Here is a 72,089-nt window from a genome sequence, read left to right as displayed (position 1 = left end):
TCTTTGGAGTAGCTTCACTGTGGCTCAAAACATTTTAAATTTCTATCAATTAGGTCCTTATATTAATTGCACTTTAGTCCCTAAATTTTATCTTTCATTTCATTTTGACCCTTAAACTTTAGAAAAATTATATTTTTAGCCTCAAAAGTTTTTTAATTTTTGCAATTTAGTCCCTAGTGAATTTTGTCTCTCTTTATTATGATTGTTTCTTTTCTTTAATAGCTAATTATGCTACATTTGAATATATTTAACTTGTAATTTTTTAGATGTTCTTAAGTTTCTTTATATTTGACATATTAATATGAATTTAGTATTTTTATCATTATTATTATTTTCAATTAAATTGATGCCATGATTCTTTTGTTTATTTTGAGTATAAATAGGGCAATTTGACTCCATTTAGTCACCACTTCAAAAGGGAGGTACCCCTATTATTATTATTATTCCAATGTCAATTACGTGCTCTTATGTGCTCCTACGTGTTCCTTTGTATTTATATATTTTTATTTGCTTTATTTATTTGATTTAATTTTCATTCAAAATTTCTTATATTTGTTTAGTTAATTTTTATAATTATTTGAGAGGCATTTAGATACCTCAAAAAAATGTAATAGATAGAATAATTAGATTTGTTTTATTATATTTTCCCATTTTTAGATTGTAATGGAGTCCCCTATTGTAATAGATAGGGTAGATAGGATTTTTTTTTATTTTCTATTTTAGATTGTAGTTAAGTTCCCCACTGTAATAGGTAGATCTTTGTGTGTTTATGTGGCTTGTGTGTTATGTGTTTTATCCGTTTTTCTTAGAATTTTTGCATCTAGGTATTATGTTTATGTGTTATGTGCTACGTGCTCTTATATGTTTATTTGTTTTAATCTATGCCTATCTGTCTTACTATTTATTAAGAATGCATGACGTCACCACATTAGTCCAACGCTAGTTGTGGCTTCTCCCTCCGCTTACTTGCTAGTCCAATGTTAGTAAAGATTTTTAGAAATGGACTAATCCAATGCTAGACCCTTTGGTTGTTCGTGCGTTAGATTCATTTTGTGTTATATTCATTCCATTTTCATGCATATTTTCATTTTTAGGATCTTTTTTCATTTGCATGATATTCCCTATTATATTATCCCCTATCCTCTATATGTGTTAATCATATCATTTAGAATTGCATCATATTTAAGAAATTATAGAATAAGTTAGTTCATTTGCTTGTTCATATTAGGAGAATTATTTTTTGAACATGGATATGGGTGATTATAACTCTTTAGTTTAAATACCTCATCGATTCCTGTATAAGAAAATTATATCACGAGTTTTTGTTTCCCGCACCCATTATGTTGCATTTCTATTCTTTGACCACTTATATCTAGATATATAATTTAAGTTTCTTTTCTTTTCTTTTCTTTTAATTTCATCATTCGCATACTCGTGACTATTTCGAGAAATTATTTTGGCCTTCGCAATCACTACGATTGGTATCAATTAAACCCTTGAATGGATATTTTGTCCCTTTCGATATTTTGTAAATTTAGATTTGCATCCATGTAGGAAACATCCAAATGTGATAAAATTAAGGGTTAGATTAGGAAAATTTTGACTAAATCTCACAACTAGCTTAGACTAGATTAAAAGGGTGCCTTAGGTTTGAGTTAATCGAACATTTGCCTTCTTTTTCTTTAATCGTGATTCCCGAACCCATTTTCTCTTGTTTTTGAAAGATCTGGAGTTGTCGAAAAGGGTTTTATTTTATTTTATTTTTGTCGAAAAAACACTTTTGGGTGACTTGGTACACCCAAATTCAATGCCAAGTGGCGACTCCTCTTTTTTCTTAAAACCCTTTTAGACTAAATTTTGGACCCAAATTGTCGCATTCTTTAAAGTCCCATTTTAGATCCTTTTTCACTTATTTTTTAAATAAATCACATCTTTTGTAAATACTTTATTTCCATCGCGAAAAATGGGGCGCGACAACTTGACGACTCCACTGGGGACGCTCGAGAGTCCAACCACTTGGTTTAGTTGTCTTTTCTCTTTTAACCCTTTTATTTATCATATTTGGATGTTTTAGGTTGCATTTTTCTTTTTTAGGATGTTTTGCATTTCACACTCATATTCGTTCATCGTTTTTCGTATATGTGATGAATGGTTTATTTATTTACTTATTTGTATCGCGCTTTGCATTAGGGGTGGGGAAATATCACTTTAGAGCTTTCACGCGTGTTTTAATTATAATCCCTCCCCTCAAAAGGAAGCACTTCATACGTGTATGCATTAATTTCACCATATTTTTATTTTTCTCGTGGGCACCATCCCACATTTCCTTATAGGATTAGGATCGATTTCCTTAGATATGTAGATGGTGTGCCATGCGCCATAGCGATACCTAAGGGATCACTCATACCACCGACCGAAAGTTTTGGGATTCATGACCCTTCGCCTCTTGGTCTGAAGGATTGGGAGCTTAAAATCCGATCGAGTCTAGATTCATTAGTGAGCCGAATCTCAAGCATTCATATTAGAAATTACCTAGAATAGAGTCAACTTTACCCAATTAGTGACACTAGACATGAGGGGAGGGATTCCACCCCTCTTTCTTCGCTTTCTTTATTTTCCATTCTTGTATAATTTATTGTTCAAACGTGCTATGTGTTATTTGTTGAACTAATCTCTCCTTGTTTTCTCTTTTTCTGCATACACAAACCTTAGAAATAAGAGTCCTGGCATAATACTCGTTTAGGATAAGACCGCTTTTTTATATCAAGCACGTTTAAATTGATATGCATATGTATTGCACATCATTTTAGGTCTATCCCGACATTTAAACTTTAGGTCATATTTTGATTACTGCATTGTATATTGAACACGGTTTAATAAACTGTCATCATGCATCAACCATAAGGGGAATGCAACATAGGGAATCCCACGTTAGAAATAAACCACCCTGTATCTCGGATATGTAATCCAATGAGACTTACGCGTTTATATTTTTGTACCATTCAAAGGGGTAATGTACAAGGTAAGGTAGGATCTGGTCCCTTCCACGATGACAACATTGAGAATGATGGAACAGTTTTTGCGCATCAGAATATGAGTCGCTAATAATCATTTTTTGGTCATTTTGTCAAAGTTGGTAAAATCCCTTACATAAAGGACATTAAGTTGAAGAAATTTACAAATAATTCATCATTGTTGAGATAATAAATATATCAAGACCAAATCTTGATTTTAGAAGGCTCATAAACTAATGCATTACAACAAAATTTGTGAGTTTTGAAACTAAAAATGAGAGAGCAATCTAGTCGATTTTTGAATAAATCGTCAATTCTATCCAATCTATTTGACCAATTTATTCATTTTTAGGACAATACAATCAATTTTGAATAAATCATCAATTCCATCCAATTCATTATTTATTTAGTCAATTTTTTTTAATAAATTCTCAATTTCATCCAATCCATTTGATCAGTTTTATTCACTTTTAGGATAATCCAATCAATTTTTGAATTAACCATCAATTTCATTCGATCCATTTAACTCATTTATTCTCTTTTAAAGTTTCGATCTATGGTTCATCGAAGAAACTAGTCGAGACATTTCAATCCTTTCAAAAAATAAGTTTTTCACACTAAATTCATTTTTAATATCACTTTATGTATCAATCAAACCAATAAATCCATTCGGACTTTGTCCTCATTTTATTAGGACAAATTGTCTCTTATAATTCCAATTAGCCAAATTTTTTAAAATTGTCTTTCATTTGAATCTCAATAAGTCAATCAGATCCATCAGATATTGTATGGTGCCAACCCAAGAGAATTGCATTTTTCATGCTAGGTCAACCCTTGGTATAAAAGGGTTCCCCCATAGAACATGCATACCGATTTTACAGTTTTGCTTACTAACTCTGTGTATTTTTTTAAATTTTTTCTCCCTCCTTCATATTTATAAAAGATGTTTCAATAGAGTAAAAATGTTTTTCCTAATATCTGATAATATTTTTGGTCTGATAAATTTTGAAAATTACAAGTGTTACCTGATTTTTGGATAGATCCTACAATGAAAAAAATGAAAATCCCATATGAAAATGTCAGTCTAAAGTATTTCAAAAATCTCTTGATTCATTGTTTCTAATACATTTTGTCTCAACAGATAGGAAGAAAGTGTATATATATATATATATATATATATATATGAAAATGTATTTTTTAGGAATTTTTTTTCTCATATGTATTATATTTGAGTATAAATTTTTTTTTCAAACATTTGAATAATGAATTTTTTATTTAGATAATTATTGTTTTGTATATATTCATTCTTTATTTGCTCATTGGGAGATTTCATGATGGATTTTAAGAAATAAGTCTAAGTTGAGTTTTTCGACCTCTTACCTGAAAATTCACGAGTGTATGTTTAATTTTTTGAAATCTTTGCATACACAAAATTTGTGGTCTAAACTATTCAATGAGAGTAGTTGAAAACAAAAGGGGTCACTCAAATTTGATAGTTTGTCATAAAAAATCAACCCCAACACTTTTCTTTTTCATTTTTTGTCCACTTCTATTGAACCTCCAAGATCAGTCGCATTGGTTGACTAGCTTCAAAGTGAGACAATTTTTATGGTGACAATGTCCAGTGTGTCTAACAAGATTCAATTCACATCTGAGTGAAAGCAAAAATGTACATTACTTCTTATTTGTTTTAAAAATTTGGAATGATACTTTAGGTTTTCGTTTCTCTATCTATATAGATTCAATCATTTGTTTTCCCATTTGAGATTTTAAAAAATAGAATTTCGTTTCAAATAAAAGCCTCAATGATCATGACCCTACATGAAAAAATTTTCAAATGTCAAAAGCAAATGGATTTTTCCAACGGACTATTCTTTACTTTAGTTGTCATGAGAAATAAGAGTGATGCTTTGGCTATCGTTTCTACCATCTAAACACTTTTTATCCTTTGCATCCTTATTTGAACCTAAATTGGTGATTCATTTCAAAAGCACTTATGATCACACTTCTACACTGGGGAAGGAGATTTGAAAATAAAAAAAAGAAGAAAAGAGAAAAACTACAAGTTGGGAGAATTTGACCCTACCATTGATATTTGGTCTTCAATATCGAAAAGAAAGAGGGGCCATCTATACTCCAAAATTAGGGAATTTTCAATTCTATCATTGACATTTGGGATCTTAGTATTGGTAAAAAAAAAAAAAGAGAGAGAGAAACAAAGAAAAATGAAAAAAATGATGATGAAAAATGTTGAATTCCCTCTAGTGATTGATAATAAAATAAAGAGAGGAGTCAAAATGGGTCCCAGATTTTGAGTCCAAATTTGGAGCAATTTTTTGGAAGGAATGCGATCTTAAGTGCGTTGTCCTTGAAAATTTAATTTCTTTTAACTATCGTTGTCAAACCACATTACAACCTCATAAAGTCCATTGCTAACTTATCTTTCATGACAATTTGAAGTAAAAATCTTGTCTCTAAAGAACCTATCAATCACTCGTGATCATAAGGCCATAACTTGTTTCCATATGTTTAGCTATCGTTTCTACCCATATATTACAAGCCTATGAAACTTATATATTGACTAAGTTTTCTCAGGAAATAAGAGCGATAAACCATTTGCTTTCACCAAGATGTGATATTGAATGGGTAAGACACAATTTGGGCACAAAAAAAAAAGACAGATCCTGACATACCATCTCCATAAACCACCTCAAAATCATGAATAATACCCATTTGATTGGTCCTAAAAGATGAGTTAACAAGAAGGGAACCATTTTCCCTCGACACCGATCCCAAGATGAGGAAAGATCTTTTGCAATTTGGTCTTATTTTGAGAGATTTATCATGGAATTTTCTATATGAGTTTGGATATGACATTTAAATTTTTCATTTGAAAAATGTAGTTTCTATTCACATTGCATGTGATTATTTTGCAACTAAAAGAAGTCCAAACTAGGGCAAATTTGTGAGATTTCACCAAATAAGTTCAAATTGGAGCAAAATTTTATAATACATTTGTGGGATATGTCCAAGGTCAAGTATATTTTTCAAATTTTGATAAGTCAATACTTTACATGAACCTTAATTGTTACATCATTGCTAAAAAAAAAAACAAAAGGAAAAAGAAAAGAAAAAGAATTTTGAAAATTCAAGTGCTTTGAAAAATCCCCCTTGCGCAGGTGTTTATGGTTAAGATCGCGGAAAAGACGAAAGTCAGAATCGTGCAAATTTGGAAGTCAATTGCAAAAAAAAAGGGGGGGCAATAATGCTAAGTTGCAAAGTGGAAAATTGGCTACTTATTTAGAAGGAGTACATACTTCAGCAGCCAACTTGTGAAGAAAAAAAAAAAGAACAGAAAAGAAGAAAATGAAGAAAAAAAGAAAGAAAAAGTGAAAAAAAAGAGTTCTTTCTTCAATTTTGCAAATTTTTGCTATTGAACTTTGGGAGCATTTCACTTAGAGATTACATTTCTAAGTTGGGGCAACACCTTATGCTTTAAATGGAAGTCATAATACCTGCCAAAATTGAGATCCCATCCTTGCACATTTTGACGAAGGCTCAAGTAGAAGAAATTAAATGGATCAAGGAGTACAATGAGTTGCTATCTCCAATGGATGAAAAAGAGGTTGAATGTTACCTGCCATGGACAATGCTATCAACAAAGGATGGTTCATTGGTTATGACAAGAAAGATAAATCTCGCTTATTTGAAGTAAGGGATAAAGTTTTGAAGCGAATTTTTCCGATTCAAGAGAAGGTTAAAGGAAAGTTTGCTCTAACTTGGTAAGGACCATTTATTGTTCAAAAGGTGCTATCTTAAGGCGCTTATTCTCATGGAAATGGATGGACAAGTTTTTTTTTCTCAACTATCAATACAGGCATGTGTAAAAAAAAAAAAATTTTCATTTCATTAAAAAAAATCTTTTTAAATTACTGCAAGAAAGGGTTTAAGGCAGACTTTCTTTGCTTTTTGCATTTTGATATCTTATGCTTAGTTTTTTCATTTTGACTTTTCAGAATACCTTTCTTTTTCGCTTAAAAGCCCCTTAAGATCACTAATCCCATATTGGGGCAATTTTTTTTCTTTGAGAAAAAAAAAGAAAAAAAAGAAAAAAAAGAAAAGAAAAGAGAAGTTCAGTTAGAATTGAACTAGGGAAAAATTTTCATTTCTTATCAGCCCTACATTAGGGCAAAATTCCGACAGCGTACGATTTCAAAAGTATTCCAAACTCATCATATGATCTGCTTTCAAGTCCTAACCTTCTTGATATACCCCACTTGAACCCAATTGCAAAAGCTGAAATAGTGTCGACCTTCCTCTTTTGCAATATTTTGAAAATATTTTTTTAATCAATTGGCAAATGATGTAAATACAATTTTTTTGAAATATGTCAGAGATAATTGTCTCACTGATGCCACTAATTGTCAAAATATGATTGGATTAATATAGTTGGGTTTAAAATTGTCTTGTCAATGTCTCAAGGTGAAAACCTGAAAGGGCACTTTAAAAAAGAAGGAGAAAAATCGAAAAAAAAGAAAAAAAGAAAAAAAAACACAAAAGAAAAAGAAAAAGAAAAAGGGGGGGGATGACCTTAGTGAAAATTCGAAAAGTTAAGGTCATCAAAATGAGGTTTTGGAGCATAAGAGAATCATGAACGAAAAGCAAGATCTCGATACTTGAAATGTCATTCATTCAAATCTGGTAATCAGAAAAGTTGATTTGTAATACAAAGTGAAGTATGGCTGACTGATACTAGAAAATTGAGAAAATTCAAGACAAGTTGCAGCACAACTCTTGGAGAGCAGTTTTGACATCAAAAGATTATGCTTGCATGGTTCTCAAGGCCAAAGGGATCACAGGGGATCATATAGTGGCGGCATTATATGATTACTCTTTTTGCCTTCTCTAAAGCATGAAAAATGTGGCCTTTGTTAAACATGATTTATACTGGGGCAAATATCAAAAGGAGTGAGTTTTAATTTTGGTAATGCATTCCAAATCGGTTTTGAAAAAAAAAAGAGTAAAAAAAAAGGAGCCCTACACTGGGGCAAATTTTGAAAAATTGTGATTTCAAAAGTTATTTTAAGACCATTTTTTAATTTCGTTGGGTTTGAATTTTATCCCACAAACTTCGACATACTCGGGTTTTATCCCACTGGCCGTTTTTTTTTTCAACAAATTTGGGTTTTATCCCACTAATCGTTTTTAATTTTGTTGGACTTGGGTTTTATGCCACCAACTTCGACAGGCTTGGGTTTTATCCCACTGACCGCTTTTATTCTCGGCAGACTCGGGTTTTATCCCACTGACTGTTTTTTATTTCGTTGGACTTGGGTTTTATCCCACCAACTTCGGCAGGCTCGGATTTTATCCCACTGACTGCTTTTAATTTCGTTGGGATTGAGTTTTATCCCACCAACTTTGGCAGACTTGGGTTTTATTCCACTGACTGTTTTTATTTTCGGCAGGTTTAGGTTTTATCCCACTGACCATTTTTAATTTACTTGGACTTGGGTTTTATCCCATTAATTTCGGCAGGTTTCGGTTTTATCCTACTGATCGTTTTTATTTTCGGCAGGCTTGGGATAAAATTGACTGTTTTTATCTTCGGCAGGTTTGGATTTTATCCTACTGACCTTTTATCTTCGGCAGATTTGGATTTTATCCCACTGACTACTTTTATTTTTGGCAACTTTGAGTTTTATCCCACTGATCGTTTTTAATTTCGTTGGCCTTGGGTTTTATCCCACCAACTTCGGCAGGTTCGGGTTTTATCCCACTGACCATTTTTATTTTTGTTGGGTTTGGGTCTTATCCCACCAATCTCGGCAGGTTCGGGTTTTATCCCATTCACCGTTTTTATTTCGTTGGGTTTGAGTGTTATTCCACCAATGTCGGCAGGTTTGGATTTTATCCCGCCGACCGCTTTTATTTTGTTGAGCTTGCGTTTTATCCCACCAAACTCGGCAGGTTCGGATTTTATCCCGCTGACCGTTTTTACTTTTGTTGGGTTTGGGTCTTATCCCACAAACCTTGGCAGGTTCGGATTTTATCCCACTAACCGTTTTTATTTAATTGAATTTGGATTTTATCCCACCAACATCGGCAGGCTCGGGTTTTATCTCACTGACCGTTTTTATTTTGTTGGGTTTGGATTTTATCCCACCAACCTCGGCAGGTTCGGGTTTTATCCCACTGACCGTTTTATTTCGTTGGGTTTGGGTCTTGACCCACCAACCTCGGCAGGCTCGGGTTGTATTCCACTGACTTTGGACCAGGATTTTATCCCACCAATCTGTTATTCATTGACAATCAAATTTAATTTTTTGTTGGTAAGTCTCAGCATCTGCCGCGCACCCTTCTACCTCCTCTTTCTGAAAATCAAATTTAATTTTCTGCTGAAGTTTTGAGAGCTCAGATCTCTTCGACTTTGCAAAGATCACAGATGGTCAATGCACTCGTTTCATTGTGGTTCACTGATATTTGAACTACGTTTGACCTGATTCCCGTGGCGGAATACATAGGCAACTCTACATGAGTTCGGTCACTGATTTTGTAATTTTATTATATCTTTTTGTTTAATAGTTTAGTCAAGTGTTGGCTTGTTTATTTTAGTTCAGGCACAGGTAGAAGAAGCAGGTGAGCATTTTGGTGTCTATGTCTTTGTCTTGAGTTTTTTCGAAACTCTAGACAAAGAGGGGCAAGTTGTAAATACCAAATTTTGTCAAATTTTTATGTGATGAGTCATTTATTTTCTTTCATTTTAATGTATATTTTTCTTATTTTTTTTGTAGGTTTATTTTAAGAAAACAAAATCATGAAAAAGAAAAAAATCAATCAAAATAAAAATAAAAAAAGAAAATCAAAATAAAAAATCATGACTGACTTACACATTTTCATCATTTTCCTTATCAAATACACTTAACCCATTCCTACACTCAACTTTCTTCACCTTTCTTGTCATTTGGTAAAAAATCATCATTTTGACCAAATACATACACAAACTTCTTTTTTTCTCTCCCAATATTGACTCTCTCGGCTCTCTCTCAAAAGCAAGCCACAAAAGAAAAAAAACCCAACTCTCCACTCCCCAACTCTTCCTCTCGGCTCCTTCTTTTTCTCCCAACATACTCCACAAATCAAACAAAAAGGGGGAACTAGCGGTCAGGCCATTGAGGTTTAGGAATTTCACCACAAAACTCAAACGAGTGACTGCAATATTCTATAGGTATTTCTTTCTTCTTTTTTTTTTTCAGTTTTGTTTTTCACATTAAATTCATATTTCGTTGCTTATTTTCTCCTGTTTTTGCTGCCTTGCATTGTTGTTGTTATATTGTTAAAAATTTGGAAAATGGCACCAGATTTAGGAAAAGAAAATGTTTCTTATGTATGCATATTAGCTGTTTGATAAAATGCCAAAATGGAAAATGAATTAAAAACTGAACATTGTGCATTTTTTTTTGTTAAAATAGATTACCATTTGACAGTGTAGGTTCGAAAATGTGTGGTTATTCAAAAATTTTGGAGTTTTGAGTGTTAAAAGTTTTTGAAGGTTTTTTTTTATTTTTGGACTATTTTGGGTTCATTTTGTCATATTTTTTTTGTTGTTTTTATCAATTTTAGTTCATAGTTATGTTGTAAAAATCACAAGGAGTGTTGTGGTATAAATTTTATGTTTTTTTTTTTGTGAAGATTTGAGTGTAAAAAAAATAAAAACTGGACTGACTTTTGCTATTTTGACCGCTTTGCTTTCCTTTTTCGTAAAAAATAACTTCGGAAATGGAATCTACGCAAAAAATTGAATGGGGGGTATATTTTGAAAAATTTTGGTGACCGAAAAATTTGTCGGAGCCGCCATGGCCACCAGCTTCAGCTGGCCGAAAAAGAAGAAAAAAAAATGGCTGGGAAGTGGAGGAAGCAGAAAGAAAAGAGAAGAAGAGAAATAAAAGAATGGGCTAATGTTTTTTATTCTGGTGGGCTGATGGTTCTTTTGGGTTGGGTTTTGAGCATGGATTTTGGTTTATTTCTTTTCGGGTTTCGTTTGGGCTAAAGGGATTTTTGGCCCAGAAAATAAACAAAATTTGGCCTAGTGGCCTTGTTTACTAAGAGACCAGAAACAGATTTGCACTTTAGCCCCTGATCTTTAGAGTAGTTTCACTATGGCTCAGAATATTTTAAATTTCTTTCAATTAGGTCCTTAAATTAATTGTACTTTGATCCCCAAACTTTATCTTTTATTTAATTTTGACCCCTAAACTTTAGAAAACTTATATTTTAGCCCCAAAAGTTTTTAATTTTTGCAATTTAGTCCCTAATGAATTTTAACTCTCTTTATTATGATTATTTTTTTTTCTTTAATAGCTAATTATGCTACTTTTGAATATCTTTAACTTGTAATTTTTTAGATGTTCTTAAGTTTCTTTATATTTGACATATTAATGTGAATTTAGTATTTTTATCATTATTATTATTTTCAATTAAATTGGTGCCATGATTCTTTTGTTCATTTTGAGTATAAATAGGGTAATTTGACTCCATTTAGTCATCACATCAAAAGGGAGGTACCCCTATTATTGTTATTGTTCCAATGTCAATTACGTGCTCTTATGTGCTCCTACGTGTTCCTATGTGTTTATATATTTTTATTTACTTTATTTATTTGATTTAATTTTCATTCAAAATTTCTTATATCTGTTTAGTTAATTTTTATAATTATTTGAGAGGCATTTAGATACCTAAAAAACAATGTAATAGATAGGATAATTAGATTTGTTTTATTATATTTTTCCATTTTTAGATTGTAATTGAGTCCCCTATTGTAATATATAGGGTAGATATGATTTTTTTTTATTTTTCCATTTTAGATTGTAGTTAGGTTCCCCACTGTAATAGGTAGATCTTTGCGTGTTTATGTGGCTTGTGTGTTATGTACTTTATCCGCTTTTCTCAGAATTTTTGCATCTAGATATTATGTTTATGTGTTATGTGCTACGTGCTCTTACATGTTTATTTGTTTTAATCTATGCCTATCTATCTTACTATATAATAAGAATGCATGACGTCACCACATTAGTCCAACGCTAGTTGTGGCTTCTCTCTCCGTTTACTTGCTAGTCCAATGCTAGTAAGGATTTTTAGAAATGAGTTAGTCTAATGCTAGACCCTTATGTTGTTCGTGCGCTACATTCATTTTGTGTGATATTCATTCTATTTTCATGCATATTTTCATTTTTAAGATCTTTTTTCATTTGCATGATATTCCCTATTATATTATCCCCTATCCTCTATATGTGTTAATCATGTCATTTAGAATTACATCTTATATAAGAAATTGTAGAATAAGTTAGTTCATTTACTTGTTCATATTAGGAGAATTATTCTTTGAACATGGATATGGATGATTATAACTCTTTAGTTTGAATACCTCATTGATCTCTGTATAAGAAAATTATGTCACGAGTTTTTGTTTCCCGCACCCATTATGTTGCATTCCTATTCTTTGGTCACTTGTATCTAGATATATTATTTGAAGTTTCTTTTCTTTTCTTTTCTTTTAATTTCATTATTCGCATATTCGTGACTCTTTCGAGAAATTATTTTGGCCTTTGCAATCAATGCGATTGGTATCAATTAAACCATTGAATGGATATTTTGTCCCTTTCGATATTTTATAGATTTAGATTTGCATCCATGTAGGAAACATCCAAATGTGATAAAATTAAGGGTTAGATTAGGAAAATTTTGACTAAATCTCACAACTAGCTTAGACTAGGTTAAAAGGGTGCCTTAGGTTTGAGTTAATCTAACATTTGCCTTCCCTTTCTTTAATCGTGACTCCCGAACCCATTTTCTCTTATTTTTGAAAGATCTGGAGTTGTCGAAAAGGGTTTTATTTTTTTTTTTATTTTTTTTTTCAAAAAAACACTTTTGGGTGACTTGGTACATCCAAACTCAATACCAAGTGGCGACTCCTCTTTTTTTTTTTAAAAACCCTTTTAGACTAAATTTTGGACCCAAATTGTCTTATTATTGAAAGTCCCATTTTAGATCCTTTTTCACTTATTTTTAAATAAATCACATCTTTTGTAAATACTTTATTTCCATCACAAAAAATGGGGTGCGACAAACACGCATCTTATTCACTGAAAATTACCTTGGTATTGAGTAGCTTTGGGCGTGGGAGCGAATCCCACTTATTCATCCTGATATACATTCTTGATATGAGGTTGGAGATTACCCAAGAGGTGGGAGATGTGCAGATGATCGTTTAGATTATGAACCTCCTGGTCAGCCTGCGGTGTATTATCGAGAGCAGATAGGGTTGCTAAGAATGGATCAGGAATGTTATTATTTTGTGGATAATTATTATTTGCATTTCACTGAATTTCTATTCAAGGCAATGAGTATTGAGTATCTATTTTTCCTGTTCTATCAGTTCATCTGGATGCCATATCGTGGTGACTTACTGTCATCTCTACCTGCGTATTGCAGACGGGGAGAGCGTATATGGCGAGCAAAGGTACCTTTGATATTTTGACACATAGTTGAGTTTTATTGTCCAGATCGAGTGATGTGTCAGTTCGGCATGGTACAAAAAATTCCTGAACAAATTGACACTAATGCACCAACTTGGTCTAGCTGGATTTTCAGGAAGAAATTAGGCTCAGTTTCATAAGAGTTGGATAGGTTATTGGGATCGACGCTACGAAGCTGAGGTCCAGTGACAGCCTACAAATACATTCAAACCTTTAGAAGAGTATCTCAGATGGTACCACCACCACACCATCTTGTACATTACGTCTTCTATCCATCAGCAGACGTAGTCTGGGCACATGCTCTACGGAGTATCAGGACAACTTGAATATCTGGTAATTACTACTCCTACAATTTTCACTCCGTCAATATGTATGCCTTTTGCTTTCATTTCCTAGTCAATCTTGTACACTATATTAATTTGTCTATTTTCTTTATATCAGATGGATACCATGTAGCGCATTGGACATCAGTCGCATGAAGTCCTCAATCTTGATGACCCAGGACATGTTTTTCACCCGCGTCTTTTGACGATCGTGGATGGTGCATTAGGGTCTATGCAGCACCTTCAACAATACGATCATATGAAAGTTGGTGATTGGGACCCATTTGAGACCCAAACACAGTCTCAGCATGTTCCCTATGAGAGGCCAATTGGACATGTCTCTCGTCAAGCTCGAACATCTACCAGCGGAGTTAGACGACACAAGCATGGTTTGCATGATGAGGACGACAACGAAGTAGAGCATCGTGACCCTGAAGTGGACCCTCAAAATTGCACTAGGCCGATCGGTACACATTTTTCTGCATCACTACATACACCGGTTTCGACTTTGCCACAGTTTACACAATTGCCACACTTTCCTATTTATGGTACACAATTCACTCCTTTCCCACACGTACCTACGTTTGGTTCACCATTCACGCCTTCGCCCGTACCCGCATTTGGTTCACCATTCATGCCTTCGCCGCATATACCTGTATTTGGGTACGATGCCACTACATTAGGGGGTTCCTTATGTGCAGACCTTAGCCAAATATATGATTTGATTGGTGCAACGGGAGGTGGTTCTACTACTGTAGATCTTCCGGATTATTGTACTCTTGGTCAGACAATGTTCATGCCTACTCAAACCCAACCAATGGGCATGTCAGGACATGCTGTTCCAGGAAATTTTCACAACTATCGTTCCAAAGACACTGATGATAGTGATGGGACAGCTGAGTCAACAGGCGAGGATACCCTTGTCTCTGATAACGCAGATGAAGATTATGGCCCATCTACTGCTGTTCCACAAGTTCCTGCACTAGTTATCGGAGAATGAGTGCAACGTAATCGTCAAAGAAGGCCTGCTACTAGATATTGTTGTCCCCTGACGACACCTCAGGAGAAGGATAAGGGCAAGGCTAAGGGTAAAGACAAGAAAACTGCGAGGCATTGATATTATTTTGTCTTCGACGATGTTTTATATCTCATCCATTTAATGCATTTCACATGGCATTTAATTTAATTTAGTTGTCTACTTTTTCTGTTTAATCCAATCACTTTCAATTTGAATAACGTTAAACATTTTCAAAATAGAGAAGTACAAGTTATTTTATTAAACCCTATAATTGGATAGAAGGGTCCCTATAGGATAATACCTACAAAACAAATAACTACTAGTTGTTTTACAGTTATTTTAATTGATTAAATTATTTAAACTAATTATCGTATACCAAATAATGACACGCAAGTAATTCTTCATTTCTACAAATATGTTATTAATCTTTTTATATGATTACATTTTATATGAAAATTTAAATATATAAATCGTAATTCGTATTATAATTTTTCATTTTTTGACACAATTACGGTTCCTTTAACATTCTGTGTGCATTATACATAATAAAGTTAAAATTAACAAATCATAATAATATTAAGCAATACTTTCATCCATTACGCAATCACTTAAACTTAAATCATATTATTAAATCATTTTCTAAATTTAACAAATCATAACAGTTACGTATGTTATATAACTTAAGTTTGCTAAAATGGTAAACATTAATTCTTTAAGAAACCCCTAAATCCTTTAACAAATGAATCAAATTTTTTAAACCTAGTCTCCTTTAAAATGTTAAAATTCTTGCGAGCCCAATGTTTGTTTTTAAAATTTTGTCAAACTGTATGCATTGTTTTTAAAAATTTTGATTTTAAATAATTTTTACAGAAAAATTTTTGCCAAATTCCCAATTGAATTGTACAAAGATTTTTTTTTTTAAAAAGCATTTCTAAATTGCTTGGCTAAAGGATTTTTTATAAAAAAAATTTCTAAATTATCGGACTGTCGGTCTTACATGGCGCGACGGCCAGGAAGATTTAAAAAAAAAATTTCTAACCTCTCTGGCCGTCGATCCTACATGGCGCGACAGTCAGAAGATTTTTTTTTAAAAAAAAAAATTTCTGACCGTCGCGGCATATAGGAGCGACGGTCAGAAAATTTCTGACATCTCTGACTGTCGCTCCTCCATGGTGCGACGGCCAGAAGGACTTTTTTTAAAAAACAAAATTTGCTAACCGTTGCGCCATATAGGAGTGACGGGCATGGATTGATACCAGGCAGCCAAGGAGCCATATTTGACCGAACTTTTTGTCAACTATTAATATTCTAATCAATTAGCCAAAAGTCCGAAAGCTCCATTTATTTTTTGAGACGTATTTGGACTTGTTAAAACACGACTCATAGAATTCGATTGACGCCCGAACTACTATGGCAGAAGCATAGGAAATGATTATAGATGAGAATGAACAGAGAAAAGATTAAATGCGAACTTTTGTAACAATTGAGAAGGAGCTTATAATGTTTTATCTGATGGCTTTCTTTGAAACCAATTGAACATTATTTTAGCAATATAAATCAATTGAAAAGAAATCCGTTTCCATGTTTGAGAAATCTTTTTGATGTTTGTTTCCTATAGCCTAGGAAACGTAAATGTGTTCAGATATAACCTGCTGTACCTCATGCAAATTTACAGAGAAAATCAATTTTTTTTATTTTTTTAATTTGGTGATTGTAACTGCGGTGGCAGAAGATTATAGACCCATCTTGACATTTGGATCCTCATTGCCCAGAATAATAGTGGGCCGTTTTTTTTTAAATAGATATATAAGATCTCCAAAAATAAGTCACACTTAATCTGCATGATAACTGGCACTCCTACAGCCCAAAAAAGGGTTTATAGTCATTTTTTGCTGCATGTCGACTATTTTTTATCTGCTCGAAAATAATTGTGGCTCGTCACAAAAAAAAATTACAATCAACTAAAGCTACTTTTTGGTAGATTTTGTGTCTTAGGTTTTTTGGGTATTTAAAAATCCAAATCCTATATTCAAAAGCAAATAAGAATACCAAAAACCTAATTATTAAAATCAGAATCTATAATCAGATGAAATAATTTACTAGAACATGCTCCGGAAACTTTCATTAGATTGAGTTTTAACAGATGAAAACACACACACACACACACATGAATAAAGACACATCATTTAAAGATATAGTAGACATATATTCTAACTTTCTATATTCGTTATTTGTTTAAATAACGATAACAATATCAAGTAAACTCACATTGAGACATGAATAAAACGTAGAATGAACGAAAAACTTGTACATTATTAGGATTAGAAACTGAACGTCCTACTCAATTTTCTTTTAACCAATATTTAAATTATGCTACCCGTAATTGAATAAATTGGTTGAAACTCTACTATCTTGACATACTTTATTGAGCTACTACAAACCAATGAAATAGGATCATTTGTAGGAAAATCTATTCAAGTTTCGTTTATTGACTTCTAAATTCAAACCATGCCCTATCCTTCAATTTGAAATTTGTGTCATGCCCTTTTGTGGTTTAATTAAAATTTTTTCTAATATAGAAATAAAAAATTATAAATAATTTATAAATTTGACATTAGAGAAATGTGCCAAATACCAAGTAAAAATTTATGTAGGCCTTTTGCGCATTTTTGACAAATTATAATAATAGATTAAAACCAAATTATAAGGTACCAATTTTTCCCCTCCGAGGGTCAACAGGAGCCATTGCTGCTATTTCCAGGGTTTCTTGGAATCAACATTTACCAATTTTTATATTGACTCAACTTTGTGAATATTTGTCTTTTCACTCAACCAACTTCAAACTAGAAATGTAAAAATAGTTAAGTATTAACCTTCCTCAAAAGGAAAAAAAAGAAAAAGAAAATAAGTAACAATAACAAAAAATGTAGAAGTGGGATGTCGGCAATGCCCTATTGGTACATGGAACCCACATCCTTTCGAAAGTCAACATAGCCGATTTGGTGGCCACGTCATTGGTTGATTCAAGGATATCCAACTAAATTTGGTACATAATATACCAATCTCTCTAACAATCTCACCCTGCTAATGATCAAAATTAACAATCAGGAAGATTTAATCAAGAAATGAACTTGTTTTAGGCAAGTCAGGCCATTAGAAGGGATTTAAAATCCCTCTTTAGACTGTAGGTCCGAAGTTTTAAATCTCGTGCCCTATAATAAAAAAATTTAAAAAGTATATCAGAGTATCCTTTTAATCTAGATAAGTCTATCTTTTTTCTAATTCCCTGTACAATGTAACTGGAGTCTCCTTCCGCTGCAGAGTAAATTTTGATGGTTGACGAAAAAAAAGGAAGATTTAACCAAGAAAAGTTGTGAGCAAGGCTTAGCACAAATGGCTAAATTAAAGCACATATCTTTTTCAAACACTACATCATTGTTTAATAACTGCAATTTGTTGCTGGTACATCTCATTCCCTATGCCTCACCCTTCTCACAGATACCTAAATTCATGTACGAAGAAAACCCAAAAGTATTCATGGCATTAGGAGCCACTCATTAGGGATGAATGATGATATAGTCATGTCAGACGGATGGTTAACCACCACTTCATGCATCTATAAGTCTATAAACACCCCACATTACGTACCAAATTAGGCAACTAATCTCTTCATTTTTGTCACTAGCTTGCTTGGCTTCACTACTTTCTCCCCCCCCCCCTCCTTACTACTTTCTCTTTTATTGGCTTAAGTATTAAAATGGCTCTAAAACTACTACCTCATTTCTCCTCTTTTTTTGTCTTATTTTTGCAAGATCGTGTGATTTGGACCTTTTCTGTATTGATACTCAACATTAACGATGTAAAAAGGTGCAGAGAGAAGAGGACTAAAAGTAGATGTAACTAACTAAAGAACCATAAGTTGAGGTCCCGTGAACTATTTTGTTTCTTCCACTACCAGAAGTTAGGGTTTTACATCCATTTCAAAGAACACGGTTTGGTTTTTCTTTCTTTTTCAAAATTTGCAATTTGTTGCAAGTGAATAGCTGATTAAGGTCTAACTTTTTTTTTTTTTTTTTGTCAGCAACGATACATTTGTATAACTTACTCTATCCTGATCTAGGGGGAAGGGGGAGCCTAAAGAGGCTGTGATAAGGGACTAGTGGATATACAGATCCAACTAGACCAAGGGAGTGCTATGGCATAACTCTTAGATTTTTTTTCGCTGCAGGTGAGGGTTCAATCCAAGGAGGGATTTAAACCCCTCCCTGGTGGCCACTGAGCCATTGGCCCAGTGGTTGATTAAGGTCTAACTGAAGTAGAGACTTAAGGTCCATTGACTTAATTATGATGGTTCAATTGACTACATAAGTTTTAATGCCTTGATATTCAAAGAAATGGTTCAGATGAAAGTTGAATGTTGAAGCAATCCCATTTTCCTTGATTATCCGTCACTCGTATGTGAATGTGTGAACATAATACTCTAAAGGACGAAAGAAAAATGGTCAAAAAGTTATTGCAATCCATTATTGTCTTTTGAATGCATATGCTCGAACAATTTTTCTTTTTCTGCTACTATTTGGCTGTATCTGAAAATAGAGGGGACAATAATGCTAGAAAAAGAATGATCCAATACTAATCTGAAGATGCTATTTAATTTGAAAAAGTTAAACATAAAGAAGAATTGATTACAGCTAACCAGTCAAAGATAAAGGTAGCCGCATTTTGCTGTCTTCATAAACAATTTGCATCTACTCATGAACAATGCCACTTCCAAGTGACCATTAAGCCATCTAATCAATATTTTTTTAAAAAAATTAATATTTAAAATATTCAAATTACAGGGAGCATCTTGTACCTAAATATTAGTTTCAATTCATTTCTTCTGTATCTTTTATATGAGCACTTACATGCTACTTCTATTAGTTAAAGCGATTATTCTTTTTTTTCCTCCTTTTTCTTAGGTTTATTTTCTTTTTTTTTTATTGTAATTGTTTCATTTTTTATTCCCGCCAACGATTGTGTACTGTACCATTTTAACATGTATGAGATAATTTCATTAATTACCCAAATATGAATGGAAATAATTAACGTAATATATATATATATTCTGAGAAAATTAAGATCTTCAAATATTCTAGATAAAATATATGAATTTGTTGCCTTTCAAAAGATAGGATAATATCCATGAAATAAGTAAATGCTGAACAACTGCATTGATGTCAATAATGCTTCATAATTTTAAATTGATAGTGGAGGATATTGAGAGCCAAATCTCATTGATAAAATAAATGTTTTCATTAGTGTCAAAAAATAAATCTTTTAAAAAGTATCTAAAAATGGGGGAAAAAAAAGACAAGAGAGGAATCATAATCTGAGAAGCAAGTTGGAAGAATAATTCAAAACTGATGGCAACAAAATGGGAAACCTATAATTGAAATCAAGTTTTCCCTATTAAAAATTGAACTGCTACTACTTTTGTTCATAGCAAATGTCGACCCAACAAAACTAGCCCATATGCTGCTGGGTCAAGTTGAGCTAAGATGCTGATCCAACTAAACTAAAAAAAGAAAAATATTTGCAAACGGACAATATAAGGCAAGAAGAACCATGAAAAAAAACAGAAAGAAAGAAATAAGGTAAGAAGAGGGGCAGTTTTATCAACCACTATGCATAAATTGATTAGAACAAAATAGTCCAATTTCAATTTTGAAAGTTTCTTTTTTTTTTTTTTTCATTTTTTGTACTGTTAAGTGGTAATCGCTGGTGAGATGCAACTGGTCATGCGTATTAATATGAGTCCAAAAGTTAAGTGAATTTGTTAAAATAGTATGGAGGAAATTTGACTTCTACGAAACTTAGTTTGGATTGTAAGTTATTTGAAATATTTTCACTGTAGCACTTTTTGTGATGTGATGTATGTGAGATAAAAAGGTAATTGGGAAGATAAAAAGGTGCGTTGGAAATTGTAATGATGATGTAAGCAGATATAATTTGACAAATAATGTTCAATCCAAACAAACCCAGACTACTTAGAAGTTGGAATATTTCAATTTCTCAAAGTAATGGCGATTCACAACATTGAACTACTTTGACATCTTAATCTTTTATATAAGGACGTAAATAAAAGTTTCGATCAGCATGTTTTCATTGAAGGGTGCTCAAAAAAATTGCTTTGCTTGTACTATCACAAACTTTGAATATGTTACCTCACAAAAGTATATCAAAACCAAAGGATGTATTCATTGACTTTATGCTAGACTCTTCTCACAGCATCTGTTAATATGAAAATTAATGAGCTAGAAAAGACTGTTTATTCTTGGTGGAAGAGGGCTGGGACATTAATGTGACAATCCAAAATTAGGTTTATTTTTGGGGGAGGGGGGTGGTGGGTGGGGGGGTATGGAGAGAGACATATGAACTTGAAATACCATTGAACTTTGTGCAAAATGTAGTTGTCACTCATGTTAACGAGAGAAAATGAAATGCATTTTCTGCATGTTAGCAACAAAGATAAAACATGCATTACAATAGTGACAAAGATCATGACATCTCATCTTGTTTCTTTATTATTTTTTTCTGCATAGCATTTTGATGTGTGACACAAGTCAGTATCCGAAGATGAATTAGGAGCTCAAAAATGAGCAGGACCATGAGGCTCAGCTAAGCCAAACATGTGATCATGTTTTTTAGTTGGAATTCCTTTTCTATCATTAATTAGCCTAGACAGCAAGGATTTTTTATCCCTCAACCACTCCAAAAAAAAAACAAGGGACAATAGGTTCAATGTTGCCAAGGATAATTGGTGAGCTTAAAAAGGGTGGTGCATCAAGGCCGCCAAAGCACCAGTTGTCATGGCATCTGGCATCCATTGTAGGAATTTTATAATTTTTGGCACTTGGGGATTCCTTTTTATAGTAGAATAAGGATACTGTTAAAGAAGATTGTCTATAAGGCCTTCCATCACCTTCAAAGGTCAATTTCATATAATGCATGCATATATTTTGGTCATCAGTCATATTTCAGAATAATTCTATATGCGCAATTGATGATGCCAACTAGTACAAGTTTTCTTTTACTGTGCATGCTAAAAATTTTGTTGTTTGTCACCTAAAATGGAAATGGTGGATTACACTTATCCCCCTCTATTCTTATATGTCCATCTCTTTTTTCTGTTAATTTTGTTAATTTATGCAAGGTGGGAAAATAATTGTTAGAATTTTGATTATGTTGAGGAAAATAAGAAAAATGGAAACGGATAAGAAAAATAAAAAAAAAGAAAAAGAAAAAGAGAAGGGGCAAAGTGATACAAGTGTGTAAATATTCTTTTCTTGAGAGGGGGCGGGGAGGAGGGGAGAGGAGAAGGATTTTGGGGCGTCAAGTGTAATTTATCCAAATGGAAATGCTTACTAATTCTTATTTGTTTGAAGGGCTCATGTATTTGTTAAACACTTGTTAAACATGCTATCTCCAATGGGTAGGTAACCAAATCGATAGAGGGCAAAAAATTTGCAAGTATTAACCAACTTCCATATCCAAAAATTTTGGGCTATTTTCAAAACCATGCAACAAGGATAAGAAGAACAGATGTCGATTAGTCATCTTTGTGTTTTCTTTTTAAGGTCGCATCACTTTGATGAAAGGCCACAATTCATAGCACTTTCAACATTATTTGATTGCGTGATCTTTCAACAAATTGATTTGAGCTTTATGCGTATACTTTTCCTTTTGTTCATAATATGGCACACTAGCATTGTTTCCACGAGTACAAGACCATGGAATTATTTTATTTTTACTACAAAAATGTTGATGATTTTGGAGACTTGTGGATAAGAATAGAAGATGGTGATGTCTCTTATCCCTTGCTGTCTAATTGAGACGAAGTGACAGCTTCATTTTAGGGTTCAATTCAAAAAAGACAATTGTAATAATTAAGCACACCACTAGCGTAATAAATTCTTATAAAAAAGAATTCCTCCAAAATTTGAAGGTGATGTAATCTATGTTTCTGAATTCATTTATAATATTGGTTAAAAAAAGGCTTCAGAGGTGCAAGGACCCGATGCCAAAGTTAGGACAGCCAACTGGCCCTTCAGTGAGGGGTCTGGCGTATGATATTGTAACTATAGATACAATCCCATATCCATATTCAATATCAAGCAAGGGCAGAGTTCTCAAAATTCATATTTTCTCCCTTTCAGATTTTAAGAAATTTGAAAATTTTCTATGTATTTTAAGTTATTTGCTGCCCCCCCCCAACCAATATTTTCAAAAAAATTTTATCTTGATTTTAAAGTTTATATGCGTATGCATTTTCCCCTAAAATTAGATTTTCTATTTCTGTCACTGTATCAAGAAGAATTGGTCAGTATACTGATGAAACCAAAATATGAATAATCTCCCATTTTTATGTTTTGGTTCAGTACCATATGTGATCTGATCAATTTGTACTTGAGTAATCAAAATAATGCCTAAATTCCCATAGCGATAACTATGTCTAGAGTTATTTTTGTTTCTTTAGTATAGACACTGGACCTACAGGCAGGAAAAAGCCTAATCTGATTTTTTTCCAATTTTTTTTCACTAAAATATGGAAAGAGGTTTTTGACTAGAAATATCAATGTTGGGGGTGATTTCATGAACATCAAACTATTCACTTGGTGACAATTTAGAAAGCAGTTTATCCATTTCTTTGGCCATAGCTTTTAGGGTGCATTTGATAAAATTGAAATTTAAAAACTGAAGTCTAAAATCTAAAGTTTGAATATATTAAATTATTGAATTGTTAAATACTAAATATGAGACACTTGGGTGTATATCACATTCAGTAATAAGTGAATAACTCATCACTTATTTTTTGGAAGCAAGTTTTGTTTAGAAAATTCAGTACCACTTAATTAATTTAGATGTTTAATTTTTTGTCATCAAATGTATTTCAACATGATAAGATCCGAATTCATTAAATTTAAGTGTTAAATTGGGTTATCAAACAGGGCATTAGTAAATCAATACTTTTCCATCTAACATCTTTGCAAGCGTATCATGACAATCACGGACTATAAATCCATAACGGTGACCATATACGTGAATGTGCTTAATCGTAAGATAGATTTACATATGTATTTGGCTTGGATTTTTCATCAAGATATCTTGTTTTTATTTACTTTTTAATAATCTTGATAAGGGAATCTGTTATTTCTTCCTATCATTTTGAGAACGAAGGTAACTGTTCTAAACTTTTTATTAAACATCATAACACCTTGTTAAAATGAACAACTTTGGCGTATAAATGTTGTGAATGTTGGTGTTTCATTCGTTACAAATATGGCAGACTTGATGAAGCATCAAATTTTAACTTTTTCAAACAGTAAAGAGCAAGAGTGTGGTCTGGCAATCTGTTTGACTACTACAATTTTTCTTGTTCAGGGCCTCCAGGCATTATTTTCATATACTTTGACATTAAGGGATGTGCTGATTTTTTTGTGCCAATCTGTTAAATATAAATTATTGTCACTATCTTTTGATGGTTAGCACCGTACCAAACTCTTGATCACGCTATAAAGGGCAATAGCCAACAAACTAACCATTGTAGATGAGGGAGATAGAACATGGCTTTACCGTGGTTTTTAAAAATGCCAATAAACTATTTCTACTCTCATTTTCTTCCCCTACTTGTAATCTTGCTTACTAGAAGATTTACAAATTAATCAACATAAACAGTACCTAATTTCGTGGTTAAATAACTAATGGTAACCAAACAGAACGGGAAATAAAATTGACAAATCCACTAATCACTCTTGTCTCTTTAGTCTGCATCACATGTCAAGTCCCTTTTATTATTGCTTCCTTGCAAGAAAAACAACCAACAATAAGAGCACAAACATTCGTAAAGATTTCAAATATGGCAAAATTTGTAATCTGATTATTTTGAGAGTATGGACGGTGAAGTGACATCTGTTGTATCATGTAAGATATTAGCTTGATCAAGTGTTGATGAAATGTGATAGAAATTAAACCTCCATGAGCAAGAAATAAGTAGGAAGTTGTCGTTCTAAAATGTGTTGCTCCATGGTCTCCAGCTTATCCCCATCTTTTTCCTTTTTCTTTTTCGAATCAATATTGACAAAAAAATTAAATTTAGGTTATCATACTCTTCCAATTGATGTGAAACCAAAATATATGACTTGCCAACTGAATATGTACCTTTAAAGAAAATGTTGAAAGTACGGTGAAGATAAAGATAACAATTCCTGTGGACCTTTTGTTTTTGTCGTTCATGAATATGATTCTTGAAGGCACAGAAAATTTTTCTTGTACCCAGGGCTAAAGGCAAGTTTTCCTTTCCACGAGGCACCAGGCTTAGGACTTAGGCAAGAAGCTGTAAAGTTATGAAATTTTCTTTTTCTTCTAAGTCGAAAAGTATAGAATGGCAATACAATAGCGGAGAAAATGGATATTAATATCTACATAAATGTTTAATGAACATTATTCATCTTGTACTTTTTTTTAGTAACTTCACATACGTAATATCATGCTAATGGCAAAAGCAGATTTATTTTTCTAGTCTAATTCTTGCTCCAAATTTGATGTATTTAACTTAATGAATTTAAGAGGCAGATTTGTGTTTCTAGTATAGGTTTATAAATTTCTTAGGGATTCCCGTAAAAAGATTCCAATTCTCAGAGGCGCAAATTACGTTGTTAGTACTAAATAAATACTACAATAAGTTGTTTCACTCTTTTTATTTTTGTGTGGGGGATGGTTTAAGGCCATTATAAGTCAGCATACATAGCTAAGAACTCCAAGTCTAATATGATAGACATTTTCCTTTTCTTCGGAAGCAGTTTTTTTTCTTTGATTCTTTTGCTGAAATGTGTATGCAACAATGGATGATCAAAGGGTTAATTTCTTTCTTCTTTTTTTTTTGGGTCCAATGAAAAACCTTAAACCTTATAAAGGGAAAGGTTTAAAAAAGAGAATTTGAGAGTCGAACTAGAGAACTCATGATCACCTGACTAATATCTTTACCACTTAAACTAGCCAGTCTTAAACTTAAAAATGGGTTAGTTTCGGTTCAAGAATATGAACCTGTTAATGCACCAAAAAAGAATATGAACCTGTTATTCTCTTTGTGTTTTGACAATTTCTATGCGTAGTTTTGGTTCACCCTCAATGCATTACAGAATAAAAAGATAAAAAAAATCAAGAGTCATAAAACTTTGATGCTTCAAAACGGCAGATGCAAAGAGCTTACAAGTTACATCACGCATCTTTTATTTTAGGGAGTCTGGATAGATGCTTTCGCATCATTCAACAATCTTGAAGGGCAGATAAAAAGTATGCAATACATTAAAGAAAGAGTCAAAAAAGTTAAGCCACTAAACCCTAAAGGACCAAGGGACAATCTGGCCAGTGTAAGCGTGTGAAGAAAAGGAATATATAGATAGATGAGATAAAATGAATAAGGATATTGGAATCTAAAATCGTGTAGGGCCCTAAATTCTAGAGTGATGGCTAGAATTAATTGGTCAATGGGATGCGTGTGGACTTCTTGGTGGATCCCATGTTGGTGAGATAGTCTACCTTCAAAGTATGATACTTTCTCCGTCCATAAAATTTATTATTTTTGAAAAAACGTGCAATTTATGCATAGTGATATTAATAGAAAAGATGATTTTTACTTTTCTCTTATATTTTCATCTTTTATTTGATGAATTGATAATTATGGAGAATAAGTGGCGAACCACATGAAGGGTAAAGATAAAGTTTTATTGAAAAATGTGAATTAACTTTTCTAAAATGACAATTAATTTAAAATAAGAAAAAGTGGCAAACATGACAAATTTTATGAGAAAGAGGGAGTAACTAATTCATAACTTTGTGGTGGTGTACATAGGGGAATTTTTGCAATTGCATGCACCCTAATAAAATCACTTTGGGAAAAATGCCTATTCGATTCTCGAATTTTGCATTTTTTAAAAAAAATAATTTTTACCCTTCAACTATTAAATATATCATTTTACCTTTTGAGTGTTCAAAATTGTAGTTAATATTCCACCGACCTCTAAATGATGTAGCTTTCGTGCCTTCTTTATTGGCTTTGACATGTCAAATGAACTGAGGACGTTAAGTGTCCGCTTTGAAAAAGTTCGACGGCCGAAACAGTTATACTAAACGATTGGAAGGTTAAAAATGTACACATGAAAATTTGAGGGCCAAATCAGTTTTTTGCCCAATTATGTTTCATAAATTGGTAATCTCAAAAAGGCAATGGAAAATGCATTGCCTTGCCAATAAATTCGTCGAACAAAGTCATTTGGTAGTTTGACGGTCTGTTGGGGTTTTTCTTCACAATCAAGAATTACATGAAAATGATCTTGATACTTGAAATAATCTCATTCACTTTATATTTTTAGGTCATATGATAAAGTTTCTTCATTAGTTTTTTTTTGTAGAGAAATCAAACTCATGACACAATTATCACTTGGGTTTTGCTTAACCTTTTTACCGTTTGCAATAGCCATATGAAATGAGGGTAGTTTTGAAACATTTTAGCTTTCAAGGAGCTTATCAAGAACTTGCACAGAATCTTTTGCAACAAAAATAGTGGGCTAAAGAGAGTAAATTTTTGTGATCAATATGCTATAGTAAGCAAGTATTTGAATATAATAAATGAGGTTTTAGTACTAAAAAAATTGTTCTTTTGTGACTAAAGGGTACTTTAATTATGGATTTTTTTAATGGTTGCCCTATACATACCTACGTTCCATCCAACCTATATATACAAAAACACACACACTAACAATTACTATTTTTTCTTGCATTTATACATTTTTCCTAATTAATCCCCTTACATTTATACACTTTCCTTAATTAATCTTATATTTCTAAAAATATAACGCCTAAAATATATCTTAACGAGTACCCTATAAGCACCTGTTATTTCTAAAAATCTAACAATTACTAATTTTTCTTGCATTTACACATTTTTCCTAATTAATCCCCTTACATTTATACACTTTCTTTAATTAATTTTATATTTCTAAAAATCTAACGTGTGAAATATATCTTAACGAGTACCCTATAAGCACCCATTAGACAAACCATTTAATTATTTAATAAAATAAAAGATATTAAGGGTGGGTGCAATCATTGCTTGCATTATAAATTAATGATACTCAACTAATTCCAGATTATTTTCCTAAAAATGTCTTTTTAATACTCTTTTTGAAAAAAACCCTTTAGAAAAATAGATTATATGGTCCCACTTCCATGATCCATCATGAATAAATTTCAATCAACTAAAATAAAACAGCATTTCTAGCAACGCGAAAGTCTATTGAGAGATTGCTTTACAAGATGTTAGGGTTGGGGGATTAATCAGATAAGTGAGGAGAGAAAGAAATTAGAGTTGGGCTATTTTCTTATCTTATCTAGATGTACTTATTTGTATTTTTCAAAAGAGATTATTTCATATTGTATTTTGATTAATATCAAATCTCAAACTGAAGAAAAGTTTATCCACAAGTTAAGTAAAAATAGTAATGCGGCAAATTAGCCACTAATGCTGAAATGTTTTATTTAATAATACTGGAAAAGGCTATTTTGTCTGAAACATAGTTGGATATGCACTGAAGTGGACCATGCTGTCTTCTTACCTGCATTCAATCTATTTGAGCCTAATAGAGGTAATATCATTGATTTAGTCTAATTTTCTTGGACCACTTTACAGCCACTTATATATCTTAGAATAAGCTAATTGTTAGTGTAACATGATTGCTAAACTACATCATGGGAAGATGAGTGCTTGCAATTCAAATTGAAATGGACATGCTTCTCCTACTGGCCTCTCCATTATGAATCCAATACCACAGTGGGAACCAGTAGCCAACTATCAGAAATTGCTAAAGAGAGAGTTTTTCAAAAAAACAAAAAAAAAAAATGGGGAGAGGAAATGAAGAGGGGAACTTTTAGAAAGTCACCACTAAAGGTTGTTGTCCAAAATGGAGTGGGATTTGTGCCTTTAGCTTGAGGGTTGGGTGAAGGAAAGATGGTAAACATATTTTAAAAGAAAAATATTACACCTACCCCCTCCTCTTCTTTCTGTCCCCCAAAAAGGCCAATGAGGAAAGGAGTCAAGCAAGTGGATCTAAAAGCCAAAAAGATTTGCCACATACCATAAGTGCAGAACTGCACATCAATAGTTTTAACCTTCCCTTGATAAGGAAGACTGAATTTGGCTAACTTGCCAGGTATTCTGAAGATTTACTACACTCTCTACACCACAGGAATTGTTCTAAGATCTGCCAAAGTTACAACAAAAAGTAACTGCCTACAAAAGGCAAACTGCTATTATTAGCTTTAATCTGTATTGATGTCTAGTAAGTTTTTATACATGAGAAACACCTAACAAAGTGCACTCATTCTGTGCAATTTATGTCTGGCCTATCCATGACAATGGGAAATGACTGGAGAGAGTCAAGGGGGTTCAATTAGTCCTCTACAATGAAGGGACATAGAGCAGATCATGTCCTACCCTTCTTTCAGTTCCAGAAAAAAGCCGATGTCTAAGCATCCATTTATATCGCTATTCTCGAAAATAACACACTCCAAGAAGCAGAGTGGCCTCAATGTAAGGATCAAGCAGTTAGATGCAATTCTCTGATGCACCTGCAAGTCAACGCCATATACAGGAAGTATTAGCGTTCTCCAAATTGACTTGCAAAGGAGGATAGACAAAACTGTCTTTGAAAGGCCAGTAGGTTTGGGACCTATCGACGACCCCAGTGCCTATTGAAGTTGCCAGGTCTCATGTTTGGATTCCTATGGCCAAGATTCTGCTTGGGGATATCATGCAACTCCATTACTTGTACCGTTCGCTGCCTCTTGGCTGTCAGAGAATCCATAATCCACTGTTAGACTAAACAGAAACTCTTCAAACAACTAATAGAATCATTGAATCATATCCTTGGTGTATCCTTAACTTCAGGAACAAGCACTTCCAATGGATTTCTCATTTCTGAAAATATTTAAGGTTCAAAGAGGAATGAATGAAAGAACTAACCATTCTCAGCTTCTTGGTAGCGCTCCTGAAGCTTCCTTTTCGAGGCCTCTAGTTTTAATCGAACAGCCGCATCATCTGAAGACCTCAATTTCTAGTTTAAAGAAAATGTAATATTGTTAAAAAAAATCAGCAATCCAAACCTATCTAAAGTTAAATGTGATCAATTATGATACTCACATTTGGCTGAGAAGGCAACTCCCTCTTCTGACTCGTTCCCTTATCAGATTTCTGCTGAGGTTTCATCTGGTATTGATCAACGCTTGGTTTTGCAGGTCTGCCTGGCCCAGATTCACCAAATGAGGGCTTATTTGGTTTTGCCACAGCTGCTTGTTTCTTCATCACCGCTTCCTGTTTCTTTGTTACAGCATCTTGTTTCTTCATCTGTTCACCTTTCCGGTCTTTCGGAGGGCTAATCAAGTTGCCACGAATTTGCTGTTTCTGCCTTGGAACAGTGTGGTTCTCCAGCGACGGCTTTCTGCCATTGTCACGGTTCTTGTTGAATTCCCCACTGTTTTGAGGATCTGAAACAATGTCCCCAATCAAAATGATACATCACCATTAGTGGGGAATTCAAATAAAGAACCGAATAGCAAAACCAAACTAGAAATTCAGAATGGCACAAAGTCAACTCACTTCCATCATCATCCATGCCGTCAAAGAACTTCAGAGATAGCAATCCCGGAAAACACAATTTTACAAAATCCAGTCAGCACATAAGCAAAAAAGGAAAACAAACTACTCATATTATGGATGAATTTAGATAAACCCACCTGTGAGAGCTCCATTGAAATATTCTGAGATGCAAAGAGAAATCCTTCATCTAGTGGAGGAGAAGGAAGCCCCTCCTCTTCATTAACTAAATCAGACTTTTTCATAGACTCTGGAGTTCCTTCTGCCAAATCACAAGGCAAAACAAGCTCAGATTTTAGTGAGAATTGAAGAATAAAATGGGAAACAAATTAAGCTGGAAAACATAAATCCAGACGTACCATTTGCAATAGCTGCTGTAGCATTCATCCACTCATCTACCATGGTCACCCAGCCACTGCGATTCACAATGAAAGAAACAGAAAATACATAACTTTTCTTTAACAGCATGGGATATGAATGTAAAGGAAATGAAGTCACATTCTTGAACAGAATGGCATGCAAAGACAACGAGGCCTGCCTAACTTTATGAGAAGTGGGAGGCATCTCTGCTGTTCATATGGTTCTGATCACACAAAATAAATCCAGAATAGAGCAAAAAGGAAAGGCAATGCACAAAGTTTGGACGCATTTATAAACGAACCCAGGAATCGACAAAAGTAATTAATACAATATCTAAGCATAATTTAGAGATCGACAAGTTAAGTCAAGCAGTTAATACGATGTGTGTCGAAATGTGTCAATAATAACACAATCTCGTTTTTACAGGAACGAATCTATACGTATAAAAGCACGAGAACAACATTTGCTAATTATTCTTTTCTATTTCTTGCAATGATTTGCACATCAAATGATATCATTCCAAAAAATGATCAATAGGCAGGAGTTTCATACTCGACAAGTGTCTTTGCAAGCTGCCTAATCTGCTTTGATCCATGTCTCCGCAGAGCATTAACAGACTTTCCAATCTCTGTTGACTGAAGTAAAAATATCTCAATTAAGTATATCATATGTCAGCATAAGTGCTAGAAGATCAAAGAAGTCAGAACTAGTTCTGAGACATATGGCAAATAAAATCTAGTAAGGAGACAAGGGTGCTCAAACCTTTAAAACCTCTACAGACAAAGCCATGATTTGCAGCCTTCTTAGAGAATCAAATATTACTGAATCAGGCTGTGGCAAAAGAGCACCAACAGTCAAAACCAGCTCAATGAAATGATAAAGAAACTAACAACCAATCAAAATAACTAATCACATGGAGATCATTCGAGCTACATGAAGAAAAACATATATAGTCAAATCACACAAACCTAATCTGCACCTGCACTAGGAGAAGCAAATTTTCACTTGGAACAAACAGGAAGCAGTAACATAAAGTGTTCCTGATCCTTTTGATGAAATGTAATATTCGTAGATTAACCAAATTAACCAAACATGCTTACTAAATATTTTAGCCACATTCCACCTCAAGAACACAAAAAAGAAAAAAAAAATTCTTTACACCAAATCTCAGCCGAAAAAAAAAAAACAGTTCAAAATATATACGGAATTCATCGACACAAATACCCATCAAACTAAAAAGAACTGAAGAATAGCACACAAAAATGTAAACTGATGCAAGAGAAAAAGTCAATGAAAAGGATAAGGTGGATTTAAACCTCATCTTCACTGTTTTCAAGAATCTCTTTGATCCTTTTGACCTCTCCAAAATTCTGAGACTCTTCCTCAATTTCATCACTCAATGCCTCAGCATCCCCATAGCTGTAAGTGCTAACTTGATGATTCAGATTCCTTTCCAGCTCTTCGGCATCACCATCACCATGATTATCAATCTCATTACAATTCACCTTGCTTTCTTTAGTCCTAACCTCCTCATCCTCAGTCCTCCTGCCAAATTCACTGCTACACTTGTCTTCCTCCTCTTCCTCCTCTTCTTCTTCCCCATCACAGCCATCATTTGGTACCGCTAATTCTAGCTTGTCACAGCCAAAACACTTGGTTACTTTGCATGTGAAAAGCAATTCAGCGATTCGATCTCTTCTCAACTTGAACTCTTTAGGAGAATCAATAGAAGCAATCGTAATTGCTCTCTCAATTATACAAAAGATATCAGAATTTGCAGTCAAAAAATAGTCCCTCCATTTATCAAGAGGCCCTGAAGTCTTGGCCATGACTGAAGAATCAAGGCCTCAAAATCAAATTCCGATCACAACCCAGATATCAAAATCGAGTCTTTTTTGAGCTCCAGGTATCAAAATCCAATCTTTATCAGATTTTGATGAAGCCCAGAAATCAAAAGACTCAAATTCCAACACAATTCTTATCAGAAAAAGGACTAAAACTTCTGATTATCCTTCAGTGTTGACACAGAAGTTGAATAGACTGTTGATATCTGATGAAACAGATTATCAGTTACTTTTTCAGATGATCAGATATCAAGGAACAAAATGAATTTTCAATTATTAATTCTAGAAAAAACAAAATCCAAGTAAATCTGTATTAGCCACCTATTCTGGGAATATATATATATATATATATATATATCTGAAAAATAGAAAGAAAATCTAAATCCTTAAAAAGGGCTTTGATCAGGTGTAGATGAAAATGGAATGAAGATTTTATTCAGAAATAATGAATGGAGAAATCCAGAAAAAGTTTATGTCCTAATTGACGGAAAGAAATTCAGAGAAGAATATATGTTAAAAAGTTGGAGAGATTCTCTCCCTCTCTGTGTGTCTCTCTCTCTCTTTGGATTTTATGTTTCCTTTTTAATTTGCTTGATTTTAATTTTCATCTCCTTTAGTTTCTCTCTCCTGAATATAATACAGGAGATGCTGTTGAGAGGAAGGACGGATAGAGAAAAATGTTGTTGGCTTTTCTTTATTTTATTTGTCTTTCAGCGTTGTGTAATTTATTTTTTATTGTGGAAATAAAAGGGAAGGGTGAAAACAAAGGGCAGGTGATCAGCACAAAGGGCGGGTTCAAAGAAGGTTCAAAGCGGTTTTACTTTTACATATAATATTTGCTTTCCTTTGGTCTACCACTACTTTATTACTGTAGTAACTAGCTAGTGGTCGTACTATTCAACAAGGGGAAGAGGTGTGTTTTTTTTTTTTTTTTTTTAATCTCATTATAACAAGATAAGAGACAAATAAGAAAAAGAAAGAGATGGTTTTGGTGGCTTTATAGTTTTGGTCATCCATGGTTTGGAAATGTCAACATTGTTGGGCCATCATTCCAATTCTTGGAAATTGACTTCATCATTTTCTCTCTTTTGCCCATTCGGAGCACATTGGACATGATAAGAGCTGAGCTAGTACATTTGAATTACTGTTTTGTTTTCTCGAGGTTTTGTAGAAATACATATGACATAAAATGATGATTGAAAAATATATTTATATAAAATATAAAATTTTTTTATCAGAAAATTATAATCCAAAAGAGTCATAAATGAGCGATTGATTTAATTAGGGTTGTATCTTGTGATTTTGGAAATGTATGGAGTTGGAAATTCTGTGTTTGATAAATAGGTTAACGATATTTAATGTAAGTTATTTTCGTTAGACGATCGCTCATTTTGATGATCGTAGAATAATTAAGTTTTCCTTTTTGCGCTAAAAATCTAGTTGATTGTGATCAAGTGAACAATTAAACGCTTGTTGTTCAAAAGAAGAATTGCGTGAGAAAGGAAGAAAGTATAACTAAAGCAACTTAATAACGCTACTGTGATTAACCAAACAATGTAGCCATGTCAATTTGTTGTATTATCGTATAATAACATCAAAATTAGGTTTCGTGGTGACTCAATTTTGGCTGCGAGTACATGCAAGTGATTGATGGACAAATTTGTATAATTCGAATTATAGAAAAATGAAAGATCAATCCATAGTCCTCTAAGAAAAGGAAAAAATATACTTTGAAAAAGGAAGAGAAGTAGTAATTTTCAATTCAAATAGCTTTTTGCCTTTTTTATTTGCATAAATAAGAAATAGCCCTCACATATATATATATATATATATATATATTTTTGCCCTTAAAATGTATAAAAGCCCATTTAATTCACAAATTATAAAAACATTTTCTTCTTATTTCCTTTTTTTCTTAATAAAGTACAAGCAAACTGACCTTAATATTTTCTACTAATTTCATTAGCATTGCTTAAGATTTTTAAATACATAAAGTTGGTTTGAACTTATTATATATATATATCAAAAAGGTCATTTTAACTCCTTTTTTTTGTTTGGTTTATTTCTAAAGAAAGGTTGTTTGGATTTTGGACTTTTTTGAGGATTGGGTTTGTTGGAATGATACTACAGTGACGCGCGTTTCACGTGTTGATGTGCGACTCTGCGTTTGTTTTTGTACGCTTGTGACAGCGTGTGATTTTCTGAACCAGACGCTTTTCTCTTCTATTGGCCGCCGAACTCGTGTCCGTTCTTCAGCGATTTCTGAGTTTAATAGTAAAATACTCGGCGACTCGACTTCTGATTTACTGGTCACGCCTTGCTAAACTGACGTGACTGTGATGCAAAAAGTGCAATAAAACCGCTAGCCATCTATGTGGGACCCAATCACCTTGTAATGTGGTGCCCTGGATAGAGAGCCCCCATAACTCTTCTCCTCGGTTTAATCTCCTTTTTGTTTTTCTTTGTACATTTTTAGGGGGGAAAATTCATAATTTTAGAATTTTGGGTGGGCCAAGTAATAATATAATAGATGTCAAATGTGGGAAGAACTTAATTAAGATGATATGGGCACGTACATAAATTTGTTAAGAAGTTAATATGAGCATTAATGATGCAATTAATTTGGCAAATTTCTGGTATGTATCATTATTGGAGTGAGATTTGCTATAGATATAAAAGCCTGTGGTGTGAAAACTTTGCTTTTGAGTTTTGCTCGTTAAGGCATGTCGTAATCTCTATGGTTGGTATCATTTCAATCCAACTAATGCTTGGTTCCAAAAAGTAAAATTCCAGCTAGTGCTTAAATCTAATTAAATTGTGAAATATTTCTAGCCATATGGGTCTGTCTACGAGAATCTCTTGAGTACTAGTTAAAATATATTTTACGTGTCATATATTTAGAAATATAAGATTAATTAGAAAAAGTAAATAAATATAAGGGACAGTAGACAAGATTAAATACGAAAAGTATATAAATGCAAGAGATGAAAATAATTATTAATATGTGTATGTACATAATAAATTAGATAAATTTTAAATGCATTAGCAGGTGCCTCGCTAGAAAAACCACTTGTCACATGAGATTTTCAATTACCACTTGAGTTTTGAACGAATAGGTGGCGGACATATTTAAAATTTTGGGATAAGCGAAATAGATAATGGTAGGTTTGAAAAATTAATCATTGAGAAATTTTTGTAATTTTTAAATCCCCAGCCCATGACTTGCTTTCCAATTTTGCTCATTAATGTTTCAGGTATGTCATAACTCATAATCGCCATGTTTGGTATGATTCGATCCAACTAATGCTTAATTAACTTTTTTATTAGTATTAATTTTTTATATATTGACAGTGTATATACTATCGTCGTTGAAAGCATGACAATTAATTTAAATTTAATATTCAACCACGACAGTGCATACATTATAAGTATATATAAAATTATCTCTATTAATTAATCTATAACATATTTGTGATTATACACAACAACAGTGCTCGAGCCTGTTTCGTTCGGGTCGCAATGCCTTTATTAAAAATATACTTTTAAAGGATAAAAGCACTTTTAAGACACATTTGCAACCATTCGGTGTTTCTTTTTTTTAAGTAATAAGTTTTCAAGATTTTGCGTAATATAACACATACTCCCTCCGTCTCACTTTGATAGTCCTGTTTTCCTTTTTCGTCTGTCCCAAATCGTAGTCCACTTTCCAATTGAAAAATGTAGTTGTATTTTAATTTTCCTAAAATACCCTTATTCAATGTAAGTTATTGTTACTATAAACCTATTCCATTTAATGAGAGTTGATTCTTTTTTTACCATCAATTCAAGTTCCCATAAAGTTGTACTCTAATTAATGTGAGGGTATTTTAGGAAAATAGCTACCTAAATTGATTGTTCCAACAAAGTTAACTACTTTTTATTAAACTGTGTGAAAAAAGAATCAGGACTATCAAAGTGGGACGGAGGGAGTAACTTTTTTCTTTTCCTTTTTGGTGAAAAACAAGATTATTAGATTTTTATCAGTTACGTGCAAGTTGCGATGCTTTTACTAAAAATATATTTTTAAGAGGAAAAAAAAAGGGATAAAAGCGCTTTTACAATATATTTTTGCTTTTAAAGTGCTTTTACAACCATTCGGTGCTTCTTTTTTTAGTAATATAGTTTCCAGTTTTTTGAGTAATATTTCCTTTTTAGTGAAAAACAAGATTATTAGACATTTATCAGTTAGGTATGTTGAGTATCCGTCAACAAGATGACGTTTGATTTAAATCTTATCTAATTTTGACAAGCCACTAAAAATAAAAAGAATGACCACATAACATTAGTGGTTTATCCTAAAAACTGTTCCAATACTGCAGCTCCTAAAATAAATTTAATTTTGCAAATTTTCAACTGCAATAACGTTTTTTTTTTATAAAGATTTTTATTCTTGAAAAAAAAAATCTGAATTTACTTATCTTTGATTGTATAATACATTATTGAGAGTGTGTTGTCGTGCCCCAAATTTCAACAAAAATAAAAATGGGGCGCAAGAATTGCAAATTATGCAAAAGCATTTTGCTTAATTTTATTTGTTCTCATTTTGAAAAACTGAAAGATTGTGACTGACACACATCGAGAAAACAAGTAAATCATATTTGTAAAATTTACTCCGTTTTCTTTCCACAAAAAAAAAATAAAGAGAAAACTTTTTACTTCTTTTATTCTTCAAGTAAAAGTGGTGTTTCTTTACTTAAAATGAAGGTGCAGTCACATCAAACTATCAGAGAATAATTCCCAGACATAAAAATATTTCTTCTTGCCATCTTTGTAAGATTTTGTACAACCACCATTTATGTGGATAAGTAATAATGCCAACATCTTTGTCTCATCTTAATAGATTATTTGACTTTTGTCTTTGAAAAATTGAAACATGTGAGGAAAGCTCAATTGCAGCCAAAAAGTCTTATTGTAGACAATTGGTTTTATTTAAATCAGAGTAATTGCATGTGAAAAATTCTCTGTTTCCTCTATGGATTCCCTTTCACTTTTACCAAACATTAAACAGGAATTAAAGCCAATTTGTTTTTGTGCACAATTGTCGTCGTGCATGCAGTGAGTAGTCCATTGAAGGGGGTCCCATAATAGAGATTATTTGTCAATTTTTTTTTTTGCTTGCGTATCATCACATTTTTTAAACCATCGTTCAATCTCACGTACATCGTATTAAAAAAATACTGCAGTATTTTTTAACATAGTTATCCCAAATTTTCCTGCTGCATGTACAACTATAGAGGAAATTTTTCCTGAACAGAATATAGAATTTTCTTCTATTTTGAAGTTTTAGTTGGTGCAGGAGCTTCTGAAGTTGGGCATGGACAAATGGATAAGTTTATTAAATTTCCATTCTTTTGACTATAATATTACTTTCTCTACTAGTATGTTAAATGCTTTATTTGGATGTAATATTTGTTTTGTGAGTGAGTTACGTAATCAATTACTTAATGGGTATCGACTAAAAACTTGTCTAAAACGATGAGTCAAACTCAGAGGTCTAAAACGAAAGCTTTTATCCTTTGACTAAGGTATTTTAAGTCAAAAAGTAACCGTTAATTAATTCAGCCAGCGAAGGTGGTTACCGTTTTACCGTCCAAACACCAACAGAAGAGCTTCACTTTTCTTGGTCAAAGTTTGTGGAATCCTTTGTTTTCTGAATAGTTCAACGAAGCATTAAAAGCATGAATTGATATCATCATGGTCAACAGTTGTGTTAAAATTGAGACCAGCCTCCCCAATAAAAGCACTCCTAAAAGTTGAAGTTTTTATCCGGAGATTGTGTGTTATTGAAGAAACCCATTTGGATTTCTGTTTTCCGAAGTTTTTGCAGAAAAATATACTGTAATAATTTAATATATATAAAATAAAAAAATAATTAAAAATGCATTCACAGAATCGAGCACTGTCACTCCTAAAAGGGTTTTTGCCCTTTTTTTTTTTTTGTTGAACAAGGTATTGCTTTGAGTTTCTCACATTCTTTTTTTTTTATTAAATGTAAATCTCTCAGTGTACGTCTATATGATGATTGCATTTGATTTTGATTAATTCAGAATCGAGCACTGTCGACCCTTTTTGAGAATTGGCTCTCCTAACATTGTTTCTTCCATCTACAGTAGAGCTAAACAATGAAGTAATTTTGACTTTCTCATATTTAGTCCAACTAAACAATGCACGCGAAAATTGTGAGATTCTTGTGGGTCATGAAATTTAACGAGGAGAAAAAAAAAGAAAATAAAGGGTCATACCATTTAATTGCTTATCTATTCACAATTTAGTCGCTTAATCATTATTATTCTATCAATCTTTCTTTTTTTCTTAATTAATTTTTCAAGCAACTCTTTGATGGTCAGTCGATAATGCACAGAAAACAGTTCTTCTGTTGGCTGCCCCTACGCCATTGCCCTATCTTGGACCCATACCGTAAACCTTTGTCCCTTCGAATGTTTATGCATGTAAAACCGTTAAAAGTTTATGTATTTTTTTCCCTCGTTACTTACAAGCCATAATTTGTCAATTCCACTAGTTCGGTTTGGTAGGCTGTTAGAGTTTGGTGAGTGTGGAAAGGTGGCAATGAGTAACTCTATTTAACAGATCCCTAGTGATGTGAATATGCTTCCAACCATTAGTGTATAGGGTGACTTCTAAGATTTTTCTTACTCTCAAGTCTTTATCTTTTAAACCCTAAATTCGTGCAGTATTCTCGAGCGTGATTTTTGATCTATTTCACCTGCTGAAATTTGAGGGAAGGATTTTGGTCATCCACGTAGACTGACTTTGGATGTAAATTTTCCACGTCGAGTCGAGGGCAAATTCACACACTACACACACACTACACATTTTGATATATCACCATTACAATTTTCAATACATTTTTTTATCTTTTCAATTATCTTTTTATCTCACATACATCAAATCACAAAAAATGTTACAGTAAAAATATCTCAAACAATTTACAATCCAAACGCATTCATAGCAATTTACATTTTTCATTTTTTCCACGTCGAGGGCAAATAATCCATTAGATCATTCTTCAGCCACTCTGCATAGTTTTGTGGCGGCAATACGCATATAGGTTAATTCTATTTTGCACCTTTTAACTGTATTTGTATTTTCACTTTGTTCTCTAAACTTTAAAATGTGACATTTTAATTCCTAAAATATAATTTGTTCCACTTAAATAAAACTATTGACAAATGTGAAACAAAGTTTATACTAATTAAGTTAGATAAATTTTATACTGTAGGAGCTAAATGGGAAGTGTTTTGTATTTTAGGGACTAATAGATTCTATACTCCACATTAAAGTGAAAATTCTTGTATAGTTACAAGGTGTAAAGTGAAATTAACCCGTATCAGAAAACCAACTTGTAAATACAACTTTTCTTTTTTTGCCAACAAAATATAGTGTGCTAAATCTAAAGCTAGTCAGCAGACTCAAGAAAAACATAATACAATTGGAATCCACGTGTCAAAACACACACACACACACACGCACAGGCACACCACATGGAGACTTAATATTCACTATTTGCCACAGATTTATTTCATATATCATATGATGAGAGCACTTACGTTGAATGACCCATTGATAAGTCATTTGTAGCGCAAATGCTCTTTTTTTTTTATGCATACGAGATGCTAGACCTTCAAATGTTCTTCATTCCCATAATTGTCTTCGCGGGCTTTATGCAAATGGAACCACTAAAACTTTTTCCTTCTTTTCTTTCATTTGTCTTTTTGTTTCTTGGGTATGATATGCTAGAGTTTGTAAAGAATTGTTGGCAGTTTGGTAGGGGTTGTGAGTTAGGTGTAGGTCAATCAAGTGTGAGTTTTTAGCTGTCACCCAAGCAAATTAGTCAGTCAAGGATCAGCAAGCTGGCCCATGAGAATCATGGCTTTTGGTGCGTATTTCAGGCTAAGTTCTGGTCATTTAATGATGCTTTCGCTTCAATATTTCATCTATATATATGGTTTCGTCTCATATGAGCATATCATCTTGGCGGATTTTATTTGCCGCACACTTGTAACAATGCCACTGCAGTTTCTAAGATGAGATGGTTGTAGTATATGTTAATAAATAGTATAGCTAAAATGTTTATGGTTCTCTTCTCTTTAATTTAGAATTAGGTGGCATACTGATGTTATAGCTCTTTAAAGGCTGCCGGACAGGAGTCTTCTAGCCTGTAGATGACTTAGGCGAATAATTCTAGACCTTTCAAGTGCTTGAAGTTTGGGTCATCCCCAAATAGAAGTTGGAACCAAATGTAAACCTATGATAATTGTATAATTACATGAGTGCTCTAAAAGCTAGATGTTTCTAATCCAGGAAAATTTGACTTGAACACGGACGGAGATGGAAAATTTGAGCTTTTATGCATTTAGATGCCTGTTGGAGTAAACATTAAACATTTTTGTTGAAATAGAAAGTTTCAAAGAAAGTATAATTCGTACGCTCTATTTCGGTTAGTTGTTTCTTTTAACTGCTAGTTTTTTCGAATCCAATGTTATGATAACACATTCCAAAAACACTCCAAGTAACTTACCAAAAGCATTATATATATAACACACTACCCCTTTTTTTTACCACTACTATCCTCTCCTCCCATCGCCTCTTCATTCCTCTCCTTCTTCTCCACCATCGTCCCTCCTCTTTTCTCTTTTTCCTCTCTCCAGATTTGATAACGAAAAGAAAGGAGAAGAGAGAGGGAAAAGAAAGATACGGAGAGGAAAAGGAAGAGGGAGGAAAGAGGATGATGAAGGGTCGAGGAAGAGGGAGAGGGAAGGGAAGATGGGAGGGGAGTGGAGGTTAGGGGTGCAGCCGATGGCAGTTGGAGGAGCGAAAGGTGGATAGTTGTGATAGGGAAGATAAAAAAATTAAAAATACTCCAATAGAGTTATAAATTAAAAAACCTGCTAAAAAAATTCTAAATATATAAAGTTGTAGCAAAATTTTTTAAAAATACCCCTAAAGGTACCTTATTAATACAAACCTATAGCAATTTGAAGTCTAGTGTATTAACTAATAATTTCCCTTCTGATTGTTTTGTTAAGTTTTTTTCATTAATTATACAATACATGCTAACAATTTTCCATCAATTGTCACTTTTTTTACTTCCTCATATTTTATTCTAAACACTTTGCCTCTTGAAGTTATGGAAAAGTTTCAAATACCCAAAACTTTCTCATACAGTTATATATATATATATATATATATATATATATATATATATATATTGGCTACTAATTTATTCAGAGAAGAAGGCCGTAGAAGGAATTATTCAGAAGAGAAGTTCTAACTCTACCAAACCAAGGGTGGGTTCAACTCGAACATTGGCCATCTTCTTTCTCTATGTTTCTTACCATGAAAAAGCAAGGACAACCTAAACTTCTTCAACCTAAACTTCAACTAATTAATAATTTTAGAATGTTCCGTGCCCAAAACAGAGTTCAGGGCGCAAAGTGAGAACCGACGAGATGTTAAGGGCGCTAAGAGGGAATTAGTCTAAAGTACATCTTTCTTTGTGCAGCAAAATAAAATATGTCCATTATCCACTTCCCTGACAAGACAATATGTCGACAGCTAATCTAATTGAGCTGTTTCATTCTGTGGTCGACATTGAAGTTGAATTTGTAGACGTAAGGCAACGTTATCATTCTTCGCTGAAGTTAACTGATTTACTGTTAACAACCCTTTTTCTGTCTCTTTTTCTTTCGATAGTAAACCATTTTTGTCAATAATGTCAACAAGGTTAGTGCCGGTATGGATTTCCTGTTACTCTCTCACAAAGGTGACAAGTGTACTTACATGCAACATAAGTAAACTATTCATTGCGTATTCATCCTTGCATATAGTAATTAGGTGCCATTCTTTCTTTTTTTTTTAATAAATGAAGTTCATAACCGTCTATTTATAATCTCTTCCATTTTATCATTTAATTCAACTGTCAATAAATAAGTGTTATTATAATGTAATATGTAACACCAAATTACTTTTATGTAGCACCACGTGTAATCGAAAAGTTCCAAAATCATGCACCTGTATTTGTTGCAGGGGTACCAACTAGCTAGTATTGCTTAGCCCTCAAGCATCATCCAAATTACTCTCATGAAGGATTAGAGTAAAGACTTAATTAAGGTCCAATTTCTGAAGTTAGTTTAGAGTAGTTGGAGGGAAAGGGGGGGGGGTGTCTTAGGAGGAAGATTTATTAGCAATTTCTTCTGTTTCTACTTTCTATTAGATGCACAGAATTTGTTCCCAAAGTGAGTGTAAAAGACTATAAGTAGAATTAGTTAAAAGATTTTCTAGGAATATTGAAGGATGAGGAGTTTCATAAAGGGAAAGAGATAATTTCAAAACCTCTCTTGAGGTTTCTAATAACTTCACTGGTAAGCCCTATAGAATCTAATATTACACTTGCTTCCCCGAATTTGAGTTTACTACAATAAATTCAGAGCATCTAAATAAAAATTTATATAAAAAATTTCATGTAAATTTATAAATATTTTTGAGTTTACCCTTGCATGACGTGCATAACAATTTTAACTTAGAAAATGCCAAAAAAGGAGATAACTTGATTTTACAAAAAGTACTTATGATGTGTTGATGAGAAAGTGTTACAAGGTGTTTAGAATTCCACAAAGAAGAAACAACCTCATATAGCAAAGGCATTGATAATAGCAAAGGCATTGATAGAGGGAAAAGTATGAATTTATAAATATAAAAATCAGTCTAGGGAAATTAAATCATTCATTCTTTGATGTTGTAAAAAATGAATATGGTACCTATTTATGATAGATGTGATCATATAAGCTACTTCATTATTGCCAATCAAGATTGATTTTTCTTCCCTATTTTCTTTTGCAATTTCAATGGTTTTTTTGAAATTAAACTTTAGAATTCCTTGTGGCCTTGATTATTTCCAAGCATCAAAATTTAGATATTAAATTCTCCATGCATGGTTTTTGTACCATACCTGGTTGTTTGTAGCTTGCAATATTTAATATTTTTGGGATCAAAATTTTCTTTTTCTTGTGCATTTTCAAGTTATTTCTTGAGTTAAATTTGTCACATTGCTTGTTGGCATGTCCACACTTACCAAAAACAAAAACAAATTGTTACATCAATTTTTCATGAGCCCTGTAAAAGAAATTTGGGAATGAAAAATCCCCCTTAACATTACATAGATATATTTTTTATGTACATGTGTTGAAACTAAAAATAAGGGAAGCAGTTGTAATATATGAAATCCTAGGAAAGCCAAGTGAAATTATTAGAATTTTTATTGGGAGTTTTTTGAGGTTATCCCAAAAGGAAATTGAGTAGTTAAATAAATCTTTTTTTTTTTTCAATCCTCCCATCCCCAATGATCAGACATAGGATTCGAACATTGAATTTGATGGCAAGAAGGACTCTAGAACTCTCCCTTGACCACTGAATTATTAACCCTGGTGGTTAGTAGTTAAATAAATTGAAACTACTTTAAGCCAAAATTTCTTTGTTACTTCTAGTTACGGGTTATAAATGAAATACAAATGAATGAGTTACACACGGCTTTTTCTGTACAAGTAAAAAGAAATGTTGGCACCACATGATCGTCCTCTAATCATGTACGAACACCTATGTGACAAATTTTCTCAATGTTCGGTATCTAACATGCAAGACTTCTTAAAGCATATTCACCCAACAGGATTACCAGTTAATACTAACTTGCCATGTACTCAAGATCATTAACTTCTGCAACAAGAAAATAAAGTTTTGAATTTCGTTACTCAAAGAAAAATCCTAGTGCAGGTCCAACTTTTTCAAATGAAGTATTCAGGCAAAGATGTGGCGATTAACAATTGGTTGCCTTTGAGCCTTTGACATATATTTGAATGAAGCAATGAATTTTTTAATATGACATATATTTGACAAACTGCAAGCAATGACTTTTTTGACATACATTTGGTTGCCTTTGAACCTTTTGAAGATAAGAACTACCCATATAAGATTATTAAAGTGAGCTGATTATTACGAAGAGATTTGAAGGGATAACTTTTTATGCATAAGAAATCGATACAAATCGTTTTGAAGAATCTTAGAAAGCATTATGACGATCCAATCTTCAACTGCATCTTTTGACATCACCAAATTCCTAGGAATTGAACTGCACCAAGTATCACTATTAATCTTGATACCGCTTTAAAATAACGGAAAATAGCCAATTTCATCCTTAAACTTTTCATTAGTGCTGATTTAGTCCCTAACTTTTATTCCTAGCCAATTTGATATGTGAACATATTTTGCAATTCCAATTAAGGATTTCCGTGGCTGCTTCACTATCTAAAACTAATCTGGCTCTTAACTGACCAACCAAACAATGGTATTTTGGGAACATCACTTATGGGGTTATAATAAATCAAGTAAATTGTGTAAAAAATCATAATATTAAACTTTTAAAAAGTTTTACCTGGCGATTTTTTACTTGATTTAAAATTTTTATTTGGTGATTTTTTATACGATTTACTTGTTTAATTACAGTCTTGTGATAATAACCCTGTTTAATTAGTCAATTAGGAGGTAGATCAGTTTTAGGTAATGGTGCCACCGTGAAGGTCCCTAATTAGAACTGCGAAATAAGTTCAAGTATCAAATTGGTTAGAAATGAAAGTTAGGGACTAAATCGACACTAACAAACAATTTAGGGACGAAATTAGCCATTTTTCCTTAAAAGAAAAACCAAAGAAACTAAAACATGTTGTCCAAAAAAAAAAAAGGCGTCAAATGCAATTCATACGCTTCATTTTCAAAACTTTCAAGTTACTAATCGATTCAGAGATCCGTGAAACACGATGGTACGAATTTGATGATGTCAAAATAAAAGCACATTAATTCTCTTTCCAAATAAATAGGATTTGGCTAAAAGAATGGTATTCTTTATTGCTTAACTTTTCCTTGACCCATAATGTTATACCCTTTTCAAGTTCAGATTCATGATACCTATATATATATATAGGTATATGTAAGTTAGGTACATGATACTTGACTTGCACACATATAAGTGTATGTGTTTGTGTGTATGTATGTATGTATATTTCATGTCTAATATGTGTCTGAACCTCTTAGTTTAAAAATATTTTTTATTGATAGTGTAAAAAATATTAATCAATACATTAATTATCAAAATGACTCTTTTTGTTATCTACAAGAACAAAAGTGTCATGTTGAACGCTCAAAGAAAGAGGAGATTTTCCAGACAGCCTATAAACTATTGTCTTTATGCGAATTATAAGTTATCACAAAGAAGCCCTTAAAAATGCTTAATTTAAGGACTTTTCATCAATTTTAGCTATTAGAGTTGATGGAATTAGCGGTAAAATTGATCAAACAAAAAATCAACCCATGAAAATAGAGTTTTTTGCTAAAATAACAGTCTTTTTAAAAAATATTCTCAATATGATTCACTTTCAAATTTTATTCCCATAATGATGTTACTATTGCCACCTTGTTATCCTGATTGCCACGTAGGATAACAAGAAAGAAAAGTTTTGATCTAGTTTATAATTTCCAACATGAGTTAAAATTTTTAATTTGTTTTAATCATAGAGACACAATAAGATTGCACAACTTTGATAGTTTTCTTATAATTATTTAAAACAAATTCTACCATTATTGACCTTACTATGATTGGTCTCTACATTTTTCTTGAAATGAATCAAACCTATTGCATATATTTTTTTCAAAAATTAAATTTGAAAAATTCAAAAATTGCAACAAAAATTGTAAGTAATAACAAGAAAAAGTTACAAAAACTTCAAAGTTATCATATTTGTTTATATTATCCTTCTTACTCATTGAAAAAAAACTTTTACAAGATGTAATAAAACTGAAATTTTCAATTTTTCAATTGCAAACTAAAAACTGCTAGATTATTTGCTCCTAGACTTTTTATCAAACACACGGTGTGAGAAATCATTTGTTAGACAATTAATATTCAAAAATTTTTTGAACGCCATAGCAATGTTCCAAAAATTGCATAATAGAAAAGATAAGAGAATAATCTTTGTTTACCTTGATATTATCAAGGATGATAATGAGTTTTTATATACTGTTAATATAAATATTGACTTCTCAAAATTACGTTTGACAAGAAAAAGGCAATTGAAAGGAAAAAACACAGGAGAGAGAGAATCAGGAAAAATATTAGATGAAAAAAAGAAATAGCGTGTGCCTTTATCTCTGTCCTGACACATGTGCAACCTATGTAGAAAAAAAATTATAAAGGTAATAAATTTTAAAATTAGGTTACTTTGAGTATATGTTTTAGAAGGAGAGTTATTTTGGCAATAAACTCCATGAAAACAAACCTAAAAGGCCTCGTTCACTATTTTATCAAATTAGGACCAGAAAAGATGAAATATAAAAAAAGATGAGAAAATATTAAATTCCATGTTATTAGTTGACTTAATAGAGTTGGGTTTTAATCAAATCATAGGTTTATTTTTTTTATTTAGTTGGCTTAATATTTGTTGATCTAATTCCATTATATTTAACGTCCAAAATTGACGAATGTCTCTAAACTTAGCTTTATTTTTATTCAACGATTTATTTGTAATAATTTCTAATTGAGAGATCAAAACCGTGCAAAGTGAATAATTTAGAAACCTGCCGAAAGTTTCCCCCAACAGAAATTGATTAGATTCAAAGCTATTAGATTTCTGGTCCCTTTTTTTTTTGCTTTTTTTTTTTTCTTGTCTTGTTTCTGCTGCTTTCGTGTTCCACGGTTTCGTAGAATTTTACGAGTTCCACGTGCTACAGAAGTGACTTTCCACGATGTTGACTTTGAGAAGGTTTACCTCTCAATCGAGCTAAATTCCTCGACACGTAAATGATCCACAAATCAGTTGTCTTACGTGGACGCAAAGAATAAAATTTTTTTTTTTTAAAATCTGTAGACTTGGCAGCAGCTGATGGATGAATCATCAGTTCTTATCACTCTAGCTTTATTGGGAAAAAAAAAAGAGAAAAAGAAAAACCCAATGGATCTCAGGCCACGCTCAATTGAAGTACCGAATAGTGTTTTAACACGTGGAAATTAAAATTTGTTTTATCTTCTGGTTAATTCTCCCGACTTTTTATTTCTGTGACCTGTCTCAGAATCGTAACTTTTAGCTTTTTATTTCTATGACCTGTCACAGTAATTATAATTACGAATATGAAAAGGTATAAAGTACCATGGAAGATCTTTTGTAAAATAAAGTCATAAAAGGATAGAGATGAGAATTGTGATCTGTACTTTTTTTTTTTTTTTTTCTCGTGAAGGAATTTGATTTAATTACCAATTGATGAATAATAACTACATATTCCTTCAAAAAAGAAAAAATAATAACTACATATGTAACATGTGTCAATGTTCTAAGAGCTCACGTAAGTCAGTTACTCTTTAATGCCATTTGGCCTCCCGAAGATGCCACTTGTCACCGCAAATTCAGCCATTTGTCCTACCGCGACAGATGCATTTAAAGGTCACGTGAAAACTTCATATGATCAATTTTTACATTAGTCTTTGTTGAGCTTTGCTGTAGTAAAGATGATAATCAAATTCAGAGTTGGTGGAAGAGATTTAGACATCTACTCTCCATAAAAGATGGACGGTGTCACGTCGCAGGACAAAAACTTGGGTAGACCTCATTTTCAAAAATTTGCTCTATTTGGATTAGTTATTTTTACGGTGTTTTGAAAAATTTTACTGTAATAATGTATATGAAAAATTTTTATTATAAAAATTTTTTGAAATATTTGATATATTATATAGATGCGATGTTTTTTTGAGTTATTATATATTACTATAGTATTTTATTTGAAAAGCTTGTTTTTGAAAAAATGACCAATTCAAACAGAGCCACACTACTTAATGAGATGGCGTTACAAAAGTTGAATCATTGAATTTTTAAAACCCGAGTCTACCCAAGTGTAGGTTGTGTTATATTAGCGCAAAATGAACTAAATGTGCATGGGAGGTGCATAATTTACCTGAAAAGTAGGGGTGGGAGGGGGAAGAAAGGGATGGACTGGTCCATAATAGTTCTTTTCTCTTTTTAATTTTTCTAGTAGATAGAGGTAGGATTTATGAGGTGGGAAAGGGCCTTAGCCTTTCTTCTTATTATTCAACAATTCCATTATACTTTCACATCTCAAGCTTTAGATCAAGTCAATTTTTTTTTAAGACCAAGTCAATAGACTAATATTATCAATTGCTAATAGGACTTATAAAAACGGGATTAAAAAAAAAGTTGGGATGACTGTTCATGTCGATCCCAATATTTAGTACGTTCCTTTAGAAGTCAAGGATCCCGATTTGATTTTCGAAATTGAAGCATCAGATCACATGAGTCCCTTGACTTATACATGAATGTCACTCTCTTACAAAAAACGTGTTGCATGCTCCCTCAGTAGAATGATCTTATTAAGTCAAAAGGATAACAGAAAAAACAAGTGAAATTCATGCTTCAAAAAAAAAAAAAAAAAAGAAGACAAGTACAATTAATAAGGCATTTAAGTTTAAGGAATAACACTAAAATGTCTGCATATTTGTGCGCGATGATATTGAAATGATATTACTAAGTTAAATGAAAATCTTGAAAAATAAGGAGGTTTAAGCGGTTTTCCCAAAAAGAAAAAAAAGGTATCTGAAGGGTACTGCAGTTAAAACATTGTTATGTTTTGAAGAGCCAAATTCAAGAAATTCAATTTCACAGTGACCCAAACTTAATTAGATGTTACCTAAACATGTGTTTTAGGTGTACAGGAAAACCTCTATAAATTAATAATCTTGGAACCATATAAATTTAATTAATTTAAAGAGGTATTAGTTAATCGATAGATTAATAATTTATTAATTTATCGAGTGTACTTACAATTCAAAAAAAGCTCATTTAATCAACTAAAAATTTATTTTATTTTATAAAAATAATTATTTTTTAATAAAAGGAGGTTAAAAGTCTAAAAATTATAAGTCAATCCATATTTATTTGATTTACAAATATAATTTAATTCTATCAATATCTTCAATGTACATATGTAACTGATAAAGTTGAGAATGATACACTAGATTTGGAGCCTATTACATGAAAGTAAGCACTCAAAGCATCAATAACTCTTCATAATTTCTCATTGCAATATGAGAATCCAAGTCCAAAACTTTTAGATTCAATAGCAAAAATTAGGGATGAATTCAGAGAGATTTAAATTAAAAAAAATAATAGGTTCATATTTTAAGAAAATATGATATATAATTTTAGTGAGTTATTAATTTATGAACTTTAGTAAATTATTAATTTATGATATGAATGGGACTAAAGGGTTATGTAAGGTTTTAAAAAAATTATTATCTTAATATTTTATCAAAATTATTAATTTAGCTCATTAGCTCAGGTCGAGATCGAGAAAAATTATTATTCAATTAAGGTTATTAATTTATCAAGTATTAATTTATAGAGGTTTTAATGTAGTATTAGACAAACACAACCCAAATCCATCATGTTTTATTGGATTTGGATTTATATTTTTAAATCCCAACTGTATCTAGATCCAGACCCTATGAAATAATCATGAGTTTGAGTAGAGTTTGATTTTATATGATCTATACCTAAACCTAAATCTAGGTCTAGCCTAGACCCTATGTATATGAGAGAAATAGTTGAAGAGGTATAAATAAATGTAAGGTTTGATGTTGAATATAAATAAAAATCATCAAGCAAGTAGAATTATTTTATAACATTTTGTACTCTTAGTTTATGATTTTTTTTCCATGCAATATTCTTGAATGTTGATTCTATTATTGAAAATGATAATTGGATTTATTTTCTTTTCTTGACTGTCATATGTTTTTATTATTTTCTATTTTAACATTTTTGTTTACATATTAAGAAATACTTATGGATACCTATTGGGAACTTAAATTAATAAGAGTCTGGGTCTGGATTTTCTTTTGTCGGCTAGGTCTAGATCCAAATTTAGGTAGTAATAAATTTATTGGCTTTAGATCTAGGTGTGGATCAAGTATATCCGCTCCAAATCCTATCCATTGATATTTACATTTATTATATTTGTGACAATTAGGCATGTCGATGGGTTAGATTTTACCCAGATCCAATTCAAATCCAATATACTCGAGTAGGGTTTGGATTTAATTTATCAAACTCAGGCCCTACCCAACAAAAGAGTATGAATCTAAGTAGAGTCTGATTTTCTATGATTTAGATCCAATCCAGATTCAAAATAGACCCTAACCAGACCTATGTATAAATAATATATATATATAAGTAAATTTATAAAATAATATATTTTATGGCATTGTAATTGGTACAAACTTTTTTAGAAAAACAAGACAAGTAAAAAGTAAACAAATGAAAAATTGATTGTAGATGCAGATGAAACTTTGAAAATACATTTTTTAAATTAATAATAGTTCTTTCTTTGAGTTCATAATATTGCATTCAACATCTTGAATGTCTATTTTATTGTTTAAAAATAAAATTTGGATGGTATTTATGTTAATTTGTAACTCTATATATATTTGAAAATATTACTTTAGCTTTTATGTATGTTAAGAAAAATATCTTCATGAAGAGTTTGAGTTTGAATTTACTTTTTTTAAGCCATTAGGGCCAGGGTCTAAAGTTAGATCTAAATAAATTTAATGGCTCTGGACATATAATCAAATTACATTTGTGTTTTTGAACACCAAGGTATGATTACCACATCCGCACACATTGGCACCTAAGCACACTTTCACTTGCCGCAAATCTAACACCGAGAATGCCCTACCGATGGCCGTGTGTATAATTAACGACCCATAATTAAGTTGTATAATCTTTAATATTACATCTTTCGAAGTAGTACGTTATGTACATAATTAATGTTTGCGGTACCCTTTATCTAATTTCAATTTAATTCTGTAACTTCTTTGAAGTTTGAACAGTCAACAGCAAAGCTCTACCGTAAACAAATTTTGACTGCCAATTGTTATACTTGTCTTAATTCTATTAGTTTGTATTAGATTATGTATTGGATTAATCTTGTTTACATTATCATTAAATATATTAGCAAATCTGAATGCACGAGCACATGTATCAAATTTAAAATTTAAATTCAAATTCAGTTTATGTGCATGTATCAAACCTGGCTAGTGCATACATGTATAATGATTAAATCCTGAAGTATTTCACTGGATAAGGTGTTGTAGAAACTTTCCAATGATCTTATAGTTTTCGTCAGAAGCAATTCAAGTGTCATTTTCATAAGCTTTTTTAAAATTATTCTTAATATGAAATAAATTTGATTGATGTTATCTAGAGAGTTATCTATTAGTTTGATTTCAAATGTCTAAATTCCTACGTTGAAAAAAAAGAAGAGAAGTTTAATGAAACCAGCTTACGAGCAAACTCGTCTAGATAATTCTTTTAGTTCAATATAAATTTCCCATTGTCATAATTTTCAATAATTTATTCTAGGATTTAAAGTAATTTCAAAAGGTAATCATTCCAGTGCATTGGATGGTGGATGATTCTAGTTCATATCCCTAATTAATATCACCCTGATGCTAAATAATGTCTTGGCTTTCGACTTAAAAAGAACTTTATCTAACCATACATGGGTATTAAAAGGAAGGTAAAAATAATAATGGTTTTGGTCGTAAAAATTTCAATAATTTATTCTAGGTTTTAAATTAATTTTAAAATTGTGTTATTCCAGTGCATTGCATGGACAATGATTCTGTGACGCCCCACATCTCCCTAAGGCGGACCAAAGGGTATCCGCGGACGCCTGCCCAGCTCACGCCAGGACTCAAGCAATTCCATCCAAATTCAAACCGAACTAAACACTTCGATGAGAGCAACATGAATACAATAATGCGGAAGCGTTCAACTTAATAAGTCACTTAATGTATAACCAGTACATCGGTAAATCATGAAACGACTTAAATTCAAAGTACACATCAGGGCCCAAACTTTTCAAGTTTACAATTTCCAAAAGTACAACCCAAACCAGGGCCTAGTCAAAATATATATAACAGGAGTCTTAACAAAATTCAACGGATGGTTTCTCCATATTTCTCCAAGAGTCGGTCCTGTTAAGGAAAACAAAACTATAGGGTGAGCTAACGCTCGTGAGGCCAAGAACACACATGCAAGCACGTAATCAAATAACAATCCCAACTTTAATAAGTAAAGCCATGTCTTTTCAATAACATGAAAATCGTAAACAAAACGTTTAAGAACATCAAAAGAATAAAGAGTTTTTGAAAAACTCTATTTCTTTGAAATTGGAAAATTTTCCAGTTTTATGATGAATCTTTGAAAAATCATAACTCGCTCGGTATAAGTCGAGAATTGGAAAACTTTATACCGTTAGAAACCTCTTAGAGAGTACTATAAGTTCCTAGAAGACACTTTTCCATGAATCGAAGTGGAAAGTGATCAAAAATGGGCTTGAAGACGCAGCTTCAGTTTACAAGGCAGAATTAAGTTGGATTTCGGCCAACTTTGAAAATTCGGCACGATTCGCACGTTGCAAACCGGCCTCTGAAATTTTCAGCTCAATTAGTGTTGCAAGTGAAGTGTAGGACAAAACAAGAGGATCAAAAATCGGAGTTTCGAGCACCGAGATACGGTAGCCCGAAGTTGAGCAAATTCAAGACTGGATGAGGATTTTCCAGATTTGAACCTCTAACTTTAGTAATTCAATTGGGTATCGAAACGAACTTGAATCGGCACCAAAATTGGCAGTATTTCAATACTATATGGAAAGTATTTCTCTATCGAATTTCGGGGAAAAATACCTTCGGCAAGGTAGTTAATGAGCCAACCGAAGTTCAAGAAAATTCCTAAGGCATTCTGCCTTTGACTTTCATTTTCCAAATTTCCAATCGTTTAACCAAGAAGGTTATCCAACCATGGTTCATTTGTAAAATAAGGGTCTAAGATACACCCATAATAACTTTGGTAAGTGTTTAATATCAAAAACATCAACTAACAAGTTCACTCCAAGATTTGGTTCCAAACCAGTCCAACATTAGGGTTTTTCCAAAACAGAGCAGTCCACATGTTTCAGTCACAACTCAGTCATTATAGCTCGAAATCGAGCATGGCTTACGCCGTTGGAAAATACATTCATAGGACTAAAATATCACAGAAGAAATCATTTCCAAATTCGGCGCCCATCTGGTTCAAATTTGGGCATCAAGTTGCTGCCTGAACACTTCATTCCAGATGAACAGAGCAACAGGACAGCGAGCTTAAAACATTTGGTTCGGCTTGGTCACAAAGAATCAGAACGTACATTATATACCAAATTAAAGCTAGGAATGTCTAGTTTCAAACGCCACCAACGGCACATGATTTCGACATCCGAGGACAGAGTTATAGCCAAAATACTACTGCTGGTCAGAGACATACGCGAATCAGTTTCCAGATTTGCTGGTTTCGAAAAAAAATTCATTTGCTCCATCAAACCTCAATATTTTCCAATGAAATTTTTCACACATCTAATACATCCTATAAACATCCAATTCAAGCCATTAAACCATTAAAATTTGGCCTGGAAATGGCCGAACATAGCAGGGGCAAAATCGGAAGTTTTAGCCTCTTACACCCAAAGAAGTTTCCACTAATTACCCATCACTAATGCATCATTATAATCACTAAACCAACAATATAATCACCATTAATCATCACATCAGCAACAACAACCCAAGTGTGGGAATTCCAAGAGCCCACAATCACATTTTTACACCATAAACAAGTAACTAAGTGCATGCATGAACTTAATCTTGTCATATAATCTCCAAAAGATAAGAATCCATGGGTTGATCATTACCTACTCCTTTGGTTTGCAAGGTCAGAATTTTCGGCCCTCTTGAAGCTCCAAAGAAACCGTGAAAGCTCCCTTCCTCCTTAGCTAGATGTAGTCTCCAAGTGGTTTGCTAAGAGATCTCCAAGTTTGGTGTGATTTGGGTGGATTTTGGTGCATGGATTGAAGATGAAAAATGAAGACAATGGAGAGCTCTTCTCCTTCTTGTTGTTCGGCCAAGTGAGGTGAAGAGAGAGAGAGTGCTGATGCAATTGGCTTCCAAAGGAAGATTCTTTGTGTGGTGCAAAATGCACCTCAAAGTCAACTTGAAATAGTGCAATTTAGGGTGCGTTTGGACTCGATCTTTCTCGCGCGTTTGGTTCACTAGTGCACTAAACCTCCAAGGCATATATATTCTTGTAATTATTATTCACTCTTAATTGTCCCGAAATAAGGGTCTAAAGTCCTTCAATTGAAGTCGCGCGTGTGAAAACGCGTACCGTCAAATTTAACGCTATAACGCGAAACTTTCGAAAAATTCTTATAACGATTGCACTACTAACTATCACTTGAATATTTATTCATAAAATTACCTATTTTAGGACCATAGTACAAGCCCCCAATATTCCAAGCTTATCGGCTACTACGCGGATAAAATCTCCAAGTACTATTCACTATTTTTACTAAACGCGCTCTAGGAAGTTAATTTTCGAAACGAATCATTTAAAAAAAATATAACGAAGTTATATTATCATGCGTTTAGGTCTCATAAGACTAGAAAATATTCCTTGGAAATAAAAATCCAATTAAATAATTTATTAAGCCATAAATTAGGCATAAAATAATAGTTTTTGCGAGTCCTCACATCCTCTCCCCCTTAAGAAAATTTCGTCCTCGAAATTTACCTTGGTCGATGAACAAGTCTGGATGCTTCTCCCTGATTGTTTCTTCAACTTCCCATGTTGCTTCCTCTACTCCATGGTTCTTCCATAAAACTTTCACTAGTGGTATCTGCTTGTTCCTCAATTCCTTCACCTTTCGATCCAGAAGTTTTACCGGTCTCTCCTCATAGGTCAGGGTTTCATCAATCTCAATATTCTCCGGTTGTAAAACATGAGAGGGGTCTGGATGATACTTCTTAAGCATGGACACATGAAACACGTTATGGATACGAGATAAACTCGGTGATAATTCCAGCTTATAGGCTACATTCCCAACTCGCTGAATAATCTTATAAGGCCCTACAAACCTTGGTTGTAGTTTCTTCCCTTTTCCGGACATCAAACTTGCTTTTAAAGGCGTAATCTTGAGAAATACCATATCTCCAACAGTGAACTCCAAATCCTTCCTCCGATTGTCGGCATAATTCTTTTGTCTACTCTGGGCGGTTTGAATTCTTTGCCGTACCAATTTCACCTTTTCATTAGCCTCCTCAGTCCAAGATACAGTAGTCGTGTCTAAGATTTTCCGTTCACCTACTTCATCCCAACAAATTGGGGATCTGTAAAAACCTCAAATGTCACTCCGTATAAATAGTGTCTCCATTTCTTCAAAGCAAAGACCACAGCCGCTAACTCCAAATCATGGGTCGGATAGTTCCCTTCATGCGGCTTCAATTTTCTAGAGGCATAAGCTATCACTTTATCATTTTGCATCAAACACATCCCAAACCTTCCTTAGATGCATCTGTGTAAACCACAAAACTATCATGTCCATTTGGTAGAGCTAGGACAGGCGCTCTAGTCAACCGTCTTTTCAACTCCTGAAAACTTCCTTCACACTTAGAACTCCAAATAAACTTTCCATTTTTCTTGGTCCACTCAGTCATAGGTCCAGCGATTTTCGAAAAATCCTGGATGAATCTCCGGTAATACCCTGCCAATCCTATAAAACTCCGAACTTCCGTTGGATTTTCCGGTCGTTTCCATTTCGAAACAGCTTCCACTTTAGCTGGATCCACTTTAATCCCATCCTTAGAAATTATATGCCCTAGGAAAGTCACTTCCTTTAGCCAGAATTCACACTTGCTAAACTTAGCATATAGCTGATGTTCCCTCAAGATTTGTAAAACCATTCTCAAATGTTTCTCATGATCTTTCACATTCTTAGAATACACCAAAATGTCATCAATGAAGATCACCACAAATTGATCCAAGTAAGGCTTAAAAACCCTATGCATTAAATCCATGAAAGCGGCAGGTGCATTGGTTAACCCAAAAGGCATTACTGCAAACTCGAAGTGCCCATACCTCGAGTTAAAAGCAGTCTTAGGTATGTCCTTCTCCAAAATCCTCAATTGATAGTAACCTTGCCTTAGATCCAACTTTGAAAACACTACCGCCCCTTGCAGTTGGTCAAACAGTTCATCAATGTGGGGCAGTGGGTATTTATTCTTAATCGTAACATCATTTAAGCCTCGATAATCTATACATAACCTCAAACTCCCATCCTTCTTCTTTACAAACAAAACTGGGGCTCCCCACGGGGAATCACTCTCCCGTATAAAACCTCGTTCCAACAAATCTTGTAATTGTAATTTCAACTCCTTCAATTCAGCTGGGGCCATCCTGTATGGTGTCCTTGATATAGGTGCTGTTCCCGGAGCTAAATCAATTTTAAAAGCTATTTCCCGTTCCGGGGGTAGAGACTCCAGTTCTTCAGGAAAAACATCAGAAAATTCTTTTACTACCAGTGTGTCCTCCAGATTCACCTTATCGCTAGGGGTATTAATAAGAAAAGCCAAATACCCTTGAGCTCCTTTACTTAACAACTTTCTAGCCCGAATTCCCGAAATAAGTGCAGACGAGGCTAACTTACCCCTTACATCCAGTAGAGCATGGCTTATATAATAATCACTTATCAGGTTCAAGTATTACATATCACACCAATCCAACCTATCAAATAGTCATGGTCCAATATGGAATTAATCGCGTAATCAGATAAAACAGGCAAAAGGCTTGAAGTCGGACGTAGAGTCCCAGACATTTGGAAGAAATTCAGGATATAGCGAAGTTTCAAATCAAAAGTTCATCCCTGGGGGTGCTGGACAACACAACAAGCAATGCCCCACCAGAGAGGTTCAGTTCAACCGCTACAGAAGAGTAGTAGCCGGTCTACAACCACACCAGTACGAATAAGTTCAAGAGTAGGGTCAAAGCGGAGCCAAATACTTCAGGTTCATGGTGCATGAGTACGAACAAAAGTATAAGTTCAAGTTCAAGTGCAAGTTCAAGTTCAAATTCAAGGGTCATGAGTACGAGTAAGAACACACTGGCCTAACCTCTGTCCAGCAATTCACATTCTTAAACAGTCACAAAATTCAAGTCCACATTCCATATATTCAGTCAAATTAGGTCCATTGAGGATACGCAAGAGCACACTAGCCTAAACAGGTTCAAGTCTCAAGTAAGCTCAGTCTAATCGGTTTCAGGTAGTTCGAGTTCTCTTACCAACCCACTGCAATACTTTCGGAGTTCAAACTTCCTAAGATTGAAATACTGGCACAGAACCAATCATAACAGATGTTGCGCACAAGAAAAGCTCACCAAGTTTCTAGCTAGGTTAATCCATTATACACTAGTAGATCGGATCTTCGGGTTTATGTTCGATTCATATTCGGTACTAGGGACCTATTAAATTATATGAAACTGTCTATCAATTTGTCTCACAAGTACAGGGTTGTCTAAGCCCTCGGTCACGGTCCCCTTTTCTCGTTCCTGCTACCCTACTTAAGAAAAGTCTATAAGCACAGGAAAAGGCATAACTAAGCATAAAGAGCACATTGCGTATACAAGTTGCAAACACATTTAAAATCAGGTCATGATTCATTACATGTATCAAAAGTTATGGCACGGTTAGAAGTTACAAAACAAGACCAATATGTCCAATATTGCACATAGGCAATTAAGTGCCACAAAAGTATAGAAGTACATACAAGCAGGATACAAAAGGCCTCACAGCGTGCACTACCCCTTTCTAGGTCCATAGTTAAACCAAAGGGTCCAGACATCACTAATTTCAATCAGATCACACGCCTTTACGAAATTAGATCCAATAAAGCCATAACACAAGCTAAAACCAAGATTATCCATTCGAAGTTCAAAATCTTTAATAACCAGCCACCAGTCGGAACACCATTATCTCCAAAAATAACCAGTCTTAAGGTTTTGTAATTAAAGTTTCAAGCTCCAAGTTCAAACCCAAGAATAAGTACAACTTACAACCTTACGTGTCAAATGGAAACCAAATCAATTCACACTAACTTGTACTCTTGAATGCAGTTGCTCTCTATATCTCAAAGTTGCCTCAGTCCGTACATTTAAAATTGGCTCACTCTTCTTGAAAGTCAAGAATTTTAAAACATAAGAAGAGTATTTCAAGTAATCAAAAATCTTATCAAGTTCAGGATTCACATTATTAAACATAAGCTTGCCATTCTTTCGAAAACTCAGGATATATATATATATTTTTCTTCGTGTAAAGCATGGACAAATTCAAGTGTGAGATTACACCAATATACAATCAAGGGGGAAAACTTAGTTTAGAAAATGTTAATCTTGTATTAACCCATCATACACAAAGTTCAACCACTCATTAGTTATTCACAAATTTTCAAATGTGAAATTCAAGTAAAACTCACCCTTTTACCAAAATCGGAAAATTACACATATTTAAAGCATATATATATATCTTACTTCCACTCATTGCTTACAAATAAAACTAGTACATCCTAGTTTTTCTTTAAATTTTCAAAGCAGAATATCTTTAGAAGATATGTGGGCGGAAAATACATTTTATTCCTTTGTACTTTTATCTTGGTTCAAAATCATCACACATGGAGTTCGACTATCAAATCTCGGTCTCTTACCCTCCATAGCCAGTACTAATAATTATCTCAATTCTTTCCACACTTACAAATATAATGATAATTCAAATTCATCCAATCTTTCACTACAAATCTCTCATCCCATATCTTCCTTCAATATAACATCACCTAATTCCTCAGTTTCTTCTGCAAGTCCCAAATAAGAACTCCCAAATAATATATTTTTTTAACCCCTAAGATACAATAGATCCTTGTCACATAATATCCAAATTAATCCCACAGTCAAGCATCCTAAACTTTAAGCCTAGGATACGCTACAGAGATCTGAAGCCTAAGCTCTGATACCAACTGTGACGCCCCACATCTCCCTAAGGCGGACCAAAGGGTATCCGCGGACGCCTGCCCAGCTCACGCCAGGACTCAAGCAATTCCATCCAAATTCAAACCGAACTAAACACTTCGATGAGAGCAACATGAATACAATAATGCGGAAGCGTTCAACTTAATAAGTCACTTAATGTATAACCAGTACATCGGTAAATCATGAAACGACTTAAATTCAAAGTACACATCAGGGCCCAAACTTTTCAAGTTTACAATTTCCAAAAGTACAACCCAAACCAGGGCCTAGTCAAAATATATATAACAGGAGTCTTAACAAAATTCAACGGATGGTTTCTCCATATTTCTCCAAGAGTCGGTCCTGTTAAGGAAAACAAAACTATAGGGTGAGCTAACGCTCGTGAGGCCAAGAACACACATGCAAGCACGTAATCAAATAACAATCCCAACTTTAATAAGTAAAGCCATGTCTTTTCAATAATCAATCTATCAAACAGGAAAAAGTAATCAGAAACAATTCAAGGATATAGTAGCTCTCAGGAGCTAAGTTCCACTCGATCTGTCGATGTCATTCGTATACTTTCCCGCATTGACCCTCCTGTCAACCGGGTCGGTATTTCCATTTCCGTAGATCACCACTTTCTTCCCTCCGTCCACCGTACACCCCAAGGGCCCACAAGTCTATTTTTAGGGCGATACTCGACGAGTATGCCAAGCAAGACCTCTTATTAGGTCGAGCTTATAATCTCATGGCTCGCCCAAGTTCCCGACCAAGCCCATTGCCGGCTCGAGTCTAAGGACGGCCTATGAGTTTGGGCGTCCCCCATTCATTTGGTAGTCGAGGAGATTCACTCCAACGACACAAGCATTCATGACATGACATTGCATTTCATTCATTCATTCAATACATTTCATTCATTCATTCATTCATTTGAAATTAGAACGAGTGCGATAAAGTACGCACCCGCCCTTATTTTTAAAACTCCCAACAAGTATCACAAATAAGCAAGTATCAAATTCATACACTTGACACTCACCGAGCAATTCAATAAGAATTATTTTCTGGGAGTTCAAGTGTCCGCGGTGAGATCCTCTTGAAGGTCTCCTTGCGCGCCTGGCAATTTAATAGCGAATAATCATACAATTAACCCACTTATCAAGAAGATTGTACATTAGTACAATCTAAGGATTATTTCGCAAAAAGGAACCTCAATTACACGTAAATCGAGGTTCAACTTGCCTTTTATCATGTACAATATTATTTGAGTTTTGATCATGAAAATCGTAAACAAAACGTTTAAGAACATCAAAAGAATAAAGAGTTTTTGAAAAACTCTATTTCTTTGAAATTGGAAAATTTTCCAGTTTTATGATGAATCTTTGAAAAATCATAACTCGCTCGGTATAAGTCGAGAATTGGAAAACTTTATACCGTTAGAAACCTCTTAGAGAGTACTATAAGTTCCTAGAAGACACTTTTCCATGAATCGAAGTGGAAAGTGATCAAAAATGGGCTTGAAGACGCAGCTTCAGTTTACAAGGCAGAATTAAGTTGGATTTCGGCCAACTTTGAAAATTCGGCACGATTCGCACGTTGCAAACCGGCCTCTGAAATTTTCAGCTCAATTAGTGTTGCAAGTGAAGTGTAGGACAAAACAAGAGGATCAAAAATCGGAGTTTCGAGCACCGAGATACGGTAGCCCGAAGTTGAGCAAATTCAAGACTGGATGAGGATTTTCCAGATTTGAACCTCTAACTTTAGTAATTCAATTGGGTATCGAAACGAACTTGAATCGGCACCAAAATTGGCAGTATTTCAATACTATATGGAAAGTATCTCTCTATCGAATTTCGGGGAAAAATACCTTCGGCAAGGTAGTTAATGAGCCAACCGAAGTTCAAGAAAATTCCTAAGGCATTCTGCCTTTGACTTTCATTTTCCAAATTTCCAATCGTTTAACCAAGAAGGTTATCCAACCATGGTTCATTTGTAAAATAAGGGTCTAAGATACACCCATAATAACTTTGGTAAGTGTTTAATATCAAAAACATCAACTAACAAGTTCACTCCAAGATTTGGTTCCAAACCAGTCCAACATTAGGGTTTTTCCAAAACAGAGCAGTCCACATGTTTCAGTCACAACTCAGTCATTATAGCTCGAAATCGAGCATGGCTTACGCCGTTGGAAAATACATTCATAGGACTAAAATATCACAGAAGAAATCATTTCCAAATTCGGCGCCCATCTGGTTCAAATTTGGGCATCAAGTTGCTGCCTGAACACTTCATTCCAGATGAACAGAGCAACAGGACAGCGAGCTTAAAACATTTGGTTCGGCTTGGTCACAAAGAATCAGAACGTACATTATATACCAAATTAAAGCTAGGAATGTCTAGTTTCAAACGCCACCAACGGCACATGATTTCGACATCCGAGGACAGAGTTATAGCCAAAATACTACTGCTGGTCAGAGACATACGCGAATCAGTTTCCAGATTTGCTGGTTTCGAAAAAAAATTCATTTGCTCCATCAAACCTCAATATTTTCCAATGAAATTTTTCACACATCTAATACATCCTATAAACATCCAATTCAAGCCATTAAACCATTAAAATTTGGCCTGGAAATGGCCGAACATAGCAGGGGCAAAATCGGAAGTTTTAGCCTCTTACACCCAAAGAAGTTTCCACTAATTACCCATCACTAATGCGTCATTATAATCACTAAACCAACAATATAATCACCATTAATCATCACATCAGCAACAACAACCCAAGTGTGGGAATTCCAAGAGCCCACAATCACATTTTTACACCATAAACAAGTAACTAAGTGCATGCATGAACTTAATCTTGTCATATAATCTCCAAAAGATAAGAATCCATGGGTTGATCATTACCTACTCCTTTGGTTTGCAAGGTCAGAATTTTCGGCCCTCTTGAAGCTCCAAAGAAACCGTGAAAGCTCCCTTCCTCCTTAGCTAGATGTAGTCTCCAAGTGGTTTGCTAAGAGATCTCCAAGTTTGGTGTGATTTGGGTGGATTTTGGTGCATGGATTGAAGATGAAAAATGAAGACAATGGAGAGCTCTTCTCCTTCTTGTTGTTCGGCCAAGTGAGGTGAAGAGAGAGAGAGTGCTGATGCAATTGGCTTCCAAAGGAAGATTCTTTGTGTGGTGCAAAATGCACCTCAAAGTCAACTTGAAATAGTGCAATTTAGGGTGCGTTTGGACTCGATCTTTCTCGCGCGTTTGGTTCACTAGTGCACTAAACCTCCAAGGCATATATATTCTTGTAATTATTATTCACTCTTAATTGTCCCGAAATAAGGGTCTAAAGTCCTTCAATTGAAGTCGCGCGTGTGAAAACGCGTACCGTCAAATTTAACGCTATAACGCGAAACTTTCGAAAAATTCTTATAACGATTGCACTACTAACTATCACTTGAATATTTATTCATAAAATTACCTATTTTAGGACCATAGTACAAGCCCCCAATATTCCAAGCTTATCGGCTACTACGCGGATAAAATCTCCAAGTACTATTCACTATTTTTACTAAACGCGCTCTAGGAAGTTAATTTTCGAAACGAATCATTTAAAAAAAATATAACGAAGTTATATTATCATGCGTTTAGGTCTCATAAGACTAGAAAATATTCCTTGGAAATAAAAATCCAATTAAATAATTTATTAAGCCATAAATTAGGCATAAAATAATAGTTTTTGCGAGTCCTCACAATTATGTGTAGTTTTATTTATTTTTTTTTTTTGAAGGAGTTTCAGATTTAGTCCTAAAATATTGCAGGTTTGCTTGAGAATCTTTCATGTGTAAGTTGATGTGATAATTTTGGCATTCTTGTTGGGATGATAATAGGTTGATTGGGTGACAAATTCAAGAGTTTGAAGGACTTTCATTCCATTTATTTTATGGATTAATCTTTTATACATTGACAATGTATACACTTTCACTATTAGATGTATGATATATAATTTGAATTTGAATTTGAAACCTAAATTTTGCATATGTGTCGTGTCATGCATCCTACCGCAATAGTGTATACACTAACAGTATATATAAAATTTTGTATATGTGTAATTCAAATTTGAATTTAAAACCTAAATCTTGCATATGTGTTGTGCATCTAACCATAATAGTGTATACACTGTCAGTACATATAAAATTTACTTTTATTTTATTAGGTTATTCTCGAACACTAACCTTTAAACCTAAATGGCAAATAGATGGTAATGCAAATATGGAATATTGTTAGTGTAGTAGGCCTTTTCCATAATTCCACTTTAAAGCATCATCCAGCTTTAACTAGAAGCAGAAATATTACGGTCCACACGGTTGGTTTTACAGCCAAATACAAAACGAGAAGACAGCTTGCAACTGTTGGATTTCAGCCAAGTGTAGGATAATGAAAGACGGGAAAAAAAAAATTTCAACATAAATAAGCTGCTGATCCAGTCAACCAAGCAATTGTCAAGAGAAATTATTACTATAATAAAACACAAGGGTGCCAAAGTGTAGCATGTGCAAATCCTGGTGGAAATTTGTTTTAGCTCTGTTGTTTTAGTCCATCAACATGGTTTTTGGTTTTGATGGAACTGAACCAGTCTTCCAATGATCTAAACAACTGGCCCTCATTAACATGAATCTAGAATTTTGACTGTTTCTTGCAAAATAAACAATTTGCCCAGCCTTGCTAGTAAACTTATTATACTACCAAAGCCACACGGCATATTAACATAAACAAATTCTCAAAGTACTAGAAAAATGTTAGGCAATTGGATAGGAATCCAGCAATTTAGATTATGGCAGGACTATGCATGGGAGACTTGGACTTGGAGTATACAATTCAAAACTTTTATCATATAATTAGCCGTCTTTTAGTTGTAATTTCTTAAGAATTCATATAGTTCCTTTTAATATCTAAAAAAGAAATACACATATAAATGAGTGAGATGTATAAAAACCTCAGACAATTGTTTCATATGGTTAACCGGCCGCCTTGCTTTATTATTTGTTTCTCAAGTATAGAGGATTGGATTCCATTTCAAACCACTTGTTATAAATTTCGATGGAGGGGTTTAGGGTCATAATTGAATTATCTAAGCAAATCATGGATTCATTGACTTCAGATTGGTCAATCTTCCTTTCTTCTTGAAGCCAAATGTTTTATACCCAGAGAAAAAAAAAAAGAAGGTTGAATGAATGGTAGAAAATTAATATGCCGCCAATGAAGTTGGGCAAGTTAAATACAAACCGAGACATTGGGCCACTTTTTTTGAAGCAATGTTGCATGAACTAAAGCTAACAAGCTGGGCCAGTTATATAAAATTAGTGGGGGATGTCGGATTTAATATTCCAGCGTCACCTATTGCTCTTCATTTCAGTCAAGAAAATTGGTAATGCTTGTGGGCTCACAGAAGCCTGTCCTCGAGCAAATTATACACAGGTCTAGACGAAGCTGATGGTGGAAGTTTCGAAAGCATGGCCATCTTGAGTTGTAGTATTTCAAACTACGTCAGGGAAAAAACAAAAAATCCAAGTTATAGAAAATCCATCTCGAACTAATTTAACAATCAGATTCAACTTTTTTTGGGAAGGTAAGGTACATTAATAAAAGAAAGAAGGGTAAAGTACACAAAAACTCCTCTATCAATTTAGCAAAAGTCAATATAATTTCAAGAAAGGATATTGCAAATAGGACTGTTAATAAAGTCGAGTTGGCCTGAGGCTGGCCCATCTGCTTGTAAAAATTAATGGCTGGGTTGAAGTGATACACGGGATGAATTCTAGGGCCTGTTTGGAAGCTAGTTTTTTGGACAAGTTTTTTACCTACAAGTTTTTTAACAACTTTTGCTACAGGAACCCAAAAAAACCTTCTCAAAGTTTTTCACCTACACACTTCATAATACCCAAAACACAAAAAAAAAATTCAACACACCGAAAAAATTCCCTTCCCTTTTTTTCTTCTTCCACCCCAATCCCAACCCACCACCACTGCCGGTGTCGACCACCACCGCCGTTTCGTCCCCCATCCTGCGGAGATGCGCCTAGCTTGTTGATGGCTATGAAGAAGGCGCACGCTGGGGAAAGGGCAGGAGGGAGGGGGTCGCGCTTGGTCGGGCTGGGGAAAGGGCGGGGGGTTGCGCCTGAGTCGAGTTGGGGAAAGGGCAGGGGATGGCGGGGGGAGGGGGTCGCTGGCAGAGAGGGGTGGCGGGGGGGAGGGAGTCGTGCTGGGGAAAGGGCAAGGGGTGGCGGGGGGGAAAGGGTAGGGGGTGACGGGAAAAGGGGGTGGCGGGCAGAGGGGGTGGCGAGAGGAGGGGGTCGCTGGTAGAGAAGGGTGGCGGGGGAGAGAGTCGAGCTGGGGAAAGGGCAGGGGGTGGCTGGGCACAGGGGGTGGTGGGGGAGGGAGTGGGAGGGCAGAAGGGAGGAGAAGGGGAAAGGGAGGAGAGGGGGTGGCGGGAGGTGAGTTGGTGCTGGGAGGTAACAGGGAGGAAAGAAAGAAAGAAGAAGAAGAAAAAGGAAGAAGAAAAATGAAGAAGAAAAGAAGAGAGAAAAGAAAAGAAAAAGGAAAGAAAGAATAAGAGAAAGAAAGAGAAAGAGAAAGAGAAAAAGAAAGAAAAAAAAAAAGGAAAAAAAATTTTCACCTTACAAAAACTTCTACAAAATTTTTCACTTTACAAAAATTTCTACAAAAAAATTTTTTACCTTACAAAAACTTCTACAAAATTTTTTCAAAAACTTCTACAGTGCACTACAGTAAAGTTTTAGACAAACTATCAAAAAACTCAGGTTCCAAACAGGCCCTGGAGCTTCAAATTGCCTCCCTGTCTTATTTTTTGTGGTTGTTAAAGTACAATTTTTGGTCAATGTTCATGGAAGAAAATAACAAGCTTTTAAGCCATGAAAATGGAGAGAAAATTTTCCTTCTTAATCTAAACAAAATAAATTTGAAGATATGATCTGCCACAAATTCCTTAAAATGCTGGAAATACAGAACGAAAAAGGGTGAAATGAGCCATATGAACACATTTTTGTTATGTCTTTCTTTTTTTTTTAAATTATTTCTACCAGCGGAGGAATGAAATTTTAAAAGATGGGAATGGGAAAGAAGGATTAGATTCCAGAGCTTTCAAATTCTAAAATCTCAACCTTAACCACTATACTTCTTTTTTAATCTAATACATCATTTATACTAGTGTGCCTACACACACAAGAAAAATATGCAAATTAAAAAAACACGTGTCCATATTCCTCTTAGTCTAAATTCATAAGTAGCTGATAAAGTTTACTCCTTAAAGGATACAAAAAATTCCGGAAAGAACTATTCAAAATCCCAATTTTCTTTGTTCCTTTTGTCTCTCACCTTTTATTTTCTTTCCAATGCTCTTCCATTTATAAAAAAAAAAAAATCCAGCATGCCTTTTGAGGATTGTGAGGACCCGAAAATTATTTTAAATTTCCTCTTATTTTTTGAAAAATTAATTTATATTTCCTTTTAATTTTACTTTACTTACTCATTTGCTAGCCTTAATTTGATAGTGATTTTAAAGATTAATTTAAGATTTTTATCATTTCCCTTTTTATATTTTAGCATATGTTAAGTTTTGTAGAGTATTAAGATAGTTTGACCGACTAGTGAGATGTGTGCGCTATATTTGGTGGACGAGAACAAGTGTGGTACTAGAGGGAATATGTGATTAAAAGTGTTAAGAGTGTATTAGAGGAACACAAGATAGATTAGCTATAAGAGACACAAGAGAGACAAAGGGATAGACATGAAACCATAAGCCGCCAAGCTTCCATTGACCAAGACTTTTCTCTAGTCCTTATCTTGCATTTTAACCAAACTTTTCTCCATCTTTTCATCATCTTGAACGAAATTTTGAGAGCAAAAAGAGGAGAGGAAAGCCTTCAATTTCTATCTTGATTTCTTGCTTGATTCTTGTGAAAATCAACGTGAAACTCGAATCCACTTTGATCAATCTTGGGGAAAGTTTCAAGGTGAGATTGGTGGAGCTTTTCGGAGGAAGAGAGTTCTTATATTGCAACTTATTTTGGGGGTTTTGAGGTATTATACTAAGAATCTCTCTTTTTCCTTCTTATTTTGCCATTTAAGCAACATATGACTTGATTATGATGGATTTTATGGAAGATTTCATGGTGATAAGTGACTAATTTACTTAATAATTGAATGACATTTTATGTTATTTTTAGTCACTTTGGTTATATTATTGGAAGAAAATGAATCATTTTGGCTATAATTGGGGAAAAATGTCTTAAGTGATTAAATGAGGTTTTTATCGCTTTGTACTTGCATTTTGTGCATTTTTTACAACTTTGACACATTTTCGTATTTCGGCTATAACTTGAGCTACAGTGATCGGATTGTGATGATTCCTAAACCAATTTGAAGATAAGAGATAGATCTACAACTTTGGTGAAGACATCAAAAAGTCCAGTTTAAAGGTTTTCTAGGTCAAAAAGCCGAATTACAGTATCTAATTTCTGTTAGTTGAAGCTCGAATAGGGCATTGAGCAGTTAAAGGTATTTCAGTCATTTCTCAGCCTACACAAATCCAAATGAGGTGATTCTTAATGCATTGGAAAGCGAACTCAAAGGGCTACAAGTTTTATGTTTTGATCAAGAGTTAAATCAGCTTCTATCATCAAGAAAAGTTCATTTGAAGTTGAGGCAAAATCAGAGCAGAGCTGGAAATTGAACAGAAATTGCACAAAAAGGTCACTGTAGCAATCCGGTTGGAACTTGGCCGGATTTCTGGCAGGATTGTGGTCAGGAAAGGCTGCTCTCTATGCGGACAACTTGTTTTCACCTCCAAAAAGTGACAACTAATGCTAGACATGTGACAACTACTACTAGCTGTAAGGGGAAGGTGTAAAACCTCATTTCTTGACCACCTTTATCTATATATAGCCAAAAGAATTGCAAGATTGAGAGGAGAGACATACGGGAGAAGCTTGGAGTTTGCAGAAATGTTGCTCATCCATTTTCTGAGTGTTAGGTTAGTTTAGTATAGAAGAGTATAACTTATCCACTCTCGTATATTGGCTAGATTAGGATGAAGATAGAGATGAAGAAGGAGGAGTTGAAGCTCAAGTGACATGGGTTATCTCTTCTCCAACTCTTTATCTTTTGTATTGGATTCTTAAGTGTAGTTAATATGCAAGTTCTGATTTTGTGTTTATTATGTATCTTTAAAGTTTATGCCTTGGGTTTGGTTGAACTTTCTATAATTGTTAGTGTTCATTATTTGGTTATTTGAAACTATTATTTGAGTAAGTTATTTAGCACTTTATGCTCTTTAAATCATGATTAATTTGGTACCATTGATTGTGATTATCTAAGGTGTTATATCCACAATGAAAATTGAGAATTAACACTGGTTCAAGAAGTACTAAACATAGGGAATACACTCACGAGAGTAGAGGTACACCTATGTGGTTGTAGTGATTCATTTCATATAATTTCACAGAAGAAATGAACTTGTAGCTAATTTCATAACCATGAGAATAGGTATGGATTAGTTATGAGTATAATTGATTCACTACGAAAGTAGGATTCATATGCATAAGGAAATTACATCATAACTAGCCAAGATAGTAGTTTTCAATGATCCAAAAATAGCACTTGCATGAGTAGTGAGGAATACCATAACCTAAGGAGCTTTCATTTGTGATTATCTTGCATAAGTTTAGCATAGTTTTATTTCTTTTAATTCATCGATCGTCTAAATAATAGAGAAGCTTTAGTAGTGCCGGTAATTGTTCAATCTTCCTCGTGGGATCGACCCGATACACGTCCTAAACTACTAATTTGACCTGTATACTTGCAGTCAAATGGGTGTAAATCGGATTTTAACTTGTACGTATAGCAAAAACCCGTCACATGGTTTGCTTACTAGCTAGTAATTTTCAACTTTGAAATGTATTGGACAACCTTGATATGAATGGTTTAGCTTTGATATGAGGCTGGATGAACTTATAAGCTTTGGAATGAGATTTTCTAACTTTTATGTACGATTTTCCAGCTTTAGTGGTTAATTTCCAGCCTAGGGTTTAAATTTCCAACTTAGGGTTATGATGTATATATGTGCTAGGGATATGTTTAAATTAGTTAGTCTTGTGGTTGAAATAAGGACCCTTTGTAGTTTATACTTTGTGGACTTGTTTGGAGCTGTTTTGCTGTGAAACTTCAGCTTTGGAATTGAAGGGAAAAATCAGGGAAAAATAGGGGACATGCTGGCCTTTTTTTTTTCTTGTAGTTCATGTGAGTGGAAATAAGGATTGAGGTGTGAACTTAGAGCATTTTGTCTTCCTCTTGCATGTGATTTTACTCAAAACACTTGTTACAAGCTATTTCTTTGCATGTGTATTAGTTTTGAGCCAAAACAAAGAGGTTTAAGAAGGGAAAAACCTAGTTTTCCAAACTAATAGTTTGCTGGAAAATTTTCGCTGGAAGCCCTGCGCAACTTTGGGAAATGTACTATAACTCCGTATAGAAAAGTCGAAATTGAGTTTTGTTTATTGCGTTTGAAACTAAACTCATAGGGCTTTCAACAATGTGAAGATCAGGGGTTGGTTCAACTCCTATAAGTACCAACAAATCTGCAAAATTTCATAAAAAACCATGACTGTTCTGTCATTGCTCATGAGACAGCAGTGAGTTTGCACTGAAAATTTGACTAACCTATGAGTTGAATTTCATGAAAATGTCTTCTAAAGTCTATTAATGCTTCGAGTGTATTTTCTAACAGTGTAAGTTTTGTGATTTTTTGACCTACGGAACTCAAATTATACTTTTTCAAAGAATGTCGCATGGTACAAGAATGGATCCAGCTTTAATATGTGACCTAGGAATTAAACTGATCGAGGAGAATGGATCGATGAGTGCTATTATGGATTGGTTAGGGTTTCTATGGTTAGTGGTTGGATTGTCCTACATGTTGGAGAAGCTAGTACTGCAAACCTATCTCCTTTTAGTTTGGTTCTTGATTGACTACCTTACCTTGATTACTGGCTCTGACTCCCACCCAGAAGTCGAGTCTTGTGATGATTGCTTAAAATTTTTAACAATAGTGAGGATGCGCTGCTTCAGGTGTTGTGAATCATGTAGTAGAATGTGCTGATGAAGTCCAGCTTTAATTGCAATTCGTGCATAGCAGTCATTGTTCACAGAAGTTGACCTTAAATCTGTTAATAATCCAGAAGACAAATTGGGATGCTCATTATGGAGGTGCATGGTGATGAGATAATCCACCACCACATCCTCAAGAAATTCTAGACGCTGCAAATTCCATTGAAATGGGAACATAGGTAAACATGAAAGATCCACAATAATATCTTTACTAGAAGGCATGCCAGTGATATCTTCTGCAGTATGGAACTATTGACAAATTCAAACTAGTGCATGATATAAGGATCATGTAAGCAATCTAGCTATTGAAGAACCAGAACATGCAAACCCCTCCTATGTAAATTTTCCCAACAAACATAGTTTTGCACTTAATCAAGTAATCATGTGCGGAAGACATATATCTCTGACAGGGTGTCAGCCTGTGCAATAATAAAACCTGCTCAAACTAAAAGTAATTTCTGTAGACAGTGGTAAGTAGGGTCGAATCCACAGGGACTGGGTGTAACTGTTTCTTTTCAAATTCACAATAACTAGGGGTCTTTTTGTGTAGAAGGTGACAATCAAATAAATGCAAATAAAATCCAAGAAACTACTAAAAATTTAATAACAATTTACTAAAGTCAAATGAATGATAACTAATGATCTAACTAAGAAATAACTTCAGCAATGGTTCACCTAATTGATCATCGATGTACAAGCAATTCCAATTATTTATTAATAAATAAATTATAACTGCCAAACAAGTGATGACAGTCAACCCCTCCTTACTGTGTCGGTGATTAAGGTACGCCCGTTAATCACTGCTCTAATTGAGAAATAATTCTAGGTACGCCCATAAGATTTAATTTTTTAATTGTCTTACATATTAGAGGAGGTCTATTCTAACCAAATAACGCACTACCAGGGTTATTTTAGATTAGCCCGCGTATTTTCTTGACATAAATATAATCATGCCAGTTGTTACTATTTTGAAGCAATTAAACAATTACGGATTTAATACCTCAATTGACAATAGATTATTAAATTAACTAATTATCCGGATCCAAGACAATCAATCAATTCAATAATCACAAGTACTGCAATCAAGAAATATGCGAAT

The 72,089-nt window shown here is 33.6% G+C and overlaps 1 protein-coding gene and 2 long non-coding RNA genes across 3 annotated transcripts; all 3 read right to left on the bottom strand.

The window, feature by feature from the left end:
- Nucleotides 1-29,061: 29,061 nt before the first annotated feature.
- LOC113723435 (probable mediator of RNA polymerase II transcription subunit 26b) lies at nt 29,062-33,113 on the bottom strand. Its single transcript, XM_072053305.1, has 10 exons — nt 32,258-33,113; nt 31,704-31,772; nt 31,494-31,576; nt 30,941-30,996; nt 30,722-30,843; nt 30,585-30,612; nt 30,129-30,472; nt 29,952-30,042; nt 29,659-29,777; nt 29,062-29,557 (listed from the first exon to the last, which is right to left on the bottom strand). Exons 1-9 carry the CDS (start codon nt 32,768-32,770, stop codon nt 29,659-29,661), a joined length of 1,425 nt encoding a protein of 474 aa, XP_071909406.1. The 5' UTR covers nt 32,771-33,113; the 3' UTR covers nt 29,062-29,557.
- Nucleotides 33,114-52,706: 19,593 nt separating this feature from the next.
- Nucleotides 52,707-55,110, bottom strand: LOC140008015 (uncharacterized). The gene is made up of 2 exons (XR_011815431.1): nt 54,680-55,110; nt 52,707-52,931 (listed from the first exon to the last, which is right to left on the bottom strand). It is a non-coding gene; the product is annotated as an uncharacterized lncRNA (long non-coding RNA).
- A 4,845-nt stretch (nt 55,111-59,955) lies between these two features.
- On the bottom strand, nt 59,956-63,152 carry LOC140008014 (uncharacterized). The gene is made up of 2 exons (XR_011815430.1): nt 62,722-63,152; nt 59,956-60,180 (listed from the first exon to the last, which is right to left on the bottom strand). It is a non-coding gene; the product is annotated as an uncharacterized lncRNA (long non-coding RNA).
- Nucleotides 63,153-72,089: the final 8,937 nt, after the last annotated feature.

The sequence above is a fragment of the Coffea arabica genome, chromosome 6c, assembly GCF_036785885.1.
Source record: "Coffea arabica cultivar ET-39 chromosome 6c, Coffea Arabica ET-39 HiFi, whole genome shotgun sequence".
Lineage (NCBI taxonomy): Eukaryota > Viridiplantae > Streptophyta > Magnoliopsida > Gentianales > Rubiaceae > Coffea > Coffea arabica.
The sequence above is the reverse complement of the archived record's forward strand: the minus strand, read 5'-3'. Positions and strand labels throughout refer to the sequence as shown.

Bases quoted from the DNA above. Each gene is read 5' to 3' on its own strand.
- LOC113723435 (XM_072053305.1), bottom strand. From the start codon at position 32,770: ATGGCCAAGACTTCAGGGCCTCTTGATAAATGGAGGGACTATTTTTTG. The intron at 31,577-31,703 runs GTTTGAGCACCC...TTTTTACTTCAG, and splicing joins TGTCTGTAGAGGTTTTAAAG to TCAACAGAGATTGGAAAGTC. The intron at 30,043-30,128 runs GTGAGTATCATA...TCTTTAAACTAG, and splicing joins AGTTGCCTTCTCAGCCAAAT to AAATTGAGGTCTTCAGATGA.